The 72,089-nt window shown below is 35.3% G+C and overlaps 1 non-coding gene and 1 pseudogene across 1 annotated transcript; one reads left to right on the top strand and one right to left on the bottom strand.

Annotated features, from left to right (window-relative positions):
- Nucleotides 1–12,643: 12,643 nt before the first annotated feature.
- On the bottom strand, nucleotides 12,644–12,910 carry LOC102957026 (annotated as a pseudogene).
- A 28,683-nt stretch (nucleotides 12,911–41,593) lies between these two features.
- On the top strand, nucleotides 41,594–41,780 carry LOC122238973. The gene has a single exon (XR_006218106.1). It is a non-coding gene; the product is annotated as a U2 spliceosomal RNA (small nuclear RNA).
- The last annotated feature ends 30,309 nt before the right edge of the window (nucleotides 41,781–72,089 follow it).

Consider the following 72,089-nt stretch of genomic DNA (forward strand, 5'->3'; position numbering starts at 1 on the left):
AAATGCAAAACAAGGTGGATTGGGTTAACTCTAGGTAGTGAAGTTCTTTAACAAAGAAGCGTTTTCATTGTTTGAATAACCAACATGGCCAAATTAATTGCACAGAGTTTTCTACTTCAATGATTTGATTAAGCTTACATTGACAGTCCCCTTTCACAAACTGCTGTGGCCATTACTTTTAAGTGTTGACAGTATTACTTAATTTTGTCTGATAGACATAATGGCAGTACCATCTTTCTTTACTGGCTATCATTTCATTTAAAATTGCATCTCTTCTTATACTTTTTAATAAGGACTTCACTCAAATAATGGTATTTTTAAAAATTCATATGGGTGGATGAAATATATGATTATTAAGAATAGGCACTGATCATTCAATAACTACACGATAAAATCTGAGGTTATTTAAGGTAGGTGACTGTAGAGTCCTCTGTCCAGATTAAAGCTCTTTTTTTAAAATGATGTCAGCTCTTAGTAAAGCCTTCATGGAATCATCAATAATCGATGGTGATTTTGAAAACTTTTTTTTTTACAATAGGGTGTCACAATTTCGCTAATATTAGAAGGCATAACACAAAATATTGAACTAATGACTTGTCCAAAATGTCTAACCCCTTAAAAAGAATGTTGTTTTAGTGACAAATGCAAAAGACAAAAGAGCTTATGATATAGAGAGAAATGGAGTAAAAGGGAGTAGTTAAGCAAATACAATCAAAGAAAAAAACAAACTAAAAATAGATTTAAAACATCTTAATAGAAAATGATGAAAATACATGCAAAGACTTGGAAAGTAAGCTTGAGAATATTAAGATCAGCTGTAACTAAATGACAAAACAAGTTTTACCACTGTTTCTGCCTTTGAAACAAGTATTATTTGAGATAGTCAGGTATGTCTTATTCAATTCCTTAAACAAGGGTTGAACTAGCATGTCTTTAAAATCCAAAAAAACCTTGAAATGATATGAACATTACATTTATGTCATATTTTAAATATATTATATATCATAACTATGTAATATTCATATAAACTGTGTACAATATGGAAACCCAGGCCGAAGTGTTAAATAAATATTTTTGAATGAGTAAATAAATTGTTGTATTCATCACTTCCATCCCTGTTTCATAGAAGGTAGTATCCTGGTAAGAGCAGGGAAGATCAATTTTGCCTCTTTTCTATGCCAGTGCCAATGACAGTTTCTTTACTGTCACCTGCAGATATTCATCAACAGAACTTGGATTGCCTGCTGAGTTGCTGACCAAAATAAGGGTGGTAAAAGGATGTGCTTAACTCCGACATTTTCTCAACAAGGACATGATATTAACCTCCCACTCAATAAAATAGTTCCACCCAATTTCCCGGAATGAGTTCTTAATTTAATTGGTCATTTGAAGTGCACTTGTGTATAAAGAGACTATAGCCTTATATGAAAGGAGGAAACCACTTACAGATGAAAATTTTTAATGTCAAACAGAAATGGAAGAAGAATATTGATGGAACTAGCAAAGGTTAAGAAGAAAATATTACCTAAAATAAAAATGGGTGAAATTCATAGGAAACACCAAATGTACAGAATTTAATGATACATTTTTAATTATATGCTTAAAAGAAGAGGACCAGCATATTTAAATATGTAATAAGTTAAATATTTGGAAGAACTCCTGGGGAAGAAAATTGCAAAGAACTAGAAAATTTTTTAAAAGAATGGTTACAGCTTCTCTTCAGAAAATAAATTACCCTGGGGTGCCCTGGATAGCTCAGTTGGTTAAGCATCCAACTTCAGCTCAGGTCATGTTCTCATGGTTTGTGGGTTTGAGTCCCACATCGGGGCCATGTACTGACAGATCAGAGCCTGGAGACTGCTTCTGATTCTGTCTCTCCCTCTCTCTGCCCCTCCCCTGCTCACAGTCTGCCCCTCTCTCTTTCAAAAATAAGTAAACATTAAAATTTTTTAAAAAAAATTAGAAAATAAATTATCCCAAAATGATATAATGCAACTGTATCATCTATGTTCTTAGAAGAAAGCAAAACTAAATATTCAATCAGGAAAGTCTAGATCAATAGCAACACTGGCAGCACTAGGATTCATTTTATACATTGTATCAATAAGTATTCTTCCTACACTGAATTCTAATCTATAGGTTGAGGTCCTGCGTATCAGAGAAAAATTCTTACTTCAAGATTTAAGAATTGATTTGAAACCCATACTTTCCTTGTTACCATCTTGTATGAACTCATATTGTGATATCACATATTTATATTTTAACATTTTCATATTTCAGATTGCATTTTTTAACTTTTTTGCATGTTTTTAAACTTTTTAAATGTTTGTTTATTTTTGAGAGACAGAGAGAGACAGAGTGCGAGTGGGGGAGGAGCAGAGAGAGAGAGAGAGGGAGACAAACAGTCTGAAGCAGCCTCCAGGCTCTGAGCTGTCAGCACAGAGCTTGACACGGGGCTCAACCCAAGAACTGTGAGATCATGCCCTGAGCCAAGGTCGGTCACTTAACCAACTGAGCCACTCACGTGCCCTGCAGATTGCATTTTAATATAAAACTTAAAGTTTTGCTTCCTTGAACTTACATTCCTCGAATTATTAGTGAAATTAACTTATGCTAAAAACAACTGTATATAAACAAACTTTATTCTGTGTGTGTGCCTGTTAATAATCTGAGATAAACCATGAAAATTTAAAGAAAGTCTCTTTTATCTGCTTATTTCTTAAATAATTATGTATGAAAATAATAGTCTATCTTCTCAAGTCTATTCAATGTTTTCTTTAAAGAAATATACTAATTTAAAGTTCTTAAAATTTAACTGAGCCAGTACCTAAAACTTATCTATAAAGCTCAAGTACTGCATGGGTCAGAATGATAAACAGTGAATTTTAAAAATAAACTACCTAGAATAAAAATTTTCAAAATGAAAATGACTTTGTCCAAGAGGCTTTTATTTTTTCCAGGAGCACAACTTTCTAAATCAAGTCATATAATTTTTTGAAAGTCCAACTTCACACTAAAACTCTTTATTTTCATTGCACTGTTTTCTATTAAGAAAAAAGAAAAAGGGTTTTACCCTGAAAAGTAGTTTTGCTGACAACCTTATTCCTATTGGCTACAGCTACTCTAGGAATGTTCAGATTTTCAGACCTGACTACACAGCACACATGTCCTTCCCTCCTTGTTTCTACATAGCTTTCCACATAAATACATAGCTCCTGATGATTTGACAGACTCTTCTTATCCAGAATTGATATGCAATGATGCAGAAGGAATGACAGGAGAGCCATATCCTCTGTTTTTCATAGAACACCCCGTTTTTCTGTTTGCCTAGTATTGCCACAACATAGAGTATTTTCTATAAAAACATGACAGACACTTTGAATGTGTCTTAATTAATTTTAGTGATCTGTACCAATTAACTATTTTCTATTTTTTCTGTTTAATACATATTGGCTGAATGACTTGCCTTTGTAATTGAGGAAGAATCAGTAAGTATTCAAGATTGTAAAATATGTGTCAGCATTTAAAATTATTATATACATGTTTCACATGTATATTATATAGTATTATGTATATTATATCATATATATTAGTGTATACATAATATAATTATGTATATTATATTATATTATATTATATTATTGTATTATACTATATAGTGCTAAAGTGTAAAATGCTTTTCTATTTTTAAACATAAGAGAAAGTTGTCCAAGTCTATGCTGTGGAGGGAATCAGCCCTGAGTTTGACTACATCAAAGATAATATGGATAAATGAATTCTGAATAATGGTACAGTTTTAACTTGTTTGAACTTTTACCTTCTAAAATGGCATAGAATAAAATAATAAAATGACTAACAAGGCATACCTCTTAGATTGTGATTTTTTTTTGGTTGTCACAAATTAATTTCATCTGTCTGTAAACAAGGTCCTTAATAGTTATGGCATTTTTAAAAATGTGGATTAAATCAGATGAGTTAGACTATATCCCAGATGTAACAAAGTGCAGGGAAGGAAATGGAAAAATCAGCAACAAGATTTGTTTTTGAATGTAGACATTATCCACAAGGCCCAAACAATAGAAGCAAACAGTAGAATGTCCCTAAAGTAGTGCCATTTGAAAGAAACCTTTAATAGGTCAGTTAAAACCCATCTCACAATAGCAACAGTTCATTTTATATGCATATGAAAAAAAAATTCATCACAAAACAGCCAAGTCCACAATAATGCAACTTCATATAAAATCTGAAGCTACAAATAAAAATTGGTCCTATTAAGAACAAACTAGACACACTCCAGATGGTTATGTTGGGATACCTCATGTCCATAATGGCTGCCTTTTACAATTTTACTAAAGAATAGAGCTGGTGTGCAAATTAAAAAAAAAAAAAAAAAAAAAAAAAAAAAAAACAGGAACAAAAATCTGAGCTATTGCAATGATGGCATGTCCCTGGGCATTCATTCTGTATGGTTACTGTAAGGTTGTGGGAGGAAGTGCCTTTGCTCTTGTTTTACAATTGCACTCCTCATAGAGCCTACAGAAAATTCAACAACAAAACTAAAAACAAGCTACTGCAGCTTTCAATAGCTCATCAACAAAAGAGATATTACATGGCTAAATAAGCCAGGCGCTGTCTAAAAGAAGGAAGCAAACCAAATACCTATATGCAAAGGGAAAGGGTGAGTAAAGAGGAATGAAGGAAAGATGAATGCACTTTTTCCTCTCAACCATGCACTGCAGAAGGAGGACTAAATGAGCTGTAAAACAAGAATTGTAATAACAGATTTAAAATATCCACATTTCTGGGAGGAGTAGATGAGAGAAGAATCTTAAAGTTTTTACAATCTCTAATATAGTTTACAATGAAATTATATTATTGGTGAAAATTAAATCCATTAAAAAATAATTATTATAGTCTAACATCTTTGTTATTCAAAATGGAGGCCTATAAGCTAACTGCATTAACATCACCTTCGAGGTTCTTAAAATACAAAACCTCAGGAACACTGACTCAGAATCTGTTTTTTAACAGCATTCCTGAGCAATTGACATATATGCTGAAGGTTTGGAAATGGTGGTTAAAATATGCTTGAAATTGATAAAGCAGTGGGAAACATTGTTACACAATTTTTGCGATAAAACACATGTTCTTACTCAAGATAGCAAATGTTTACACTTCGTAATAGCTATATGAGCACTTTTTGGCCTTGTGAAAGGGCCAAAGGGTTGGTTTTCCCTTCTAATTTGAGCTTAAAAGCTCAAGAGGTTTTCTGTCCTCTTTCAGAGATGCTATAGGATGAGTAGAATAGAGGGACTAATTTCTCAGTAGTGTTTTCTTGTTACCAACATTCAAAGAATACTCTTGAAGAGGGTGAGTTGGATTAAATGTATTTGTGAGGTTTTCTTTTCCTTCTATCAGGTTCCTATTTTGACTGCCTCCAATAACTACCTGTTTTTAAGGACTATTATATTTAGTTGTCTGTCTCCCTCTTCGAATCCTATTTTTTCTCAGACTTTTGGCAGTTCATGAAGTTTCAGTAATGAGGAGAAAGTCAAAGCTTAGCAAGCCTGAGTCAGGCAATTATAAAACCTCCAAAGAACAAAATAATGATGCTGATGCAGACATGATTTTTTTTTAATTTTTGGTGGCAAAAAGTCCTTTACAACTTTGTATTTTCCCAGTTGCACTTTGAAACCCATAATCTAGGTGCACAAGCAAGGGGACAGATGCTTCTTTGTCAATGCTGTTAACTTCCAGGTGTTTTACCAGAATGCTTAGTAGGCACAAAGATGGTTTTGTATAGGCTTAGGACCTCATGAAAAGCATTTAAATTTATAATAACTTCTGTTTCAAAATATTATTTTAAATGTAGTAATTGATCAAGAATACAGGATTTTGCCTGAATGTGGTGCAACTGAAAACAGTATAATTAAAACCATCTCATTCATTTGGTGAAATTTATTGAGTACTTATTCTGTGAGTCATGGGGTTTCACACTGGGCACATTGTGCTGAATGAAGTAGATAGGGTCAGTGACCCTATCAATACCAATTGAAAACAAATAATTAAATACAATTCTTTGATAACACAAACTTGCAAATTGATCTGAATATGTTTCACATAACTATGTAATAAGAAAACTGACCAGGAATTTCTTATTACTTTTACTGTTTAGGAACTATCTCTCTGAATAAGTGTTGTTTAAAAATAAGACTTTAAAATTAAGTAGTAGTCATTCTCATAAATGATGGGTCGAGAGTAATGACAGTTGTGGATATAACATACGGAAAGACTAAACTGGGAGTTGACAAAAAGCTTTCAGTAGTAACTGTCAGAAAATTAGCAGAAAAGATATACAAAAAATGTGAAGAAATCAGATGAATGATTTCTAAATGTTGAGTACCTACTATTTCCTGAAACTGTATTAACACCTACATGTATATTTCTCATTTTAATTAAAACATCTGTTTTGTGCATTAATTTTTATACAAAAAATTAAAATCAATTATACATTACCTTTTTAACTAAAGCCCTTTCTTGAATGAATTTAAAAACTTATTAAAAATCAGCTATAGGGGTGCCTGGGTGGTTAAGTCGGTTAAGTATCAGACTTTGGCTCAGGTCATGATCTTGCGGTGTGTGAGTTCGAGCTCCAGGTCAGGGTCTGTGCAGACAGCTCAGAGGTCTGCTTCAGATTCTGTGTCTCCCCTCTCTCTGCCCCTCCCATGCTCATGCTCTGTCTCTGTCTCTCAATAATAAATAAACATTAAAATTTTTTTTAAAAAAATCAGCTGTATTTATTTGAATATCAGGAGTTATGAATGACCCCTAGAATTTCAATTACATATTTTATATATCTATCTCATTTTCCATCTTTAATTAGATTTTAAAAGAGTAAAACTATTTTTGATCTTGATCATCATAATAATGCCTAATTCAGTCATTTAAATGCTCTATCACTGTGTTGAATATGATTCTCATTTCTGGCTAGCTGTCTCAAGCAAATAACAGAGTAGATTCTAGCAGTCACCAATACTGAAATACCATCTGAAATTACAATATGTAGAAATAGAAATAGATATATGTATACCTACACCTTTTCCTAATCCTATATGTATACCTATCTATATCTCATTCTTTAGTCATGTCCTCTGTACTTTTTATATTTATCTTTCCAGAATTTTTTTATCCATGGACTTCAATGTTGTTACATATACATATATACTAAAATGTGACTTTTTATGAAAATAAAATTTTTAATTTTATATTAAAAATTTTTTTAATGTTTATTTATTTTTGACAGAGAGATAGACAGAGTATTAGCGGGGAAAGGGCAGAGAAGGAGGGAGACACAGAATCCAAGGCAGGCTCCAGGCTCCGAGCTGTCAGCACAGAGCCTGACACGAGGCTTGAACTCACAGACCACGAGATCATGACCTGAGCTGAAGTCGGATGTTCAACCGACTGAGCCATCCAGGTGCCCCTTAAATTTTATATTTTTATTTTAACAGATTATTTGGAATATCTTAATATAAATTATATAACATATAATTGTGCTGGCGAATCATAATTTCTTTAAATATTTTCCTTTACTAATTTCCTGAATTTTTAACATTCCAAATAATTCTGATACAAATTATCTTTTTGACAATAATTGAAATGGGGAAATGATTTGGGAGTATTTCAACAGGTTTAATACCTAATGTGGAATTGCTGAATCAACTGATATTGACGAGTTTGTGTTAGATATAACCACACCACCTTGGAAAGTGATTAAATTTTCCTTCCTAACCTACAGAAATATTACTGAGTATTGCCAATATTTACATTTTGTTAAATTGAGGTCATTGAAACATTATTTTAATTTATATTGCTTTGTTAATCTAAACAATACTATCTAGACCTTTTTTTATTTATTTTTATTTATTATTATTATTTTTTTAATGTTTATTTATTTTTGAGAGAGAGAGAGAGAGAGAGAGAAAGACAGAGCACGAGCAGGGCAGGGACAGAGAGATAGGGGGAGACACAGAATCCAAAGCAGGCTCCAGGCTCTGAGCTGTCAGCACAGGGCCCCATGCAGGGCTCGAACTCACTGGACTGCAAGATCAGGACCAGAACCCAAGTCAGACGATTAACCGACTGAGCCATCCAGGCACCCCTTCTATCTAGACCTTTTAATCATTATCCTAAAACTTCAAAATGACAATTTTTATGAGTTTTTATTCCATATAACACTATCTTCTCAGTGTATAGCATAAATTAGGGAGTCTGAATTAAGTTTATAACTAATGATATTTAAGAAATGTAATCATGAACAGTAGCAATCATCCAAAGATTGGTAGAAATAAAATAAAATTTAAAGTTATTTTTCCAATTATGTTTTTCAAAGAAATTCATGAAAAATAATGAACTTTATTTCATTCTCGATGAGTAGTAAATGATGATGATGATGATGATTCATAGTGATGCAATTAAAGATTCCTTGAAGATTTAAGATCTTTATTCCAGCTTGATCTTTGTAGGAAATACAAATGGTAAGACTCTTTCTCTTTTAATCTCCCTTGACCTGGACTATTTTTGGTTGTTGTTGTTGTTGTTTCTAGGAAAGTATCTCTTAAACTCAATCCAAATATTGTAGAAAGTCTCCGAAAGTTAAATGAAACCTTAAATCTATATTTTAGAAAAGACAGCATTGAATAAAGAAAGATGTTTTGTAAAATTAAAATGGTCATTTTATTAAATTAAATCACCCTATGTTTTAAGGGAAAATATTACTTTTTAAAGACCAATTAAAATATATATCAGCATTCTTCATAGAATTATCTGCATTTTATGCCAAGAAAGGTCCATGGACAAAGATGTATGTTTACCGTTTATGAAATTAAGGAACATTGAAGATAATAGATATATAGTAACATAACAGAAACAAGAACACAGAATTTAACGTGGCTATACAGAAATACATTGCAAGTAGTAGAAGGAAGATTACATCATTTACCTTGCTTTTTTGAAGGTCAAGACAGAAGCTGAGATGTTTGAAAATGGATCCATATGATTTTAAGTGATAAACTGAAGGTGGAAAAATTATCCACCTGGAGCAAAAAGAAGAATAAGTGTACAAACACCATCATGAACAAAGTCTAGAAAAATATTTTTTTAATTCTTTTTTAATCTTTATTTATTTTTGAGAGAGAGAGACAGAGAGAGAGAAAGAGTGTGAGCGGTGGTGGGGTGGAGAGAGAGGGGGCGACACAGAATCCAAAGCAGGTTGTAGGCTCTGAGCTGTCAACACAAAGCCAGATGCAGGGTTCAAACTCACAACCCGTGAGATCGTGACCTGAGCCAAAGTTGGACACTTAATCGACTCAGCCACCCAAGCGCCCCCAAAATTTTTTTTAATTTAGATATAATTAATATATAATACTAGTTTCAGGTATACAACACAATAATTCAATATTGGTATATTTTGCAAAATGGTCACCACAATAAGTCTAATTAACATCTATCACCATAGATTGTTACCAAGGACATTTCCTTGCAATCCCTATAGCAACCGTAATTTATAACTGACTGTTAACCTTTCATGTATATCTTTTCTCATATTTTTTAAAAGAGTTATTTATTTATTCTGAGAGAGGCAAGCAGGGGCAGAGAGAAAGGGAGAGAGAGAATCCCAAGCAGGCTCTGTGCTGTCAGTGCAGAGCCTGATGCAGGGCTCAATCCCACAAACTATGAGATAATGACCTGACAGGAAATCAAGAGTAGGCCACTTAACTAACCCAGCCACTCAGGCACCGCTATTTTTTTCTCGTATTTTTTTGCTATTTGTCCATGTGTGTCAGTCTTTTTCACTGCAGCCTGCTTTTTCTAGTACCTCTATTGTTATTACCACAATGCTGAGGATGCATTAGATGAATTCCAACCTTCGGATATGAGATTGTAGTAATTTATTTTATGGTTCATTTATATTCAAAAAGTAATACTGAAAATGATGGCATCAAATGCTCAGTAACCTTGATGCTTCATGATTGATCTCAGAACACATATTCCATTCCATTTCTTCACATGAAGAAACTTCAAAGTAATTTTATTTATTTACTTATTTTTAATTCCATTTATTTATTTTATTTCTTTAAGTTTATTTATTTATTTATTTATTTATTTATTTATTTTTGAGAAACAGAGAGAAGCAGAGAGAGGAGAGAGATAGCTCTGTCAGAGCAAAGCCTGATATGGGGCTTGAACTCATGAACTGTGAGATCTGACCTGAGGTGAAACCAAGAATCAGACACTTAACCGACTGAGCCACCTAGGCACCCTACATCAAAGGAATTTTAAATCCAAAATAGATTCCCTTTGACATTTTATAAATATAAGTGAGAATGAAAAATTGATATAGATATTTTTGACTTTTGTATTAAAGAGGTAGTCTTTATAAAGGTGCTGCATTTAAATCTGTAAAATATGCTCTTCATGTGTTATAATCCAGAATGCTTTAGTCCTCTTCCATGATATATTATAGATAATTGTTTACCTTTAAAGTTTCTGTTGTTACCAAATTTATATCAAAGCTATAGATTACAACTTCAATAGGGACATATTAAAAAGTAAAAGCTAGTGATAGCTCTTCCAGAGAATTCTATGTCTTGAAACGGTTTGTATTTATTTATACAAAAAGTCACTTCAGTAATACAGATTTCCATGTATAGTTAGATGGTTTAATGATGTGCGGCTTTCAAATATACAGAATACTAAACAGAAAAGTATGAAAATTATGGATCTTGTGGAAAATGGAATTGTATACATAATAATGTCCATTAATTTGGAAACATTTCATCATGTAAATTACTAAGGATTCAATTATATTATTTTAAATTGTTATACTTTTTATTATAATTTTAAATCTTTACTAAAAATGATTTAGAAATTGTATTATTCCCCTCTAAATGCCACATAAAACATAGATTATAAGTATTTATATTGCACATTAATTTTCAAACTGGAGGCTTTAGGTTCAACATGTATAGATTTTATTTGCTTTTTATTTTAGGTAATATTATAAGCAATATTTGAATGTTCATCTGGGTTACTATGAAAAATATTCATTTCACACAAAGGAAAAGGTTATAATTCAGGTAATCAACAAATGCTTTTCAAACTCTTTAGTGGCTGGTTTCAGTCTTACATCGAAAAGACAGTTGGAACTCATATTGGCAGGCTTTGTAGCATGGTGTTAAGAGCTCGTGATTTGGATTCAGATTGCTGAGAACTGAAGCCCAAAACACTCAAACTATAATCCTGGGCAATTTATTCACTCTTTCTGTATATAGGTTTCTCCTTTACACAGTAAGGACAGTAATAGTAGATATACTAGTGATATGCTTATCTTTTTTAATGATGTAGCAAATATTCAACAAGTTTTTATTGTTATTGTATTTATTTGGATTTTTTAATTTTCAATCATTTCTAATATATTATCAAATAATAACTTGTCATTCAAAACTGAAACTTTCAGAGCACATTCTCATGAACTAATATTTAGTGATAAAACTCATTAATTATTTTAAAATGTATAGTATTTTATCACACTGAGATTTACATTAACCTATCATTTTATATTTTTGTAAATTTTACTTGACCTTATTGATAGAAATTTTCTGGAAAAAAGAAAATTTATTTTTCCTTTGTCATAATTGTCTCATATAAATTAAATTTATTTGCTTCTTTGGTAAACATCTTTTTACTCAAAGACCATTTAACAAAAACTCTAAATAGCTATGGATTATTAAAGTAAAACTATCATTGAACCAGCATCCTGATCAAATCATTATGGCCAGTGTGGATATTTTTTTCTCTAATTTTTTATAACTAGCAATAATTATCATCAAGAAGTTTAGACATTTTTATAAATGCTGACAGAAGTGCTCACTTAAAAAACGCATGGCTTCTGAGGATTTATGAGTACATGTGTACACCCAAAAGGTAGTTTGGTCTGAAATAGATGACACTCAACTACTTCCTGTTAGAAGTAAGAAAATGTGTTAATTGCATTTAATATAGTTTATTACACTGTAGTCAACACAGGCCATCTGTCCACACAGCTGCCTCTTGGTGGTTTCAGCAAAGTGAGTGTATGTATTTTAAGGGGAAGCACAATTGAAAAAAGCAAAACAGCCCACATTGATTGACTTGGTGTTACACGACTATGTGCTATTTTTTTTTTTAATTTATACTGAGTAAATACGATGTTTACCAGATTTCCTCTTGGGGTAAGAAGTGACTTTGTTAACAGTGTGTCTTGATAAACTACTTTACTGAAACTAAATGTGAGGGTTTGTACTAAAGACAAAAAAAAAATTAAAACCCTTAAAATGCTTTGTTTAATATATATAAGTAGAAATGTGGCTCTGGGATTAAGGAGAGGGTAGAGAGCATCGAGAGAGGGGCTAGAGAAGGATGAGACAATATGGCAAGGACCTAGAAATCGTGTTGGAGAAATGAGTTGGGGTCCTATTTTTTTCCCTGTGTACCAGTCATCTTTTTGTGAGTGTTAATTCTCAATTAGGATATGAAAGGATTCAAGGATGCCAGGCAAAGGTCAAGGTCACAAATGCAGAAAGTGCCTCCACACTGGCCCTCTTCAGTGGTATTTGTGTAGCTGCTCATGTTTGAGTTCTTTATAAGAATGACAGTAGTTGAAAAGCCCATAAGATGCCAGCACCATAGAAATCCCAGCAAGGCCCCCTTTCTTCACATTGACATACTTGTCATAATACCTCTAGTAACCTCTTTGAAATGCTCCAGCAATGGCTTTCAGGGAAAAATTCCACATCAGTATCCAGCTTGACAGCTCTCCTAGTTTGAAATCCAAGAGCTTCTTCTCATTCACTGGTACAGATGACATCATTGTGGAGTCCTGGGTGTCCACTATGCCCACCTGAGGAGAACTCCAGTTGGGGTACTTTTAAGAGCAAGAATGATCACTATATAATTGGTTATTGGCATTTCTGTGATGTATTCCAGAAAAGTATTCCATTAAAACGGAATACATGGATAATAATGGAATAATGTATTCCATTAAAAGTTTAGTAAAGTATACTAGTCACACGCAAGAATTGTCATAAATAAAAAAAAAATTGTCACAAATATTATGTTTTTGCTTGGTAAAGATCAAAGACAATGCCGTATTGATAGTTGTGTTCAGGTAAGAATCAAAGGGAAAATCATTGAGTGATGGAGTCAGACCTAAACTGAACAAACTTGGGTGAAAAACTTCTAGAAGGATAAAGATAATCATGCAAACCTGTTACCCCCTTTAAGTTCACAGTTACCTTGAGATGAGGATGCAACCATCCCCAGGCAGATGAACCTTAACTAACTGAAAGTGAACTTAATATAATGTTACTATAATTGGCGTAAGCTTAATTTATGAGGAAAAAGTGGCCTAAACAGGTTTCTCTGTTGTGTTGCTTTTTGAGGAATGATACTTGAAGATAAGCTTGTTAATTCCTGTCAGAATATATTGAGTGCTTTTCTGTGCCAGATGATTTTAAGTCACTATATATATCACAGTGAATAAAGGAAACAAATCCTTGCGCATGTGATGATTACACTCTAATGGAGAGAAGAGGCAAAGAAAAAAAATAAACGAGTCAGATACACAGTATGTTAGTTGATAATAAATACTATGAAGTAAATAAAGCTGGCAAGGAATTATTAGGGCGAGGACATAATTTTTATTTGAGCAAAGACCAAAGGAAATGAAAGTGCAAATCAGACAGAGACCTGTGTAGAGAGTCCCAGACATAGGAAAAAAAAAAAAAAAAAGAGTACCAGACATAGGAATGTGTAAAAACCCTGATTCTCAATTTGACCTGGCTGTTCAAGAAAGAACAAGAAGATCTGGAATCACAGATTATAATAGTGTCTTAATGTCAATCTTCTCTTGATGGAAATATCACCAAAGTGAGTACTAGCTGAACTAATCAATATAGATTTATTTTATAAACAGAATTATTGAGTAATATTTCAAATTTTCTGTCTGACACATTTATGACCCCTAACCCATACAAGAGCATATACTACCCTGAAATGTTATTTTAGTATTACTCTTTTTATCCCTACTCCATAAGCAAAGTAACTAGGTATTATTTTGGATCCCTCTGTTATTTAATGCCATGGTTAGACATGGGGATGACACAATATATGAAACATTTCTGGAGATCTTTATTCTCTTTTATCAGAATAAAACTGATAGGGTGTCAGAAGTACAGGAGAAAATAAACAGGATATATCTTATAAAATATATATGCATTCATTTCTTCATTTCAACGTATTTATTGAGAAACTGCTGTATGCAAGCAGTGTGTTAAGCATTGGAATTACCGTACTATAAACAGACATGATTTTGTTCTTAAGATGGTGGTAGGAAATTCATGCAGCATGCAAATGATACACCAAGAGAATATGAAAAAAGACATTTTATGGAAGCATGTAGTGGCAGGGACTCCTCTTGCCTTGGAGATCAGAGAAGGCCTCACAAAATAAGAAGATACTAAAACACTCACGGGATAGAAAGTATTATTTTGGTTAAAGATACAGTGATCAAAGATACTAAATGATACTGATAATGGGAATATTTCCAGTTCTAACAATTGGTCACAGGATTGGGCAAAGGGGATATGATAGGAGGTACATAGAGTCTGGGCACAGTGGTAAAAATGCAGATTGAAGGATATTCATAAGAGAGTGGAGGAGAGGGATCCTTGGACCTACACCTAAACCAAGGCCTAATGGAAGCCCCCTTATGGAGTTTTGTGATGGATAGTGAGGAAAACTGAGGCAGGAAGTGAAGGTGGTATTAAAAGTGTTTTTTTTTTTAAAGATTAGAATTATATAGCATTTTCCTATGTTTATAACCACTGTTTTAAATTGATGAATAACATAAAGTTGATGTCAGTCACTGAGGGGATTTCCTTAGAGGGGAGGGGAAAGGATTTAAAACAGAGGTGAAAGAGAAGGCCTTAGGTAATGCCAATAACTATTCATCCAGAAGGCAGAGTATGTGTTTCCCACGCAAGGAGATTCATATACTCAGGAGATCAAGAATTTCTCTTCTCATGCCTTCAATTTTCTCAGTGAGAAACTAAAAGCAGGATTACCAGTTAACTGGCAATTAGAGAGTGGGTCTTGGTAATTTAAGAAGAGAGAGTACATGCAATAGTTGCTGAGTTGAATGGTCATGAATTTAAATTAAAACCTTCAGGCAGCCATGTTCAGGATTGGGTTTGCAGGTGGGGTATAGGTAGGGTTTAGGTTAAACTAAATATTGTAGTTGCATCAAGTGCATATGATGAAAGGAGAGAGTTGTAGAGAAATTGAGATTGTATACAAGGGAGTAGGTCAATGATGGAAGATAGAATTTAGCCTGTGTTAAGGGAGGAGTAAAGACATCAGACGCTCTAGACATTACAAATGTAGCTGAATCAATGAATAAAACATTCCAGTGGTGTCTAAGAGTTATTAGAGATGGGATACTAAAATGAGTCAGCTGGAAAGACGGAGGTGGTGTCCAAAGAATAGTGTTGACATTGAAATTATAGTAGCCAGCTGTTGATATTGACAAGGGTAGGTAATAAGCAAGGGATTAGGTAATGGTCACTGGAGGAGAGGAGGTGAAGGAATTGTGAAGCCAGAGTATCAGATACATTATCTACCTGAATTTTGAAGTTATTATGACTTATGATAGAACGAATGTTGCAGAAAGTTTATATGTCTCTGCCGCAATCCACATCCAGCTCCAGGTCTGTGGGCCAAAGTTATTACACATTTAAGGTATGAGGATCTTCTCGGACCATTTTGTCTTCAAAATTGTAAAATTTGAGGTGGTCATGAGGCATTTTAGGGACATGTGTCTCAGTAGGTGTGACATAATCTCACTGCCCACACATAAACAGCAGTTTTCTTTAGTGAATATTCAGGAAATCCCTTGATTAGCAATTTCCCTCCATATGCAGAACAGTAAATTGATGTGCACTTCAAATTTATTAAACCCTTGCACTCTGACTCTGACTTTGTTCTACCCAATTAGAGTTCAGCATTTGTTGAAAATGTGTTAACTCTCATCGCTGGCAGAACAGGCAAGAGGGCCCAGTGGTATATTCTGTGCAGCCAAGAAGTGGCCTGGTGATCACAGTTGTCAGATAGATAGTGGCCTTTAGGATGCCACAATGTCTTCCAGGAGCCATCAGTAATTTTCTAAACCTTTCAAATGTTCGTTTTATAAGAATTGCGATAATCTGTGAACTTTGAATCATTGGAGAAATTCAATATTTAAAGTAACTCGTCTCATCTTCAGCATCCAGAGTGTTCAGACATCTGAAGTAGGGTGTAGTTTTATGTTACTGTCTATGTCTATATATGAGAAATGCATTATCGAAAATCTTTTTACTTAATAAAAGCTTATATTAGTTTACTAAGGTCCTATATAATGTGTGGTATTAACAAATTACAAAGAAATGGGCTTCTCACTCATTCTCTAACTAGTCCTGGGACAATATGAAACTAGTCAGAGTTTCTACATATTCTCTACCCATCATGTCCTAAGGCCTATTTTCCTCATTGGCCATCTAGGTACTGGGGTAAATAAGGCAGAGTGAAAACCAAGAGATTCTTTATGAACAATTATTATGACTATTCCTGGATGATGTTTTTGAAATAAAAATATTCTGATAGGACCAAGAAAAATACATCTTTAAAACTAGTAGTGAAATGGAATTAAATAAAACAGACATGAGAACATTTCTGTTATAAAGGCAGAATTAGTGATCAATTTAATCCTAACATGAAATAATTACATTATCTATCTCCTATTAAATTCATACTATTTTCTCTTTGCCAGAGACAGGTTTTCCAGGTGTGTAAGTGTAGATATTTTCTTGCTCTAAATAGTCTTTTTCTATTAAAACAGTGCTACTAAAAATATTTTATGTATCAGTATTTCTGCATGTCTGTGAGTATATCTTCATGTAGGTACCATATACCTCATAAAATGGAATTGATAAAATAAAGATGTGAATTTTTATATTGATAAATAATTGATACAAAGTTTCCTGATAGTTTGTGTTCCTAATAATAATGTGTAACATTAAAGTTTCACACACATTATCAAAAATTTATATTAATTAATTTGTTCTAAGTCTTTGCCAAGCTAAGTTCTGAAAATGACATAGTATTGATTGTTACATAAATGTATTTTTTAATGCTAGAGGTCACATATTTTAAATATTTTCATTTGTTTCCTCTGCTCTACCTATTCATAACTTTCACTGTTTTTCTTCTGTTAAAATTTTCTCATCGTATTAAAGCAATATGTATATTGTAGGACTGATTCCTTTACCATTATTATAATTGTGGTTTCTCTAATTTTTATTTTATTTTATTTTTTTAACTTTATTTATTTATTTTGAGAGAGTACCTGCATGCACACATGAACGGGGAGGGGCAGAAAGAGAGGGAGAGAGAGAGAAACTCTCAAGCAGGCCTTGTGGTATCAGCACAGAGCCAGAAGAAGGGCTCAGTCTCAGGACTTATGAGATCATAACCTGAGCCAAAATCAAGAGTATTATGCCTAACTGACTGAGCCACCCAGGTGTCCCAGAATTCAATTTGTTTACAGAAAAATTTACTCTTGCTAAGAGATAAAAATTTACATTAATGTAGTCATCTGTTATTTAAATTTTGATTGCCAAAATTCAAATCTTGCTTATAAAAGCCTTCTCTACTCCAATATATTGTATTTTAAAATTCTCATATTCCTTTGTAGTACTTTTAGGGTAACCACTTTTTAAAAAACATATAAATATGAATTTCACCTGTATTTTATCTTGGTGTAATGGAAAATGTAAACTTTTTTATTTTACATGACTACCTAATTGTTAAAAAAATCATTTTATAATTAATAATTTCCTTACTAATATGAAGAACCACATTTGCCATTTAACAAAAGGCTCTACTATTTTCTATTGATATGTGTATTCCTGTCATGATATATAGTTAGATATAAATATAGATATTTTACTATTATACATTTGAAATGGTTAATATATGGAAGTATGCTGTTTGTTCAAAATTTTTTGGTCACTCTGAATGTTTGTTCTCTAATATGAAATTTAGGAAAATTTAGTCAAGTTTCAAAAGTATCTATATGATATTTTAACTTGACATCTTCATATACTTGTGTTTTCCTATCCAAGACAAGTTTGGGTTTCATTCATGAAGTCCTTCTTTGGATCACTCCTTAGAAACAACCTTTTCTTCCTATTAACTTTTTATAATTTCTATTGATGAATTTGCTGATGTTATTTTCATTTATTTGGCTACCGAAATTGCTATCTACTCTTACCTTATATTATCTAACTACTTGCTGCTTTTATGCGGCTATAGTACTCATACTTACAGTTTTGTAACCAGCCATTTAGGTAAATTTTATTTTATTTTATTTTATTTTATTTTATTTTATTTTATTTTATTTTATTTTTAAGTTTATTTATTTATTTTGAGAGATAGAGAGTGAATGTGAGAGTGGGAGAGGGGCAGAGAGAGAAGGAGAGAGAATCCCAAGCAGGCTCTTGGGAGCCCGTCAGCCCAGAGTCCCCATGTCAGGCTGGAACCCCTGAACAGTGAGATTAGGACCTGAGGCAAGATCAAGAGGTGGATACTTAACTGACAAAGCTACCCAGGTGCCCTTAACTGAATTTTAATATTGTGCCCATAATATTTCAGTTTTAAATTATCTTTAAATTTTCTACAGGTGTATCACCTATTGATATTAACATTTTTGTTTGATTGTTTTCAAAATATAGGCTTATTTCTTTTCCTTTGGTCAAATTTGTTTAGACAAACTTAACAGGAGTGGTATGTGCTTGTGTTGCTCATAAGTATGTTTAGCATATTTTTAGTGGATAAATATTAAACATGATCTTAGAATAACCTTGATAAAAGATTAAGATTCATGGGCCATGGGGTAATATAAATTATATCTGCTTGTGAAAAACTTCCAACATCAAAACTTAGTATTTTATTTGTTTTATGATTAACCCTGTTTTTGACTGAGATTACTTGCTCTGGAGCTAACTGACAAAATTTAGTTTCTAAATTCCAACAAAGCCCACTCAAACAGTAGAAACCACACTGCAGGAATTGCAGTGCACAGTCTGTGTGGCAATACCTCTGTCCCCTGCCTCATTGCCATATAACGAGGTGATTAGATGAGGGAAATAGGTTCTTCATGGGAGACAAGAGTTCTGGATTTTAATAATGTCCTTCTACATTCATCAGCAAGGTATGGTTTCTATCACAGAGTTTCATGTTCCCATAGAGACCCATTAAAATAGATTGTTTTAGTATCCATTCAAAACTTCCTGGTCTAGAGAACTGCCAGAATTTCATAACTCAAAGTGAAGGAGGCCAGGGCAAGAGATGCCAGGGGACAGCTTGCACTCTCTGCTTGCATGGATAGGGTTCTGGCACGTATCTGGGCTATGGAAAGTATAGCTGAAGTATGCATGGCTCCAGCCTGCTTGCCAGCACCCTTCACAGCTGCCCAAGGAACAGCCTTGCTACTATGGGGTGAGGAGAGAAAAAGGCAATGGCTACCAGGAAGGTGGACAGAGCTCAAGAAGGGTGTCTGGGAGCTATGGATGCAGGAACATGGTGATGCCACCAGCAGGCAGTCTCAGAAGGAAGCTCCAAACTCTTCAGGAACTGTTGGTAGTTAGTAACCTTCATAAACTTATCACCAACCTTCCTCTTTTCTCCTTCCTCCCACAATTGAATGTTAGACTCAGGGGAACTTTGTGCCTGGAAAAAGAGGCAGGGAAATAACCCCATGGTACAAGGAAACTCTAATATTGAAATCAAAAATGATATAGAGACTAAATTTTTTGTAATTGAATTACATTAGAAAATCACCAGATAATACTAAATTCACATATCACAAAGGATGAGATATGTTAATTGGTAACTTAAAAATTTCCCTACAACTATCAGGCCATATGGTCGTAGCACATGATGTTGATATCATTTATTAACAAAAACAAAAATATTTTGTGTTTATACACAACTCATACCTGACATGTATGCCAAAATCTGGTTCTCCAAACTAGAACAATATTTTTTTTTTAAATTGTTATTGCCTGGGAGCTACACCATAGCGATTTCATAATCTTAGGTTTGAGAACCTATTACCCTGTTTTTTGCTTGCTTTTTTGCTTGCTTGTTTGCTTGTTTGTTTGTTATACAACTTTTCCGGGGATTCTCATGTGTAAACAGTGCAGAGAACCACTGCTTTAACACAGGACTTCTCAGACTGTCACGTGCATACAAATTACCAGGATGTCGTATTGAAACTGAAGAGTCTAAGCAGGTCTATCAAGCTGCCTACTGACGCCAAAGCTGCTAGTCTAAGACTACAGCTTTAATAGAAGGTTCCGTAGCACATTTTAAATGGATAACTGGCATTATCTATTTTGAGAAATTATATTTAAATTTACTCTTGAAATATCTTGTGCCTTGTGTTGTGTGTGTGTGGCAGGGGAGGGGATGGGTGTGTGAGAGATCACGCATTGCATTGAAAATGTACTGGCCTTTTCACATGTCAGTTTTCTTTCAAATTATCATCTCTTCACTCACTCCATTTCTCTTGTATTTGTGTTTACTTTTTCTTTTTCATTTGTAATTTTTTCAATTTGGTACATGGAGGGTATTTTTTTCTTGATTAGGTTAGCTGGTGGCGTATCTGTGTTACATTTTTAACAATTTAGGTATTTTTTTGTAAAATAAACAGTTTACCATTTTATTATTTTTCTAGTTTATTAGTTTTTATTACATTATTTTTCTGTTTTTCTTACATTAATTTTATTATTATTTACTGTCACTTTTATTCAATACACAGCATTTTCCTTTTCTGGTTTAGGAATATAAGACTTTTTAACTCTTTAAACATATCTTTAGCTATTATTAGCCAAACAGCTATCTTTAGCCATCCTTTGCCATAGCCAGGAGTTGGGGGAAATAGCCTGTTCTTTACAGTTATTATCTGTATTCTGCAATTTGTGTTTAAATTTCTCTTGAATTTTATTGGTTTTTTTTTCTTTTTACTATTAAACACATTTTTTTAAAATTTTCATAAGGGAATGTGATGTTATTTTCTGTAGACATTTTCTATTTGTCCTAACATATGGGTAATTTTTACAATATTTCCATGCACTCTTAAAGAGAATAATAGCCTCTGTTTTCAATTCATACAGAGTTTAAATTAATCTATTAGATCAGACTTATTTTGATGATGGGGTTCTCTATACACTTTAAAAATTTATCCAGTTGATCTGTTATCTATCTTGTATTTTACTCTATTTATCCATTTATTTCTTAAAAGGCTTTCATGTTCAATTTTATGGTTACTGTATATTCATGATTATAATATTTTAGTATCCCCTTTCTTTTTTTATCTATTGCTTTTGCTTTGAAATCAAACTTGGTTTTTTTTTTCCCCATGCATTTGTCATATATTTGGCTGAACATTTAATTTCCATCATTTTGAGTTACTCCTTGTTATATATGTCTGTAATATTACAAATATTTTAAATCTATTTTTAAAATTTAACTGGATATATTCATCCTATGTATATTTATTTGTATATTTTATAGGAATGACCACATTTGTTTTTACTTGCTCTTTCACTTTTTTTTTTTTTTGCTTTGCCGTTTATTTTTTCTTTTTTATCTTCTATGTTTATCTTCATGGTATTATGTATTTCGAAGTTTAATAGATTTTTTGTATACCAGTTACAATATTTATTAGCTTTTATGTCTACTGGTTTTTAATTCAAGTATAATTAACAGTATTATATTAATGTGAAGTGTATAATATGATTCAACAATTCTATACATTTCTCACTGTTCAGCAAGATAAGTGTAGTCTTAATCCCCTTTATCTTTTCCTCCCTCCTCCCCACATCCTATCTACTAACCACAAGTTTGTTCTCTGTATTTAAGAGTTTACTATTATTTTGGTTTTTTTTCTTCAATTGCTCACTTGTTTCATCTCTAAAATTACACATACGAGTGAAATTATACGGTATTTGTCTTTCTCTGACTGACTTATTTCACTTACCATTATACTCTCTATATCTGTCCATATTGTTGTAAATGGCAAGATTAAATTTTTTTTTACGGCTCAACAATATTTCATTATATGTAATTATTATATTTAATCATAGTTATAATTATTGTCATATATAATATATAATTATATATTAGTTATAATATATTATTACTTCATTATATAGATTATATATTCGTATATTATATATAACATTACATATAATTATTATAATACTGAGCAGTATTATAGCTGATATATGTCACATTCTTTATCCATTCATCTTTTATGGACACTTGGGTTGCTTCCTTATCTTGGCTATTATAAGTAATGCTGAGATATGCATAGGGATGTCTATATCTTTTTGAATTAGTGTTTTCATTTACTTTCAGTAAAGAAAGACCCAATAGTGGAATTACTGGATCATATGGTAATTCTGTTTTTAATTGGAGCAGCCTCTCTGAAAAATAGGTTGCCAGTTCCTCAAAAATTAAAAATTGAGTTATCTATTTTTAAGTATTAAGAAATGAGAAAAGTATCACTCAAATACTTACTACTTCTCTTTTATGCCACTTCTCTTAGGTATGTTATTATTTTATATTTTTAAGATTCATGCTCTTATATTCTGTTTATAAAACAAAAAAATTGAATTTCCACCATCATCCAGACTAGTTCTACACTAAAATGATGTGATTGACCACACCAACTCTTTTCACAGCTTCTACATTTCTGAGATTTATATTATGGATTATTTATGGATTATCTAGATTCATCAAGTTGTTCTTTTGCACTTACCCAAAAATAAATGCTTGCTTCCTTGTTTGTCTTCTTAGTTTTTCAACTGAAAATGCATTCTATCTTAAAATGTAAATTATTTTCTGTTGCCTGAATGTGAACGCTTCTATAAATGAAATCATATAACAAGTATTCTTTTATGCTTTATTTATATTTCATATCATTATGTTTTATAGATTCATGTTTGTTGACTATAGCACTAGCACATTCCTTTTCTCTGTTGTATAATATTCCATTATTTGACTGCACTGCCGTTTATTCTTTCATTCTATTGTTCAAGGATATTTGGATTGTTTCTAGTTATGAGCTATTACAAAGTAGCTTTAAATATTCTTATATATAGTTTTCATGCATATGTTCACATAACTCACTGCTGTGTATATCACATCTTTATTATAAGGTATATTACTAAGAAATAATTTATTTCCGAAAATATTTTTATCAGTTATGATATCATTAGAGTTCTTGTAGCTCCACATTTTGCCCACAATTGATACAGTCAGAAGTAATTTTATACATTCTAGTAGGCATAGTTTCTAATCATTTTTTTATTATCTATGAATTTAAGCATGTTTTAGTATACTTATTGGCAATTTGAATAAATATTTTAACAAACTGTCTCATTTCTTCTTCTTATTTTATTTTTGCAATGTCTATCTCCTCAATGTCTTTGCAATGTCTATCTCCTCCTTTTTGTATTTTCTGTATATAAGTCCCTTGATGCCTAGAAGAATTATAAATATAAGCTTATATTTTCTGCCTTATTTTCTCATGTTCTTAAAGGTGCCTTTCAATAGGCACAATTTCTTAAATTAATTTTCACTGTTCTATTTTCTTTAATGATCAATAAAATTTATACATTATAAAAATATCTTTATACTTTGTGGTTATGAAAATATTCTCAAGGATTATATTTTCAGAGTCTCACTTTATAGTGATTTACTTATTTATTTAATTTGTTTTTTCACTTAATTTTATAATCTATCTACACTTAATATTTCAATATAGTAGAGGTAGGGGTCCATGTTTCATATTTTATACACCGATATCCTATTTCCAACACCACTCATGGAAAAAAAGCATTGTTTTCCACTTTATTGAATATCCATCTTGTTATAAATAACTTACCAAGTAACATTTATAATGATTATATTTTAGTTCCATTTCTCTATTTGCTAGACATGCACCAATACTAAAGTGACTTATTTACTATAGCTCTATTATAAATGTTGATAATGAAAATCTTTCCTCCTTATTGTTCTTATGTTGACTATATAAAGCCATTATATTTTTCTTTTAAGTCTTAAAGTCAATTTGTAGAGATTTCAAAAATCTTATTGGGACTTTGAATATTAAATGTGTAGAACAATATAGGGGTAGTTGACAATTTTTACAACACTGAGACATAATCATCTATGACTATGATATAAACTTCATTTATTTAAGGCTCTTTAATGCCTTTCAATGAAATATTTAGGTCTTTTGTAATTTCTTTCAATAAAATAAACTGAATCAGTGTTATAAATTTTTCATATATGCCTTGAGTACATTTTTTATATTTATTCCTAAACATTCCTTGTCAGGTGCTATTTTATTTATTAAATGCCTCTTTTTCTGTTTTAGTTAATATGTGGAAATGAAACATTGGGTATATTGATTTGTGTTGATAAATTTGATAAACTCTTAGTAATTCTTCAGAATTCATCTTTTGGTCCTCTGAGTTTTCTATAAGCAACATCATATTACCTTCCTTTACGATCATTATAGATATATACCTTTTCTTTTTCTTTTGCACTAAAACTTCTGACTTAGTTCTGAAGAAAATGTAATTTTAGTGAATCTCTTTACCTTCTTCCCAATTTCGGAGGGGAAGTATTGATTCACTGATTGATTGAGTACAAAATGATGATTTAATATATGTCCACATTGTGAAAAGATTACCACAATTAAGTTAACACGCCATCAACTCATTTAATAGCTCACCATTAAATATGATGGTGACTGCAAATTTCTAGTAGATATCTTTATAATTTTATCTAAATTGACTTCCATTCTTAGTTTACCAGTAAGGTATATTTGTTTTTTAAAGGTATTATATTTATGTTCACAAATGATATTAGACTATAATTTTCTTAGTGGGTAGTATTCATATTGGATATTATTTTATCAAAGTTTTCCTGGCCTCATAGAACAAATTGGAGAGTATAATATGTATTTTATTCTCTCTAGTTTTTTATGTACTATTATAAATTTTTTTCTAGACTGTTCGGTGGAATTTACTAGTAAAGAAAAGTGATTTTGGAGTTTTTTTCTCCATTTTTTTCTTCTGCATGCAATAATTTCCTACTGTTCTGTTCAGGCATGCTATTTACTTCACAAAAAGTTTTTGGTAATAATATAATTAAAATATATTAAAGTGCATTGTTGATGTATAATAGCTGTTTAAGAATTAAATATCAGAATCTCAACATCTTAATAAAATACAAGTAAATTTCATGTTTGTGTAAAATTGTGAATGGAAGTCATTAGTTTTCAGGTGGTCTCTTCCAATCATTGATTTGATGGACCCAGGCCTCTTTTCCTATGGCTTTGCTACCAATAGTGTATGGAGCTAGATTCTGTGAAACCATAAATGGTTGAGGACTGAAACTATGAGATCAACCTGGTAATGAAATACTTTCATCATGGTTGATTTACTGGGATTCAGTCACATAGCCCTTCCGCACTGCATATCTGATTTAGCTGTTTGTCCAAAAAGAAGGATTGATTAGGAAGATTAGCTAATAGTCATTAGCAGAGTATATTGTTTCTAGTAATTTGCCTATTTATTTTCCTATTATTCATAATTTATTTTAATTATCTTGTTAATTTTATTAGTTACAAAGTGATTTCCACTTTTCAAATCAGTCTGTTCATTGTTTGTGCTACATCATTTTTTTTTTTTCTTGGCCAATACCACCAGACTGTTAGCAGTGTGTTTCTCTTTTGAAAGAACTAACTCATGGCTTGGTTGACCCATCTAATAGATATCTATATATGTAGCTGGTTTTTGCTCTTCCTGTTTTTTATTACCTGTTTTCTTTCATGCTTACTGTGTGTGCACACATGCACGTGTGTTAGCATTTATTAATACTGGTACATTACATTTGATATTCAAGTCTGCTCTTACAACTTTTTAACCTGGAAAAAAAACCTAATTAAAAGTTATTTAATTTGCCAGTAAACTGACTAATTTACACATCTTTTTGTTTCTCAGCTATTCAATTCTGAGAATGCTAATATCTCTTTTCCATCAACACATTTTGGAATCCATCCAATCCACTTTCCCAACTACAAAGATTCTTAAAATGATGATTTTTATAATATATATGGGATGAGAGTGGGACTGTAGGAACGAACAGATAATCCCAAAGAGTTGATTATTCTCTGAAAGAAAATTCACATTGACTAGTGTTGTCTACAAGTTTTCTATCCTCTGATTTATAGTTATTACCATCCCCAAATGCCTCAGTACACATTATAGGATAGGTAAAATTGGCTCCTGATTCAAAGGCTATACTTACTCTCCTGGGAACAATTACCATACTTGAATTGGCACAGAGACTTGGTCTTAGATGTCTGTTACTCCCAAATATATGAATTCTATTCAGTGTTTGAGGTAATGCTACTCATAGAAAAATATCATGGATGATAACGAATGCTCAATAAATCTTTTGACCATTCCTTTCTCAAGATTCCAAATTTCCATGATCTAACATCTGTTGACATACTATAAAGCTTACATCTATTATATAATTTTCCTAAATAATTAATGAGACTTTTATATCCCCCAAACATTGTAACACACTGAGGATTCTTGGCTAAATCGCTCAACCCCACATGGCATCTCATTTCAGATATATTTTTATAGATTAATAAATCTAAGTCATTACATACAGTCCTTTGTGTCATGAGTTCATAGACCCTTCAAAGGCAGAATTTTTTTTTTTACATGCAGCTAAAATGTGTACAGGTGGACAGTACAGAGGATATGAGATGAACAAAAGGAAGTAGAAAAGAGATACATTCAAGTTTGAGAGATAAGTGAAAGGATGTGTGCAGGGCAGATGGGTATAGGAGGCAAGAAATAAGTATAATTATCTTGGTAGTAGATTAAATGCAGTGCTTAGATTATAAGTATATCTACCATGTGTTTACACATGTATTTCTAGCTCATTTAAAAGACCTATGAGTAAGATGAACAGATCCAAATCATACAATAAAATGCTTGTATTCTTTCATTATCCATAATTTCTGAGCTTTACTCATTCATTCATTATTCAACCTGTTTGCAAGTCCTTCAATTTAGGACACAGCTGTAAGGTGCACAATGCCTGCCTCCATGAAGTTCACAGAAAAATAAATGAATAGATATGAATATGACAAACCTATCAAATAATAGTATGTATTTAACTGGGCAAAGAGGGGAACATATGATCTAGTCACACTGGATAGTGGGGAAAATGGAGTATTTTTCTTTCAAAAAATCTGTTTATGTGAATCTTACAGAATAAGTAAATTTCATAGGGACACATACTAGCTAAGATCAAAGATATGTCAGCAACTGACATATTCTGAGGGAAAAAATATGCAGAGACAAGAAGATGTGAATGAGCATGATATAATGAAACAAACTTAAGTAGCATGATGTGAAACTGGAAAGGGTCTTTTATGACACTTTAAAGCTTTAGTAATTAGGGGTGCCTGGGTGGCTTGGTCGGTTAAGCATCCGACTTCGGCTCAGGTCGTGATCTCACGGTCCGTGAGTTCGAGCCCCGCTTCGGGCTCTGTGCTGACAGCTCAGAACCTGGAGCCTGTTTCAGATTCTGTGTCTCCCTCTCTCTGTGACCCTCCCCCATTCATGCTCTGTCTCTCTCTGTCTCAAAAATAAAATAAACGTTTAAAAAAATTTAAAGAAAAATAAATAAAGCTTTAGTAATTAGACTAAAATGAGATCAGACTGCTTTTTAGAAATATAAAATATATGGACATGGAAAGGGAGAAATAGGCAATGATGGGATGGAAAAGAAGAAACAGCATGAAGATAATTTTAGAAAATACAGTAGCAGTGCTTTTTTGATCAGATAAAGAGCAATGAGGGAAAGGGAATGATGTCTCACCCACTAGAGAATGGCAGTCTCAGGTGATTTCCATTATTCAGGTATGACTGGCTAGACAACTGATGCAAGAGCTAGGAGAACAGAAGATGGTATGGGGGAGGGGGCTAATAAGGGGGTGAGAGTTGAATGTAAGCCTATATAATAACAGATATGTATGAGACACCTAAGGGAAACTCCCTGACATGAGTGATCAAGGGAATGACTTGGTGTCATTAGCCTCTCTGTGTTAGCTGAACATGATGATATGAGTGACAAAGCCAAGGAAAGTTTAGGAGAGTAACAAGTGTGTGGGTCTGTATAGCCGTCTTTAAAGATGGAACCTGAAAAAGACTCTCATTTTGTGGGAAGGTCAGGAGAAAGAGCCTAAAAAACAGAGAAGAGAAACTGAGAAATAGTGAGAAGAGGAGTTGGAAGAAAACTAAACTTTTTGCTTAGAATCCAAGGGAAGAGAATTTTAAAATGTCAGAAGTGCAGAATAATGTCACAGAAACAAATATAAAGTACATCACAGTCTCTGAGGTATCTCATCAATTTATCCTTAGAAGAACCATTAGAGATCTAAGGAAGTGTAGTGTCTGTGGCAGGTCATTATCAAAAATGTAAATGGAGGAAGAGTGAATGAGATATTAGGAACTGGAAAGTGTAATTGTAATCTACCTTTTCTACTAAGAGTAGATTGGAAGCCAAGGAGAGGCTGGACAGGAAGAGAGATTTTTAAGTGAAGGAAGAAAATTCTTATTTCAAAAACGAAGAAGTGTATCACACAATATCTAATGAAATGTAAAATAAGGACAAAAACTATGCAAAACAACCTAAGCTGATTTTTTAATAGTTTATGAATCAATCAACCAATGTGTTTGTGAATTTAAAAATAAAAGTTGTGTATTTTGGTAGGGTGAGGGCAATTTATGGATGGCATTGAAAGTCAGCAAGAGAGGGGTGTCTGGGTGGCTCAGTCGGTTAAGCGTCCGACTTCAGCTCAGGTCATGATATCGCGGTCCATGAGTTCAATCCCCGCGTCGGGCTCTGGGCTGATGGCTCAGAGCCTGGAGCCTGCTTCCGATTCTGTGTCTCCCTCTCTCTCTGCCCCTCCCCCATTCATGCTCTGTCTCTGTCTCAAAAATAGATAAAACGTTAAAAAAAAAAAAAGAAAGTCAGCAAGAGATTAGACCTGACCTTTTATTTGGAAAAGGGTAAGAATGGATGTTACTTACACCTTTTCAGACAGATGGATATCTCTTTTTGACAAATGTTCAAAAGAGAAAACTAAAGAATTATAATTTTCAAAATCTCATTCCAGTATTTTGAATATCATTGTCTAATGATTTACCTATATTCAGTCTGATTGTATTAGCAGCAAAATTAGGTGCCAGATGCTCAGTGGCTATGTTATAATAGCTTTTAGTATGTATACTAGCCACCTATAAATTAACTTACATCTTTCAACAATGTGAAAATTATCCTCGAATTCACCTCATCAGATCATAATCAAGGAAAAAATAAAAATTATTAATCTAAACATAGCCCTTTAGTTTCACATAAGAGATATTAGGAGACATTTTATGTATCAGGAAGTAAATACTGTACTTTTATTCCAATTTTTGTTTTCTCACGACACTAATACCATTCATGAGGACTCAGCCCTCATCTCATCTAATCCCTATTATCTCCTAATAAAGGCCTATTTCTTAATACCATCACATTGGCGAATAGGGTTTCAACATACGAATTTTGGGCAAACACAAATATTCAGTCTCTAAGAAAATCTTTAACATGTTTTTAATTTTGTAATACAAAAACACTTTGAAATCATTAAGGAGAGGTGAACTCAAAATACCCAACTCATTTTGAGAGTTCATATTCCTGAGCTTTTCTTAGAAACCAACACCTCAATATGGCAGTCAGGCTGTATGTGTGTGTCACTCCTTACACAAACGTATCATCTGTTAAGAATAAATGGAAGGGGTAATATTCACCACCAGAAACCAAGCTACAATGGAGACCAAGTTTACTCCGAGGACACTTAACCACCCCCATTCTGTGATTACCTGTCAGGGATGCTTGTTGCCACAGGCTTAGGACTCAGATGGCCTCTGCTGAAAAAACATGAGTACAAACTTTAAAAGATCAGGTAATGAAAATCAGTGCAGGGTAAAATTGTTTTTAAATAGTCTTCCAAATAACTTTTGTATTGCATTTTCATGGAGATTTCCACTTTGATTTAACTCAATGTGTCTCTTTAGCAGGTAGTTGTTTTTTTTTTTTTCCCTCAGTTCTTATTTTCTAATTATATAATTAGTGACCATTGAATAAAATTTTCTAGCCAGATAAACAGAACTAAACAGAACAAAGACTTGAAGATGAAAACATCTTTAGACTTTTTACAATCCTTAATCTATATTTTAAAAACAATGTATCTAAAAGGTCTGGGTGTCTGAATCTATTTAAATTGCCTTAAATTGGTATTATTTTTCTTTTCTTTTTCTTTTTTTTTTTTGGCTGACTTACCTAGTTTGATTTTAGTGTGACCTCCTATATACTGGTGCCCACAGTTATATTTTGAGTAATTTGTCAATATTATACGTCAGGGTGAGAATTTTTTGACAAAGAATATAATAATAGATTTAGGGGCACTTGGGTGGCTCAGGGAGTTAAGTGTCTGACTTTGGCTCAGGTCATGATCTCATGGTTTGTGAGTTTGAGTCCCACATTGGACTCTGTGCTCACATCTCAGAGCCTGGAGCCTGCTTCAGATTCTGTGTCTCCCTCTCTCTCTATTCCTCCCGCCTATGCTCTGTCTCTCTGTCTCTCAAAAATAAATACACATGAAAAATAAAAATAATAAGGGGCGCCTGGGTGGCTCAGTCGGTTAAGCGGCCGACTTTGGCTCAGGTCATGATCTCACAGTCCGTGAGTTCGAGCCCCGCGTCGGGCTCTGTGGTGACAGCTCAGAGCCTGGAGCCTGTTTCAGTCTGTGTCTCCCTCTCTCTCTGCCCCTCCCCCGTTCATGCTCTGTCTCTCCTTGTCTCAAAAATAAATCAAATGTTAAAAAAAATTTTTTTAAAAATAAAAAATAATTAAAAAAAATAAAAATAAAAATAATAATAATAATAGACCTAGCTGTACATCTTCTCTAAGTAAATGGTGCGACAATTGTAGAATAATGCCTATTTAAAACAATTCTAGTTGCTTTTTAGACCTAGATACATGCTACTTCTTTGATTTCCTGGATTTGAATGGCAAACATGTTTTTCTATGTGTTCTCATACATATTACTATTTTGTTGTTTTTGCTTTTGTTTTAGTTTAGTTTTGTTTTTTAGCTGTCATCACACCCGCCCTAACGTCTGTGACACTAAATTCACATTTCTCTTCAGTCGGTCTCAGTCCCATCCTGCTGGGGATTACTGGGCATTTGTATCTGTGTATTGTGACTATGATCCAGTCTCAACCCTGTTTAGACAGGATTCTGTTTCAGTCTTTTCTCCAATGTCTTTCCTGCTCCTTCTGCTCTTACACCCTGATCTCAGTCCAGCAACCTAGATAGCTAATTATGGAGACACATCCTAATTTTTAATGTTGCACAAGGTAGCTTTATTTTTGCATGTGATTTTTAACATGCCTTTTTTTGTTTGTTTTCGAGATCATTTGCATTAAAACTCTGCCCTTCATTCTTAAATGCCCATCTGTTCCTGCTGTTTATTTCTAGACTTAAATAGTGAGTGACATCATTATAATTTCTATGGCAACCAACTGCATTGACATTAAAAGATGATACAGCCTTCAGATACTATAAAAACAGCAGAAGCTTGTGAACTGTTAAAAACAATGTCTTCTGTTCATGCAAATGTCTTTAATAAAACAGGAAGGATTTGTTGTAACTCTTTGAAGGCACATACATTCTGAGGCTCTGAAATCCTGATAAGCCCAAGAAAATCTTTTATGTACTAAATATTCTTGTTTTCAGCTTTAATATTTTCTTAAATTCTATATAAACATTCCATTTTTCTAATTTTGGAATGAGAAATCATTAAGGGATAAAAGAGTATTTATAAAAATGTCATTATAAAATTGTGAATAAAACAGTTCATGGGTTTACTCAAATATCCTCTAAGTCTTAACATCTAAGATCATATTGAGCTAGGCCTTTTTAATTGTGCCAGAAATGGAGATTGTGTTAGCAGGAAGTATCAGGAACCTAACAGAGTAAAATAAGCCCTGAAATTAGGAGCGTAGAGATGAAGAAATAGGTAGTCTGAGATATTCTGTTACATGGTGTTTTTAGGGCATAGTCAAGGCCAATGTGTGTGAGTGTGTATGCATGCACATGTCTTTGTGTGTGTGTGTGTGTGTGTGTATGTGTGTGCATGTGCATGCATAAGAAAAAGGCAATATATTGCACAGGATGAATAATCTAAATAAGAATGCTAGAATATTAGGATGGAAGCTATAATGTACCATTCTACCCAAGCATACGTCCCCCAACTGCTAAGAGTGTTGGGAGAAGACCACTATCAAATGAGCTTTCCAAAATTTGCCTTCAGCCAAATGAAGCTGTACCCCAATGTAGCAGCCAATATCACCCTGTACTCCATGTTCAGCCTGTATTCTTTGGCAGAAATATAGAGGCCAGTCCATGTGGAAGAATATAGAGGCCCAGCTACATTTCTTCATTGTTGGACAATTCCAAAGGGCAGGCACAGCTCCAGATCTCCCTGAAGGTCAACTAAGATTTTTGTGCTATGACTGTTTCACAGTTTAATTCCTCTTTCTGCCTAATCATAGTTCCTTCATTTTCCCACGGGTGATGATTACTAGGGTGCCCCTAATAATTTCCTGCATACTAATCTGTATCTCAGAGTTTAATCCCTGGAAACTTGACCCAAGATAATTGATGTCAGAAGTAGTCCAAAGAAGTAGACTCTAAAATTAGATTTTTGAAGTTAATCATCTAATGTCTGACTGGCAATAAAAAGATCAAAATTGTTGGTAGGTGGTTATTATCCCTGTGGTGATCCTGATAGGAAACTAGTCAAAGAGAATGCATTGGTGGGAGCAATACCACAGTCATTTGAGAAGTTAGGAGGAAGTCTTTATTGTAGGACTATGGAATTGGTTGGCTGTTGCTGAGTCAATGGATGTAGCGGAGAAAGAAAATGAATGGCTTAGGGTGTGAAATTAAAGCTAAATCTGAAAACAAGAGGTCTCTTTTGAAAACATGTAAGAGTCTCATCTTCTGCCTTCTGGCCAGAAGGCAGAAAAAATTGAAGGCTAGGAACTTAATTATAAGGATAACAGAGCTCCAGAGGAGGGGGAATTCTCAACTACAGCAAGTTGGTTACACAGAGATTAAGACCCTGATTGAGAAAGAATGACACCCTCAGAAATGGTGTGGGGACACTGGAAAACCTTAAATTCCTGTATCCTTGTGAGCTCTCTAGGTGGGAAAGAGTGCACACCATTTTCTCTTAAAGCCTAGTACTCCCCTTCTTGAAGGAAATGTTACCATAGCCCCTGACTTGCAAGAGATGAGCACTCCATTCACAATCTGCTCCTATTTCACCTCCAGGACATCAGAATAATAACTAGAGTTAATTGACCATGATGTACCACATAGATCCTCTACCCAGGCATACATCCCCCAACTGCTGAGAGTGTTGGCAGATGACAACACTTCCCATCTTCCTAGAGAAATGCTGGACCTGTTGAGAGAGAAAAGAAACAAAGGGTGCCTGGGTGGCTCAGTACGTTAAGAGTCTGAATCTTCATTTCATCTCTGGTTATAATCTCAGGGTTCATGGGATAGAGCCCTGCATCAGGCTCTGCACTGACAGTGTGAATCCTGCTTGGGATTCTCTCTCTCCCTCTCTGCTCACACTCTCTCTATCTCTCTCAAAGTAAATAAACTTAGTTTTTTTAAATATATAAAAGAAACTATATTTCAAAAGAATTTTAGGAACTAATCAATATGTAGCAACAGGAGCCTGGAGAGTATGCAGTGGACTGGATTCTGAGGTGCTGGATCATGAGGCAGCAGAATGTAAAGTTATAGCAAGAAGAGTTTATTGATCTGGGATTACTCTCCTAGATAGAGGCATTACTGCCATGTTAAGACCCCCAAGAAACTGCTTACACATTACTAGAATGATTTTTGGAAGCCTGGAAAATGTGGTGACTACCACTATGTAGAAATGAGAGAAGTACCTTGGTAAACATGAAAGAAAAGATCAAAAGATTCAGAGAAAAGGGTGGATATTTTAACTAAGATCTGAACACTCACCAACTGACCATGTTCCCTGGATTCTGAGAGTGGTTTGACTTTATCAAAGCAGTAGGCACTGTACTGGAGAAAGAAGCAAAGCATCGCAGAGAAACTCGGTGTTGGGTTTTCTCAGCAAGTCAGAGCTGAGAGTAGATGATGCTATCTGGGGTTCCAGATAGCAAAGGGAATGAAAAGTTCCCAAAATATCAGAGGGCTCATGCTGATGCTTAATTATTAAAAGCAATGGAGTTGGAGTGTAATTAATGTAATGAGTGCCAAATTATAGCAGCAAGATTACAATGGCAATTCCACACTTGGGAATATAGATTCAACACATTTTTTTTTAAGTGATATAGAGGCTGCCAGCTTTGAGCGAGTCTAGGAGCAAGAAAGGGTCCATGCAGCAGACCTAAATTATTTGCATTATACCTAGTCACAAACAGTTACTGGAATGCTACTGAATTTGGGGAGAGGAAAAACACCTATGTGACATTAGGTGAATATGCAACTGGAAATCTTTCATGGCTTGAATTCTATTAAACCCACCAAATCTACTACCCAGCAGCAACCCATCTTAAGATACAAGCCCAGGAATGAAAGTGAGAATGTTCTGACTTTCCCCTAGCTCACACTTATGGCCAGATAAGGAGGTAGGTATCTTTTATGGCCAATGGATTGAGGAGGATATAGGTTACCCTTGGTTAGGAGATGGTTTGACTCAGTGATTGCAAACAAACACTATAGTCCATATATGTGCGGCACTGAAGGGAAATGGCTAGACACAATCCTCCCAGTGGTCAGATCTTTAGGTCATTTTCCTTGTCATCAATTTTTTGTTTTAAAAAGAGGTGGCCCAGAGCTAAGGATACATACTTGCAAACTCATGAATATTTGGTTGGTTTATTGGACTGTTGGAAGCAGCCTGTAATGCTAGAGACAAAGAAATCTGGAGAAAAGGCACATGGATAGGCTTCACAAACTTTGATGATCTTTATATTGTATGTTAATTAATACGGAAGAGGCACAAAACTACCATGAAAACAGAAGGACTTTACCAGCCAGCTTTTCTTATCAGTCTTCAGTACTGGCATAATGACAGCAGGATTGGAGTAACCAAGGTTAATAGGGACATAGACTACCCAAAGGCCCTATGATTTGGGTCCTACTCAACTCTGTTATTGTTGTTGCTGAATATCAAAACTGCCTACAGCAGAGACCAAAACCTATGCCCCGATATGGTACTTCCCTCAAGGAGACCAGTCAGCCAGATGGACCTCCAAAACCATAGTAATTTAACTGACATCCATATGTGTTCCTGGTATGGCTTTGCCTTCCCTGCTCTTAAGCTCCTAGCTAGCACCTCTATATGATTACTTATAAAATGTTTGATTTTCTTACAGAGTATCTCATGTAACAACTAATCAGACCAAGAGATCCAACTTATAGCAAAGGCACATGGCAGTGAGATTCAATGGTAATATCTAGAGCAGAACATGGCCTCTGAAGGTGGAACTGAAGTGTTAACTTGGAGTTGATAATAAAGCAATGGTTATAATATGATGCCATGTGCCCAATAAATAGGAAACTTGGGTCTGATTACCCAGTGGTGAGAGTAGGATGGCCTTGCTTACATCACACCTAGTTGCCTACTTAAGGAATTTATACTTCCCATACCAATTCTCTGGATTTAGAGGTGCTTACTGTTAAAGAGGTCTGATTCCACCAGGAGACACATAGTAATAGTTCTAATAACTTTAGTTTGTGACTGCTGCTTGCTTAGTTCAGGCTTCTCATGCAAAGACACCATGGGGCAAGAAAAAGGAGCTATTCTTTTCTCCTGAAAAAATTGGCCAGTTATTAATAGAAGATTGAGCTACTCTTAAGACTTGGGGATGTAAGGGGGGCACCTGAGTGGCCTCAGTCAGTGAGGCGGCTGACTTTGGTTCAGGTCATTATCTCACGGCTTGTGGGTTTGAGTCTGTGCTTGGAGCCTGGAGCCTACTTCAGATTCTATGTCTCCCTCTCTGTCTGTACCTCCCCTGCTCATACCCTATCTCGCTCTCTCAAAAAATAAATAAACACCAAAAGAAAAAAAAAACTTGGGGACATAAGTGAGATATATGGCTCTTCAGTTACCCTTTGGAGGCATCTCTTGGTATTCTTTGGTGAAAGTTTGACAGTAAATGTACTATTGTGTTTGCCCTGACCTGAAAAGGGTGTGACACCTGGGGACTTATACCATTAGAAATGACATTGTTGATCATCCCTCCACAGAGGTACCAGCCTGGGTTAAGGAAAATCTTGAATGAAAAGTAGTTGAGAGAATAGATACATATCAATTGAGATCTCTGGTCCAGTGGCAATGGTGGGATAGGGATGTGGGTTGTGGAGTTCATCCCATTAACCTTCTTAAATGTTTTCTCAGTAAAGGAGATCAAACAGAATGTTATGACACTGTTTGAACATTTTATTACTAAAAAAAAATCAATCAGAGTGTAACTAGGGTTGAGATGAGTAAAATCTTTGGTAGGTTGCACAGACCTATCCTTTATGATTGAAGCATTCATCCACCTTCAATGTGCTGCTGAATGTGTTGAAAGCTGACAGCTCACAACCAAGTTGCTCTGCAAGAAATGCCACCTGTATGGTGGTCACAAGCCCTCCCAAAACATGCTAAATTCAATGGCTGGTTTATACAGTGGTATAAAAAATGAGCCTCCCTGTTTGAAGGCAGGATAACTTGGAATCGCCATCCTAGCTGCAGAGATCTCCATCACATTGGCTGAGTCCTTGGTGCAACTACATTCCAATTTAATTCCTTCATCTGTGTAATCCTTCTTCTTTCACTCCCGCACAGATGTTGATTCCAGGGGCACTCCTATCCTACATTGAATAAATCTCCTGCGTGGGCTCCTAGGCAGCCTGATCTAAGAAAAATGTCTATGAAGTTAAAGTCCTTAGAGATGAATGACATGATGTGGTGTATTTTCTTTTACTGGAAGCAGGTGAGCCTAAACTTAGCTAACTCCAAGAAATGTATTATTAGTGGGGATTTTTATATTAGATGAGGATTTGATTCTAAAAGATTAATTTATAATTTGAAAATTATTTAAAAGATATGTAATTTAAACTCTCATCCAATATAAGAGTCCCCATCAATAATATGCTTCTTGGAGCTAGTTAAGTTTACGCTTACTTGCCTCCAGTAAAAGAAAATACACTAACTACATCATGATGTACACTTCTAATGACATTAACATTCATAGACATTTTTCATATATGAACGTAACGTATAAATTTATATTTAAATATATAATAAATATGTATTATAAATAAATATGTAAATATTTATAAATATACATTAAACATATGACAAAATAAATGCATCTTATGGGTGTTAAATTAAAAATGACCTCTTCTGGACTGCTTGGGTGGCTTAGTCAGTTGAGCGTCTGGCTTAAGCTCATGTCATGATCTCACAGTTTGTGGGTTTGGGCCCTGTGTCAGCTCTGTGCTGACAACTCAGAGCCTGCAGCCTGCTTCAGATTTTGTGTCTCCCTCTCTGGCCCTCCCTCGCTCGTGTTGGCTCTCTTTCTTTCTCTCTCTCTCTCTCTTTCTCTCTTTCAAAAATAATAAATAATTTTTTAAAAAAATTTAAAAAAAGAATGACATCTCCAACAGGCTGAAAATATTCCTTCTTTTTCCCAACATTAAGTTTAAATCTATTTATATAAGATTATATAGTTGTGAATCTAGATTAAATAAATGACTATATAATTAAAGGAAGGAGAAATTTTGATTAAAAGTAAATTGATATGTCAGCTCCCAGAAAATTAAAATTTTGGTAAATTATAATTACATGCATTTTGAGAAAAATATTTCATTAGCATTTTAAATGAAAATTTACATTTTTTAAATCTTTCTCTCCTCATATTGGTGCTATTATCAGCACTTTTCTTTCCTAGAATTGTCAGGCCTCTATAAATATGGTTAACTGCTTGACTAAGAAAATAAATTAAACTTTGAAGATGGTAATTTAAACTTCAGTTTATTTGATAGGGGGAACTAATGAAAGGAAGTGAATCAGGACTCCACAGCCATGTGGCCTATTTGCTGACTCAAGTCAATTTGCTATACATGCTCTTTCCAACTAAATAGATGTGTTTTTTTGGTTTTTTTTTCCCACAGTGTGATAGAGTTGTGATTGAAAGCTATAATACATAGCTATAGATGCATCCTTCCTTATAACCATTATTTTTACTTTTCTAACACTTTCAAAAACATTATTCTGAAAAAATCACTACCACATCCTTTGGTTCAAATCAATAAATGAGAAAATGATGTGCAGTTCTGATTACCTTAAATACACATATTAGAAAATTATTACATTGTGTTAAAATAAAATTTAATTTTATCCTTTTCTCTTTAATCTTTTAATTTTACGTATTTCTCAAATCACTCTCCTGAATTAAATTTAGCACACACATGCATTATATATGTTATGTATGCTGTACCTATGACATCCTAATTTTTGAAATTTCTAAAACAAAAAAAAATTCACGTTTTCATATAGTAACACTTCCTTTCTACTCATTTAAGAAATTTTTTTAATTGAGGGGACACACCATGCCAATATGTTCTTTGACTCTAGATGTGACTTTTTCATTTTTCATGAACTTCCTTTTAATGAAAATAAATAAAAGATATCATGAGAAAAATGCAACAATAGCCTAGAAATAATTAAGTATTCATATATTTCTATAACTTTTTTTCTTTAAAGAATGTATTTTATTAAAAAAGCAAAAGCAAAACTTGAAGACATTCATTTCTGCAATGAACACTTATCTTTTCATTATGGTTAAACAAGTAAGGGAATAAAATTAAACTGCACATACCTCTTGAGATTCTGAATTGTGGAACATATTGGAGGAGAAATTCTGGATGCTTCTGCAATTGTTTCTTTTAGTGTGAGGAGTTATCTTCACATGCTTCTGACTAGACAAACTGTTTTTCTTTTTTTCCAAGATAGAATTGTTCTCTTGCAATGTGATATGTTTTATCTGATGGCTTGAAACTATGATCCCAGAGATTCCTTACACAAAAATTTACAAAGATTGGAAATTTGTCAGCACATAATATTTCCTGTGTTGGAAATACTACTATATCTCATTTCAATTTTCTCTTGCCTGGACATACAGAAGACTCACTTTCACCCTATTTATTTTTATATGTAATTGTGTGCTAACTCTACTCAATAATAGAGCTAAAGTGATATATTTCACATCATGGCCAAGCCAGAGAAAAGACTATGCATTGTTTTCTAGTCTCCTTTTGCCTCTTCTTGATGACGAGAAGGGGCTCATGTTTCCAAGGGTGGATTTCAGAGTGGTAGAGCCACCATTATACTGAAGCCCTGAGAGGTGGTATGGCATAGTTGCCTACCCCAACTGTAGTGGATATACAGTTGAAAAGGTATCAGCATTTATCACATTACACTACTAAGATTTGGGGGTTAATTGTTGCTTTGCCTTAAACTAATATATCTGGATCAATAATATATCTGCACTAAAAGATATTGATATATAAAATTAAGATTTTATTAAGATTTGATATGACAATAGCAAGCGATCAGTGTAGTGAAATACTATTTCAGAAATCTTACCAGACTACTATTTTGGTTTCCCAGTTTTGTTTTCCTCTTTTCCTCTCACCTGTATTTAAACAGACTCAATATTTAGGCTCCTTGCTTTTGCAGAGAGATGTGACAAAATATATTGATATGTGCTCATTTTTTAAAGCTTCTTTTGCATAGGCCACTATCTTTCACAGGAGAAGATCACTGGGCATAAATAAATGTATTGGGGAAACGGGATTTGAGAAATGCAGTTTCCACTGAATGGAGGAATACAGAGTAGAAATGATAAAGCATTGGTATGTTCTAAAAAAAGGGCCTTTGCTCCTTATGCTCAGGCAGAACGACAAGCAGGCTGCACAAAAACTCAAATGAAAAAGATATAGAGTAAGAATAGATAAGTAGGGCATATCGAGTTTTCTTTCTACAGAAAATTATAGGAAGAGCAAGGTGAATCACAAGTCCACATAAATGGCCTTGAAACAGTAGATCCGATAGTCATGAAGAGACCTAGAGGATAGAATAAAGTCTCATGATGAACTAATTAAATTACCATGAGTAAATACCATAGATAATGTTGGATAGCTCTGGAATCACATGTGTGGATTAACAACTAAAACCATATAAGAACAATGATCAAATCAGAAGCGAGAATAGTCAACATCCATAACCAGTCCTCTGAAAACTTCTATAACTCAAGCAGACATGGAAATGGTGAAATAAGGAAAATCCACAAATTAAAACAATGAGTTTAAAATTTTACTACCTTTGAGAACCATGAGTTCAAAATAGAAATTATAGTAAAAAAAAATTAAAGTACAACTTATTGTATACTACAGTTGTGAGCTGACATCCCATCCCTCTTGTAATAACAAATAGAGAAAGTGAAAACAATAATTATAATCTGAGCTTTATAAATTAATCTGATTTACTTACACCTAAAGATTTAAATGTGTCCAGATGCAAAAGTTAAAGATGCCAGTTTTGTGGGGGTGCCTGGGTGGCTCAGTTGGTTAAGCAACCAACCGACTTCGGTTCAGGTCATGATCTCGTGGTTTGTGAGTTGGAGCCCTGGGTCAAGCTCTGTGCTGACAGCTCAGAGCCTGGAGTCTGCTTCAGATTCTGTGTCCCCTCTTCTCTCTACCACTCCCCTGTTCATGCTCTGTGTCTCTCTGCCTCTCAATAATAAATAAATGTTAAAAAAATTAAAGATGCTAGTTTTGTGGACTTTCCAGCCAAAGAAATATTCTCTATATGTATGTACTGTTTATAACTCAAATAGCTTACATCTCGAGATATTAAAAAATTATCCCAATTTGACCAGAGATCAACAAAATAATAAAAGTCAAATAGTAAACATTTTAGGTTTTCTGAGCCATATGGTATGTTTTGTAGCTACTCCATTCTATTATTGTAGCATGAAATCAGCTATCGATAACTCTGAAGTGAATGAGTCTGACTGTGTTCCAATAAAACTTTATCTACAGAAAGAGGTAATGGGCTGGATTTGGCTCATGGACCATAGTTTCTCTACCCCCAGTCAGATTCAAAGCATAGGGCATTTTTTACAATTTGGGGACCATCACTTCTCCGCCTTTTGGCTAATATCAAGTGTAGTATCTGTTCTTATCAGTTTAATATCTGATATGTCCTCTTTCTGAGGACAATATGCTAACGGATTTTTGGAGCAGGAAGATGGAATAGGACCTTGTTCTGTCCACTGCAGGCATTCACCAGGTATTGCAATACCAGGAAAGGTGCACCCCCTCTGGGGAATAACCAAGCAGCTCCAGTACTGTTGACCACCTGTAGTGATTCCTGAGCTTCTGCCTGGAGGGTCTTAGTGTATCTATGTGCCAGGTGCCTTCACTCTACAGGTGAAACTAGAGTCAGGAAAAGTCAGTCAGATTGCAATGCAGGAGCGTATGGAATATATATCTACATGTCCACTATGGTCTTCTTACATACTAGGAACATGAATACAAGTATAAGCCAATAGTGGAAGTGGTTTTCCTAATTTTTTTCTGTCTTCTGTTTCTGTCTTTAGTGATTTCCTCTCCCAGGTTTTGTTTTCTTATAACTTATTTTTTGAAGGAAAAAAAATCCAAAACTTTGGTATCATTTTTTTCTTTACTTTTTAAAAGTCATTTTAATAATCTTCTTTTCATGTGTTTATTCATAAAATGTGACTTGGCTTTCCCATTGACAAGTAATTCCAAATCTGCAAAGTTGAAATAAAATGATTTTATAATTAGGACATTGGGATGAATGATAACTGTGTGTTTTGGAGGAAAATGGAGATTGACAGGCAACTTCTATAAATTGGCAGTCAGAGAAAAAGTAGCAGAAAAAGAAAGTATGTCACATTGGAATATTTTTTTTCAAATATATTGAAACTTATGGCACTTTTTCCCTCATTTTAACCCTGCATGTCTGTGCTTTTTCATCACTGATAGGCAGAAATGTTTATTCTCCCTGAAATGCTGAATCTGACCCAAACTTCAATACATTTCACAAGTAAGAATCTGCTATGCAGAATATATTTCTTTTGCGCAGTTAACAGCATTCCTAATGAGCTGTTAATGAGCTGTCAGTTTCTAATATAAACTAAAGAGCTAGAGTAGTCACAGAGGAATTCTAGAAACAAAAATGTTGCATCCCCAAAACATAATCAAATGAATTGTTCCAAGATTTATAATTACCCTTAAGTTATACTGATGTTATGTGCCATTTCTAAATTACTAGCAGTGTTTTTGAAGATCAGTTTGTGATCTTAAGTATTATCCACTGCACAATGTTACTATTTTTAATATTTGTTACTATTTTAACTATTACTAAATATTATTTATTATGGAACTACTCTGTGCCAGCCAATGTATTCTCGGAAGTTATAATCTATTGAGGAATACTATGACTTGTATAATTATTTTAATAATAATGAATGATAATATGGTAATACCTGGGGTGATAAGAAAACTTATCTTAAGGTAAACACCCTGAATTATCTTAGGCATTTATAGAAAACTATTTGATACAGGTCTAGTAAAATTTATTTTACCTAATTCAGACTTGCAAATAAAACATAATTTTTATTTTATTATTTTATTTTATTTTATTTTATTTTATTTTATTTTATTTTATTATTATGTCCTTGTGGTAAGATCACTAAATATAATCACCTCACAGTTTAGAAAAAGAACAGAAGGAAGAGTATGGTGGTCAAGGCAATAATCTCTTTATGGAAACTGGTCATTCTTGAAGTAGAGCTATTCATCCCATTCACTGTCCTCTCCCCCAGAGGTACCCAAAATGTGGTTGACTGAAATGTTCTTACAGGGGTGACTGGATGGCTCAGTTAGTTGTCTCAGGTAATGATCTTTCAGTTTGTGGGTTCCAGCTAAGCGTCGGGCTCTGGGCTGACAGCTCAGAGCCTGGAGCCTGCTTCAGATTCCGTGTCTTGTCTCCCTCTCTCTCTGCCCCTCCCGGGCAAGATCTTGTTCTCTCTCCATCTCTCTCTCTCTCTCTCTCTCTCTCTCAAGAATAAATAAACATTAATTTTTTTGAAATGTTCTTACAATTATAAAGCCAGAAGTGTCGAATAAGAGGCAGGAGAGAAACTGTAGATTTTTTTAGTGAGAGGGCTTACCAGTGAGTCTACTGCATTTCTACAGTGTAGGTATTCATATATAGGTAGATTTTCCTGAGCCATGAGTCAAAAGGACAAAATAGTGAACTGTCTTTCTAGCATTCCATTCAGCACGTTCATCCTCTGGAAAAGAGGACTGAAGACATTTCTCATCATCACTCCAAACACATTGAAATCAATATGAAATACAACAGGATATTTATTTTATTTTATAATTAAAATTTTTTTTGTTTATTTATTTATTTTGAGAGAGAGAGAGAAAGACCACAAGAAGGGGAGAAACAGAGAAAGAGAGAGGGAATCCCAAGCAGGCTCCACGCTGTCAGCACAGAGCCAGATGCAGGGCTTGAACTCAGGAACTGTGAGATCATGACCGAGGAGAAATCAAGAGTCAGTCAGTCGCTCTTGACCCAGGCACCCACAACAGGATACTTAAGTGTGTACTTCAGTTCTCCAGCAAAAAGGGAATTTTCACATATTGGAAATAAAGAAGGAAAGAGTGCCATTATAGAGCAGAAAGTGGAACCACAAAGTTTTAGGGAGTATTGAAATGGGTTACTACCTTTGGGCAGGGCTTTGGCTAATAAATGAGATAGGATGCTGAGCCAAAAGTCTTCTTTGTACTTTGGAGCTGAAACTCCAAGAAAGGGCAGATCATTTCATGTAAGATCGTTTACAATAACTGCAGCCCTTGGCTTAGTGATCTGTCAAGGAAGTGAGTAACTTGGGCCTGGGTTATATGTGTGGTAAAGCATCACTGAGAAGTAATGAGAAACTCAAGCTATGCAATGTGCTGGTATGGATCCATATCCACATTAAGTGTGTTATTCAGGTAACTTAAGATATTGACATGTTGGACATAATTAGTTAAGCACGTGATATCACGGTAGAGTGGTATTTCAGGCAAAAGAAACTCAAAACTTCTCTCATTTCTGTATGTAAATCTATGTCAATACATGTCTCAGAGGACAAAGAGAATCTCATAGATAAGAAAACCTGCTGAAGATTACTTCAGAATTTTAAGTTACAAAGCAAAAAAAAAAAAAAAAAAAAGAACCAAACTCAGTGAGAAAGAATCTTTAGATAAAACAAATATGAGACATGACACTCAAGAAACAGGTAATATAGTAACATGAGAGATGCTTTAAAATATGTGTATTCATGTGTTCAGAAAGATATATTAAACAATGGAATTGATGAAGCACTAATAGAGCATTTTGAAAAGCATTTTGAAAAGAATTTGAAAAGAAACAAAACAGTCATAAAAATTCTAACAATTGAAATAAGTATTAAACTTGGATTGGGTAAATTGTATGCAAAACTGAAAAACACAAACCACCCAAAGGTGGCATAAGAGCTAACATATAGATTCCAATATGATTCTCAAGAGTTAAATGTAAAATGCTTACACAGTCCTTGGTATATTTTTAATGTACAATAATGATAGCCATTATTGTTATGTATTGTTTTTATCAAAAATTTGTTGCAAAAGATAAAATAATGGTAATTGAGTGTAGGATAAGGTCCTGTATTAATCTACAATGAGTTGTATTAGGACACAATAGAAAAAATGAAGGTAAGATGATATTAGAAGTGACCATGGCTGAGCGCCTGGGTCAGGATTTCGGCTGTGGTAGTGAGGTGGAGCCCAGCTGTCATCTCTGCACTGAGCAGGGACCCTGCTTAACTTTCTCTCTCTCCCTCTCCCCCTACTCTTCCTTGATTTGCTCTCTCTCTTTCCCTCTTTAAAAACAAACAAACAAACCAAAAAACCAAAGTGAATATGGCTGATAATTTTTCAGAATGGATGATATAGTCCTAAATTTGAAAAAGCACAAATTCTTGTGTTACTGCAGAATATCAAAAATAAACTGAAAAGAGATGCTAAATGGAGATACTAAACACAAAGAAATTACAATTAGAGATTACATCAGCTTTTTGGATGCCAAAGGATGGTCGAATAGTTTAATGGTTGAAAGAAAATATAATTAAATTCTATTAAATTTATCCATTTTGTTCTAAATCTTGTCTATTTTTTTTCTGATTTATGAAAGTGTTTGATTTTTAATCAGCTAGGTCAATTTTTATTGTTTTCACTTTCCTGAGAAAAATTTTCAGACTTGGCTTAGTTATTTTATAATCTGTGTTTTCTAATTCCATTACCTGAGGTGCCTATGGATCTTTTTCTGTTGGTTTTTGTTTCTGCTAGTTTTTTCTCAGTATGTCTTATCTGTTCAGGTATTTGAGAAATTATGTGTAGAAAAAATTGAACCCCAGGATTTTATCTTGTTTCACAGATGCTTTTCATTTGTTCCTGCCCAGGTGCTTGGAGGCATTAACAATTCTGGATGAACTTGATAGTGTACCTGCATGTCTGGTTTGCCTGGAGAAAGCCAGTTTTATGCCTATTTATCTGGTATTCTATCTGGTTTTAGTATTTGCATGACTTTAAGAAATGATGAATAATTATCAAAAATTGCTGCATTAAAATAAGCTGGGAGGGTTTGGGTAAATCTCTGCTTTTACTGATGGATGCTCTATGAAGACATGATGGTTTCAAATATTGAGATGTTTAGGCAGATCCTCCAGAGTGTGGTAGAGTTAAGTGAGCATGACTCGTTCACCTACCTGCACTCCACTGGAAAAGCAGAAGGAGGCTTAGGAACTATCTAGTTCAGTGCTAAAAGTATCCATACTGGGCAGCACCAGAGCTAATATAACTAAATCAAATGAATGTTTGGTCACAATTAATTGCATAAATAGAATCCACAGCATTGTCAAGACAATTATGCAAAATCTGAGGTCACTGAACAGAAAACATTAGGTCACTGATAGTAGGAAAAGTCATGATATATGAAATGGAAATATGTGATATGAACAAGGGAGACCTGGGTGAATTGAGTCTCCCTGATAGCTGGACCAATTGCTCTCGCTTTTACATCAAATCTGTTAATGCTTTTTTTGAACATCTCACCTGAGGAAGTTACCCAGTGAGGTGAAGCCAGTTCAATTTGGGCCTCACCCATGACTGACCTCATTTTCCCAAATTTGTGGAGTCAGATCCCAGCACACTCAGGGAAATGGATGCTCTTGCCTCAAGTTTATTTATATCAATCCTTTTCTGCTATGATTTAGGCCTCAGAGTTTTTCCATCTGATCCTGCAACAAGACATGTTGCTGGCCTTTTGGAGTGATGACCTTAGGCTGACATGTCTCCAAGTGCCGAGAGTAATAGACAATCTGGATGTCTGAGATTTATGTGTGCCGAAGTATGGGATGGAAACCCCATAAAAATACAAAGGCTTATTTCCTCAGTGAAATGTGTGAGGGCCCAGTGGTTTGTTGACATATCTCCTGTACAATGTAAGGGGAAAACTACTACGCTTAGTATAATCCTGCTTGGTATGTGAATTGCTATAACTGATTCAGTTGGTGTCTTGATATGCTGCTGATTTTTTAAATGTTTGCCTATTTATTTTGAGAGAGAAATAGTGAGAGAGAGAGAAAGAGAGAGAGAATGAATGGGGGAGGGGCAGAGAGAGGGAGAGAGAGAATCCCAAGCAGGATCCATATATACAGTTCGAAAAACTGATGCAGGGCTAGAACCCACAAACCGTGAGATTATGACCTTAGCTGAAATCAAAAGTCAGCTGCTTAAATGATTGAGCCACCCAGGCGCCCCAATATGCTGATGTTTTGATAAGGATTGAAAGCTATAAAAGCTTCTCCATGCATCAGGGCAAGGAATTCTGCTTAGCAACTTGGCATTAAGACCCAGAAAACCAGTGCAGATCGGTATGCCTTATAGATGCTGTGGGATGAGTCAATGTAAAATGACTCCCTAGAATTTGTTTTAAGAAAAAAAAAATCCATGCACCCTTCAGCAAGTGACTAATTTTAGTTGTCTACTCAAGGACATGTACAAGGATTCTAATTAAATTTTGTTAAATTTGAAACATCCTAGGTATATAAAATACCTATATAACTGTATTATAAAACACTAATATATAACAAATCTATATCTATTATCTGTATCTGTTTACAATATCTCCAATCCTTGTTAAATCACAGAGGATGATAACCCTGAATTTTAAGAGAAAAATGCCACATTACAATATCATATATAGTATAATTTCAATTTTATATAGTACTTGGTACATACTAGATATTCAAAAATATTTACCTTATTGATGAATAAAAAAAATAAAACGTTTTTTGTACTGCAACAATAAAAAGATATATTCTTTCTCCAACCTAACTTTCCCTCACTATGTCACCCTAGTTTTCCTTTCCAGAGAACAAGTTTTATGGTGTATGTGTGTGATTTTTTTAATATGAGAGCATATTTCCTGTCTTATGTTCCTCACATCATATTTGCTCTTTCCACCCACTGCAATCTGGTTTTCAGTTCTATATTCCACTAAAATATACTGGAAAAGATGTAAAATAATCTTTCAATGGCAACATCCATGAGAAAGCTAACTGCAATTGCTGCCTGCCCCATTCAGTCTGTGGAGCCCCCTCAGCTCTTGAGCATCTCTTTCCTTGGTTTCTCAGCACCAATGTTTGTTTTCTCACCTCCATGACCATCTCTGCTTCATCGCTTATGTTTACTCCTCTTTCTTAACATTGGTAACCTTTTTCCTTTACTAATTCTCTTATTTTCTCCCTCCAGGGTATTTTTGCTCCTGTAGCTACCATAGAATTCCCAAATTGCATTTCCACTGAGCTCTCTTCAGAGTTCCGATCTAATCTACTCACTTCATTATCATTCTCCCCACTTTTGATCTTGCACCACCTTCTGTGTCTCCAATCTTAATGACACCTTTCTCCTTTGACATGCAAATCAGAAACAACAGAGTAATCTAACACCCTCCCTCTAATAACACACAAACCATTTTTATTTCACTTCATTAACATTTCTCCTTTCCATCCCATCCTCCCCATTTCTTTGGCTTCTCCCTTACAATTACGCCCAATCATTCTTCCTCTAGATTATTGCAGTGGTCTCTGGATTTAAAAAATTCCCTTCCTTCTATTTTACGACTCTGGAATTCCTACTACAATTGCTAGTGTAGAAAAATTGCAAATACTAAATGGCCTTGACATTCCTTGATGTTAATTTCAGAATGTTGTTACTAATTTTTTTTAAAGGCTATAGACTTTTTTTTTTTGCGAGAATTCACAAGAATACCTTTCCAGATTTAATTTCACAGTGCTCTTTTCCAAGCTGCTTGTAATATTTCTCATGCAGAATTATTTTTCACACTGCCTTGTTTCTATATGCTAAATCTTCTGCTTGAAAAACCACTGTACCCTGCTTTCTTCTTTCATTATTTTGTCATTTTAAATGGCACTTTTCCTATATCATAGGGAACTGATTTTTTCATATTATTTTATACGTACTATTTATGTTGATGTTTGGGGTTGAATGCTTCCCTATGATATTTAAAAAGCATCTTAACTTCCCAGAAAAAGTGTCCACAGATCACATGCAGAATGAATTGTTAGCACTATTGTCATCTCTAATGCATTGATTAGTTGATCTCAAGAAGTAGGTATGTTCTTCCTTTGTCTCTTCACTTGTTTTTTGTTTTTGTTTTTGTTTGTTTGTTTTTGTTTTTCATGAAGTCAATCTTGATATAGTTTTAAATGAGTACTTCCTTTTTTCTCCTGGAACTTATATTAGAAATCCTACCCTCCTGGAACCAGATTATCACAGCCTAGTAATGATAAAGATCAAATATCTTTCTCTTTTATGCAAATAAATATATAAACACCTCTCATATTCCCCATTCATACATACATACAGTCAGTAGAAAACTGTTCAGCTTAGGATTTGTTGTGAAATTGAAAGGAAAAAGTAATGTCAAATGTTGTACTCAGTGAAAATAAAACATAACAAGCTCTATCATACTAGAGAAAATAGATCATGTTAAAGCTTTCCGTGAGGGATCCTGTTTTCTTATTCATCAATGTTCCATATCAGAGTCTATCCATCCATGTCTATATGTACATAGACCATAGAGAATGTATTTTTTAAATACTAAACTTTATAGAGACATTGCAAGGTTTCTTGTGGATGACTGAACACACCCTCAAATAAAGTGATGTACTTTATTTTATTATATAAGCATATGAGGTTAAAAGGTGCTGGAAGCTGACAGCTCAAAATTGGACTGTAGTGTTCCCTACTGAATTTAACATAACAAAAATTTCACAGGATGTCAAAAATATTTGGACACATTCAAAAACAAGATCAATCTGGCCTCATTTCTAAACATAAGCCAAAGAAAAGGACACTGTGCCACCACAAAAATAATCCAATATACTCCTTTCTCTTCGCTCACTGAGGGGCTCCTTATACTTACAAATGACACACATCGTACTTTCGATTCTTCTTCTATCTTCTAGATAAAAATGATTAAACTCAGTCATCAAATTGCCACTGCTTCCTGACAGCACCCAATTCAGAACACATCCTACTTCTACTAAGCCCTCTCTCAAAACACCCAGGACAATCTCAAACACCATCGCAAGCCTTTAGTAGGTCTCTCTTCCTGAGAAGCTCCAGGCTTCTCCATAGAATGTGATGTTCTTGATGACTAAGTTAATAAATCCCATTTTTTTTAAGATTATAGGTATGTTTTTGGTGCTCTTGTAACCTGGGATTTACCAATTATATACATTAGGCAGTAATGACTATAAAGTGTGGTCTGATATAACTATCCAGATTTAACTTAAAATAATAATATAATGATAAATGCTAGTCCTTCAGGGGCACTAAACCCAGTGGCCCATTAGAATCATCTGGAAATTGTAATTTTGTGCTAGGTGAGGCTTGATTATGATCACTTATAAAAAATTTCTCAGGTGATACTATTAAGCAGAAAAAGAATGAGTAACTTTAGTTTAAGAGAATGATTCTGCTTTAGTTTGCGGTATTCTTCTAAGACTTGCTTTCTGGTTCTGCACTTTCCATGGCAGCTTGCCCTGGGATACAAGGTTCTTGCTCTTAGGCTTCTTCACTAAAGGCAGCAAGTTGCAAGTTCTTTGCCTATGCAGTTGCTGAAAATCTTTTAAGGAAGTCTTTACATACTGGGTCTCATTCAGATGGTTTCTATAGAAGGCTTGGCTTTTCTTCAGTATTTTCTTTGAAATTCTGAAGGCCAACTTTAATAGAATTACAAAATTGTCTCTTCATCTTAGTCAATCTGTCTTTTCAGTTTTGGCTGCATTATTTCTGATCCCCTCAGCATTCTCTGTGCCCTCTGGGCATAGGAGGAGCAATTTTACCCCAATTTGTGTGAAAAGTAATTTCCTGAAAATATTTCTCTTCCTGTTTGGGCCCATTTAACTCTCCTATGTTCAGCCATTAAACATCTCCCAGTCTCAGCAACCCAAAGGCCTTGCTGTTTAACGAGCTGGTGCCTGATGAATTTTACTCAGTGGATGTTCTTCAGTTTACCATTACCGGGTATATATTACAGCAGCTTCAGAATTCTGCATTTCGGGAACCCGTAAAATCCTAGGGAAAGCAAACAAACAAACAAACAACAACAAAAACAGGCAACTGACAACTTACTTCCTCTTCAAATTATATTTTTCATAAAAAGTATACTCTGTGTTTTTTGTTGTTTTACTCTTTCCCTGACCTATCCCAACTTGTAAATATTTTACAACAAGCTAATATTGACTAGTGTTTAGAATCCACATATGTTTTGATACTATAACAGTCAACTTGAAATTTAAAAAATTAAACATATATGCGAAAAACTGGCTCATTAACTGAACTTTTCATTATTTAACTACATTGTATGTATTCAAATGTATTTGAATACATTTATGAGTGAGGTGTACAAATTATATTTATATGTCAAACAAATTTATTTTAAACAAAAATATTCATAGGGTAACATTAAACCCACCATATATTTGAATCTCAAAATTAAAAGCATAGTTTACTTTAAAGAACCAACAAATCCTTTTCCTTGCTATTCTTTGATATCAGTGTCTTCAAGAGGTTTCAGATAGAAAGTTAGTAAATTCCAATAATAGTTTGATTTTCTCACCCAACAGATGACATGATACTCTATGTAGAAAACCTGAAAGATGTCACCAAAAAATTCCTAGAACTGATAACACAAATTCAGTAAAATTGAAAGTTACAAAATCAACATACAGAACTCTGTTGCATCTCTGTACACTATAATGAAGCAGCAGAAAGAGAAATCAAAGAATTGATCTCATTTAAAATTGCACCAAAACACAAAAAATAAATGCCTAGGAATAATCCTAACCCAAGAAATAAAATATCTGTACTCTGAAAACTATAGAACATTTATGAAACAAATGTAGTGTTTTGGAAGAAGACACAAAGAAATGGAAAAACACGCCATGCTCATGGATTGGAAGAACAAACATTGTTAAAATATCGATACTACCCAAAGCAATCTACACATTCATTGCAATTCCTGTCAATATATTACCAGCATTTTTCACAGAGCTAGAACAAACAATTCTAAAATTTGTATGGAACCACAAAAGATTCTGAAAAGCAAAAGCAATCTTGAAAAAAAAAAAGCTGGAGGCATCAAAATTCCAGACTTCAAGCTATAATACAAAGCTGTAGCCATGAAGAAAGTAAATTTTTGGAAATTCTTTAGTTGAAAGCAGAATGTCCAACATTATTGTGAATGCTATTGTAAATCCAGTTTAAAACTTCAATGCTGAGGATAAAATCATTTGTTTTTGCAGAGATAATGTTAAAAAAAATTCTGGTGCATCTTGAAAAAAATAATGTTCTTACTAACTTAAAGAACGTTTAGACAGAAATGTACTTAAACTTTGCAAATCAGAAATTGTTAACATTTAAAGCATTAAAATTTATGTTAAAGCGAGGAATTAATTAAAATTAAAAGTTGAGAGTTTTAATAGCATACAAAATTTAATTTTGAAATTTAATATTTCAAATATTCCAACCTGTACAAACATTTATTTTTATGAATATTCCATTTTAATTGGATGATATATATTTAGTATTGATGAACTCAAATTGAAAAGGCCTATAATTTTGTAAAATTGGCAAAATATTCAGTAATTATAAAAAACTCACTGATACAGTTTGTCTTGTCAAAGTATTTATTTATTTATTTTTGAGACAGAGAGAGACAGAGCATGAGCAGGGGAGGGGCAGAAAGAGAAGGAGACACAGAATCCAAAGCAGGCTCCAGGCTCTGAGCTGTCAGCACAGAGCCGGACGCGGGGCTCAAGCCCACGGACTGTGAGATCATGACCTGATGTGAAGTCTGATGCTTAACTGATTGAGCCACCCAGGTGCCCCTTGTCAAAGTACTTATTGAAGAAGGGTTTTATGAATGGAAGCAAAAATACAGGTATCTGTGAAAACATGTTGGCTGAACTAATGTTTCAATATGAAAAATAAATACATTTGAGAATAATATCCAGTTTGCCTGAATTTGTTCTGAGCTTACCAAGTATTGACAGCTCTAGAAAAAAAAAATGATTTCTCAATTCAAAACTTCATTTACTGCAAGGAAAATTTATATGAAGAGAAAATTATTTAGAAAAAGTTTGAACTTTATTTTAACCATAACATGCAACTTAGAAGAAACATGCTATTAACTAAAAAATATTAAAACTATTAAAGAAAATATTGTGAAAAATCTTGAAAAAATACTACTAAATATAGTATTAAATTTTTATTTGACTGAGTATTAAGCTGCATGAGTGTGTATCAAGAATAAATTATTTACACTATTTTAAGTGTTTATGTAATCAGTGTGTTCCATTTTCTTTCAATGTACATAATACAGTATTTTGATTTAATAATAATTTTATATTCTTAAAGTAGTTTCTGAGTGGAGTATGTTATAATAGGTATTCCATAAATAATGAAAAGCAAATTTATTGGTCAATAACATATTTTAAAAGCTTTCTATCAATTTAAGTATTTCCAGTGTCTCTTTGCACTGTTAAAGTTGTCACTGTTTGAAAATAATTTGTGTGATCAATAGTCTTGGAATTTGAAATTTTCTGGGCATCTTGGGAGCCAGACTTGTGACCATTGTTGGTAAAAACTGGTTTAATTCCAGGTCACTCTTACTGCTTCAGATTAGTAACCCCAAATACCAGTGCTTTAACAAAGGCATGGAGCCCAATGTCTTTTCCATCTGCATGGTGAGGGGTCATCTTGCTTTATTCTTGAACTTTCTTAGATTCTGGTGATTTTTTTTTTTCTTTTTGTGAGAGAAAGAGGGGAACAGCAGAGGGAGAGACAGAGAATCTTAAGCAGGTCAGTAGTCAGCACAAAGCCCATAATGGTTATTGGGCTCCATTTCACAATCATGACCTGAGCCAAAATCAACACACACTTAATTGACTGAACCACCCAGGTGCCCTGGATTCTGGTGACCTTAGATTCTCACTATCTTTGTAGCTTCTTGATGCCTTTTAGAAGATATATTTTAAATTATATCTGACATTCTTTAAAATTTTTCTTCAACAAAATCTGGTTTGAAGTTCTTAGTCTGCCTTTATGAAATACCAACCAAATCTATTAAAAGTGCACACACACACACACACACATATACTATCACAGTTCTTTCTATCTCTTCAGTAATACTTTGGCATAATTTAAACCTGGACTCAGATTTTTTGGCTCTTGCTTCAAGATATTATTTTTAGTCACTGTCACTCTTATGTTTAATTGGACATTCTTTAGAAGTGGATAGCAATCAGATATTTCTACTTACTTTTGCTTTTACATAAATGTCATACATGTGAATTAATATTTTTGAAGGTTGTAGAACTCAGTGGAAGTGACATTTTTAGACAAAGTATATAAGTTGTATGGAGAAATACTCTATTTTATAACTTTCTTATAAATTCACTCAATTTAATATAAATCATCTATTGGCAAAACAAATGAAACAAATGTCATGTATGTGATAACTTGAAACCTTGCAAATGGCTAATGTATCAAAGTAATAAATATGTAACTTCTAATTATTTTATTGATATTGTTACGGAACCAGGCTGGAACGCTGGCGGAAAAACCAAGTGGCACTAGGAGATCTTGGTCGATTGGAGATTTAACACCAGCGGGCTCAAAGGAGACTGTTTCTCCAAAGGTCTGAGCCCAGAACGCAAGTGGGGAGGGTAATTTATAGCCGACAGCCTCCATATCTGTGGGGGTTTTCGTGCGCACAGCAAACAAAGGAAGAAGAAACCAGAGGAGGAGTCTCTTAAGCTAGAGACCAGAGTTTGTTTTAGCCCAGTGGGCCATCTTTGGCGTACTTTATTTACTTCTCCAACATTCCCCCCTTTGATGCCTTTTAAAAAACTTTTAGTAGGCATCACCTTTCAGTTTTACAGGTTGATACTCTCGGAGGGCTAAGATACGTACAGTAGTTTGGCGAGCAACAGTGTTTTCAATAAAATGTACCACAGCATTCAGTATACAAGGGCCTATGGATACCAGTAATATTATGAAGAGGAGGGGCCCCCCCAGGGCAGGAAGCCAGGATACCCAATCTGTGAGATCCCATCCTTTCCATTGATTGATACTTTCCTGTTGACTATGTTGAATTCTTTCCCTGAGTTCCTTAACCTTAGTTGTAACTATTCCTGACTGGTTTACGAAATAGCAGTATTCCTCCCCTGGAAAGATGCAAGTCCCTCCTTTTTCTGAAGTGAGGAGGTCGAGGATTCACCTGTTTTGGAGGGTCACCGCCGCCAGAGGGTTTATTTGGTTTTGTAAGGTTACCAGAGAATCTGCCACCCGTTCCATGTCTTCATTTATCTCTTGACATAGTCTATGGTATACTCCAACAGATGAACCTATGCCCCCTATTCCGGTTCCTATTCCTGTCACAATTCCTGCTCCTATCATTATGGGTAGCAGGACAGCCCGTTTAGCCTAGGACTTGGAGCTAAAGGCTGTTAGGAGCTGATCTTCAGTGTATACGGATATCTCTGGGGTTAGGAAGACAGAATAATATATTTGAGTCCAATTGGCCTCTAAGCATCGGTAGGCCGAATTAGAACATAGATAGAACACCCCAGGGGTTAACACAGGGTTATATTCCTCTTTAAGGTTATATTTCTTCTGCATAGAGACGTACCATTCATACCTTCAGGGACTGTACAGATTAGATGGTCAGCATTTGTGAGATGGACGACAGTGGCCAGGGGTCCAATTAAGACAGAGGTGTTGGCTTTGAGATTTTCAGGAGCTTCCCAGAACAAAGGGATGGGGGTGGCTAAGTAAGCCCTCTGCTGAGGGGCAAGCACCCAAATCCAGCAGGTTTGGGTGTGATTATATTTTATGTAGGACTTGTAGAGTAGTGTTGGCCCAACGCTGGACTGGGGAATTGGTAAGCATCTGACTGAGGGCTGAAAGGTTCAAACCTTGGTAGGCTGCCGGGGTGGGGGGGGGTGGTGGTGGTCGCCTTTATGGCTTGTATTACCATATCCTGAGTATCCTTTATAACTTTCTGAAGGGCCCTGTTTTCCACCCCCTCCCCTGTCCGAGATCTCCCACTGGGGAAGGTAAGTGTAGCAAGCATGCTTCCCTATCTGGAGGCCCTTGTTATGACATGTGTTCCTGACATTTGGGGTTATCTTTATGGTCCAATACTTAGCCCTTGGGGACTGGGTGACTGACAGAGTGGGTGTTTTTCCCTTGTAGCAATCTTTGTGGAGGGAGGTGAAGGTGCTGAACGCCCTTGATCCCCTTATTGTCATATAGCAATCCTGGGGGCAAAGTGGGTAAGCAGCAGTTGTGAAGGTGAGAGAGGTTATCATAATATACAGGCAATACTTAATAATCCTCCCATCCAGAGGAGGTATGTGAGACCCAGCATGCATCTTTTGTCCCATGTCCAGCTTGTTGGTGCAGTCTCTATCAGCCCAACAGTAAGAATTAAGATCAAGGCTATGGCACCAGTAAGGGGCAAGGGCTGGCAGAGTTGCATCCAAACCCCTAAGCTAGATTCACATGTTGATTCCTCAGGCTTCTGCTGTGCGCAGGCCAACCAGCTTCCAGGGTGTGGCTGGAGCAGGGCTGGAGGTCTCAGGGGCCAGTTTCCCTTTTGAGGGTCAGTTTAAGTGAGTTGACGGGATATGGATCACTTCACCAGGTTGTGGGTTCTTCTGAGTTGTCCTTCTTAACTCTGGAGTCCTGGACCCATAGGGTGATACCTGAAACTTAAAGAGCTGTAGGAGTTGTTAAAATAACAGTATGTGTCCCAGTCCACTGTGGTCTAAGAGGTTCCCTCTTCCAATCTTTGACCCACACAGAGTCTCCTGGCTGAAAGGGGTGAACGGGGGTCCCTAAGGAAATTGGGGCCCTTTCTATGGTGTATCTCTGTAACTTATTTAGGACTGCCCCCAAGGTCTGGAGCTGTTCCTTTATTCCCTTGTCTCCAATCTGGTGTAGGTCTCCTGGGAGTTTTCGTAAACATGGGGGGGGGAGGGGTCACCCATATAATAACTCAGAAGGGGAGAATCCCAGTGCCCCAGGCATGCATCAGACACGCAGGAGAGCCAGCGGTAGTAAATCTGGCCATGGGAGATTAGTCTCTTGGTGGAACTTAGCCAGGGTTTCCTTGAAGGTGCGATTCATCCACTCTACTTTCCCTGAGCTCTGGGGTTGCTAAGCAGTGTGCAGTTTCCAGGTAATGTTGAGGGACTTTGTCAGGGTTTGTATAACATCTGCCACAAATGCAGGTCCATTATCACTGTGTATGGTTAAGGGTAGACCAAACCGAGGTGCAATCTCCCATAGAAGGGCTTTGGCCACCTAACAACTTCGTTCTGTTCTGGTTGGGAATACTTCGACCCATCCCGAATATGTGCAGATTATTACAAGAAGGTACCTGAACCCTTTATTTGGTTGTATGTCGGTAAAGTCCACCTCTAAGTCTGTAAAAGGGGCGGTCCCCATCCTTTGTGTGCCAGGCGGGGGCCGTGGGGCAGACCAAGCGTTGTTTTTGGCACACATTACATATTGTTCACTGACAGCTCAGCATAATGCCTGATATAGTAGTTCTTTTTGAAGAAGGTCTCCAGTGTGGTTTTCCCTAGGTGCGTGAGTTGGTGATATTCCTTCAGTAGGTGTTTTTCCATAGACGACAGGACAAAGATGTGCCCATTTGGCATGACCCACCATCACTCTTTGCTTAGTGTACCCCCTTCTGTTGAGGCCCAACTTCATTCTTCATTTGTGTATAGGGGCAGGGAGTCTTCCCTCTGGGGTGCAAGAGTCATAGTGTAGGTAGGAGCTTCACCTGGGTCACCACAGGTGGCCACTCTGGCTGTTTTGTCGGCCAGACGATTTCCTTGAGCTATGGGGTCATCTCCTTTCTGATGTCTTTTATGGTGTAGGATAGCTACCTTGTCGGGCAGCCATACGGCCTCAAGAAGCTTTAGTATTTCTTCCTTGTTTTTCATAGTTTTCCCTGCAGCAGTAAGGAAGCCTCTTTCTTTATAGATGGCCCTGCGTACATGCACAGTAGTGAAGGCATATCGGGAATCAGTGTAGATGTTAACTCATTTATCTTTGCTAAGGTTGAGGGCTTGGATTAAGGCATACAGTTCAGCCAGTTGTGCCGACCATCCTTCTAGCAAGGCCTTGGCTTCCGGAACTTTGGTGGTTGTGGTTACCACATATCCTGCTCTTCGGCTGCCCTCTTACAAATATCTGCTCCCATTGCTGAACAGGGTGATCTCGGGGCTTGTTATAGCCTGGTCTTGGAGGTCTGGGCAGCTGGCGTAGACTTCATCCACTACTTGGGAACAGTCATGGTCAGGTTCTCCCTCCTCCGTGGGAAGGAAGGTGGCGGGGTTTAGTGTTCTTACTGTTTTGAGAATGTCCCTTGGGTTTTTGTAGAGAAGGCCTTGGTATTGTGTCAGCTGGAAATTGGAGAGGAAATGATATCCTTGGGTGCTCATGAGGGACATGACTGTGTGTGGGACCTTAAAATTAAACGTTTGTCCCAGTGTGAGTTTGTGTGCCTCCTTGATGAGCAGGACTGTGGCTGCCAGTTCTCTGAGGCATGGTGGCCATCCTGCAGCCATAGGATCAAGTTTTTTTGACAGGTAGGCCACTGGCCATTGCAAAGTCCCCATGGTCTGAGTGAGCACTCCAAGGGCTATTTTGTCCTTTTCATGTAAGAAGAGGTTAAAGGGCTTTTTATGTCAGGGAAACCCAGGGCTGGGCTCATCCCAGAGCCAACTTTATTTCTGTGAAAGTGGCCCTTGCCTCCTCAGTACATGTGAGGGGCTCCTGGTCTGGCCCTCCCAACAGGTCATAGAGGGGCCTCGCTATGGCTGAGAATACAGGAATCCAAATGCGACAAAACCCTGTGGCCCCTAAAAATTCACTCAAGCCTCATTTTGTTTGGGGCTGTGGCAGTGTGGTGAGAACTTTCTTCCTTTCCAGTCCTAGTTCTCTTTTTCCTTTTGGGGGGAGGAAACCTAAGTATTGGACCTGCTGCTGACAAATCTGTGCCTTCTTCCAAGAGGCCTGGTGCCCCGAGTAGGACAGGAGCTGCAGGGGGGCCTTGGTACCCTTTCATACAGTCTTCTTGGGTGTCGTTAGCAAGGAGGAAGTTGTCTACATATTGGAGAAGGACACACCCTGTGGTTTCCCTTGGAAAGTCGGTGAGGTCTGCAGCTAGCACTTCCCCCAAAAGTGGGTGAGTTTTTGAAACCTTGGGGAAGTCATGTCCAGGTCGGCTGCATCTGGCGCTCTGTAACGGGCTCAGTCCACTCAAAGGCAAACAATGGTTGACTTTGAGGAGCCAGGCAGAGGCAGAAGAAAGCATCCTTTAGGTCAAGGCATGTAAACCATCTGGCTGACCCCGCAATTTGGTTAAGGAGAGTATACAGGTTCGGAACCACTGGGTGTAAGGAAACAGTCACTTTATTAATGGCCCTCAAATCCTGTACTGGTCAGTAGCCTCCTCCTGGCTTCTTGACTGGCAAGAGTAGGGTATTCCAAGCTGATTGGCACTCAGTTAGAATACCTGCTTCTCTGAGCTTGGTCAGGTGCGCTTGTATACCCACTCTAGCCTTGAGTGGAAGGGGGTACTGCCTTTGTCTCTGAGGTTGGTCTCCAGGGATCAGGTCAACAATGATAGGGGAACAACTCCAAGCTAGTCCAGGTGGGTTACCTTCAGCCCATACAGAGGGAAATCTAAGCCTGAATTCTGAGGGGCTACAGGGTAAGGTCTGGACGCAGAATAGTCTCCATTCTTCTTCCCTTGGCAGGGCAATTGCCAAGACCAGGGTTTCCTTCTGCCTTGGGTTTAATTGGAGGCTAGTGTGTCCAGTGGGTTCAAAAGTTATCTGGGCCCCAAGTTTGGAGAGCAGATCCTGGCCCAGGAGAGGAATCGGGCATTCAGGTAAGTAGAAAAACTCACGCAGGACCTTGTGACCCCCAAGTTCACATTGTTGAGCTTGACAGAAGGCTACTGCATCGCCTGTGTCCCAGTAGTCCCAAGTATGGTTGCCATCTTTTGGCTGAAGGGCGCCACCAGGGAAGTTAACAATGGAACATTCAGCCCCAGTGTCAACCATGAAAGTTATTGTCCAGCCCTCTACCTTCATTTCGACCGTGGGCTCATGGATGCCAAGAGAGAAAGAGCCAGGTCCCCCTCAGTCCAATTCTACCCCAGCCAGACCAACAAGGTTCTCACCTTGAGGTTCCTCCTGATATCAGCTGGGTTTTGACAGCCCCTTCTGATTCGGACATTCATTCTTCCAGTGTCCCTTTGCAGTATGCACATCGGTCCCTTGCTAAGGGGGCTCTGGGCTTCCCCCTTTGGGTGGCTGGGGTCTTCCCATTTTCGCAGTGTCTGTTTCTTTTAGTGCTGCTGTGAGAAACGTGGCCTTCTTTTTTAGTCTTCTCTCTGCTTCTCTTTCGGCTGCAACTTCCTGGTTCGTGAAAACTTTATTGGCGAACTCTATCAGCTGAGTGATATTCATCCCAACAAAGCCCTCCAATTCTGGAGTTTTCTTCTGATATCTGGGGCAGTCTGTGCCACAAAAGAGGTATTTACCATCTATTGACTTTCTGGTGCCTCAGAGTCAAACAGGGTATATACACAGTATGCTTCACATAATCTTTCATAGTAGACTCCGGGGGACTCCCCAGGGTGCTGCTGACTGATGATATTTTAGTCATGTTCATGGGCTTTCTGGCTCCAGCTCAGACTCCCCGAACGAGGGCTTCCTGTTATCGTTGAATGTGGGCCTGTACTTCTGTGGTCAAGCTCAGGGGGAGCGGGCAGGGAGCTTGGCAAGTCATAAGCAGGTGAAAAGATAATATCTTCTTCCACGTCTCCTTTAAATATTAGAGGAGCGGTGGGTCGCTTCTTTGGTGAGCCTCTGGATAAAGTGGATAAAACCTTTGCCTGACTCTGTTTGCTAATGATGAATAACACCCAAGACAGGGGATTTTGGGCAATTTCAAGCCAGAAGTCAATGTATGCAAATTGATCAGCATGGCCTGGGTTCCCAGTGACTATTATTAGCCAAACCTGCTGCACCATTTGAGCATCTAATGTCCCTTCTGGGGGCCATCCTACATTGAATATGGGCCATTCTAGTTCACAAAATGTCCTTAACTTCCTGGGTGTCATTTTCACCCCATAATCACCTGAAAAGCCCTTTTTAAAATTTTTGAGCGACCTCTAAAATTGTAGGCTTACTCTGTTTTGATCCCATTATTAATTTCTTTCTTGTGTTTGGTGTCGCAAAGACAGACAAAGGGAGGGTATCTCCTTGGACGAGAGGACCAATCAGATACTCCTCTGGTCGAATTCCCGAGGGAAATTTTAGGTGAGGTTTGGCCGTAGGGGACTCAGCTTTGTGACTTGTGATTGGAATCTGATCTGATACCGCCCTAGACCTTATACGCTCACCATGACATGGGAGAGCCCATTCAGACACTGTAGACGTTTGGGGACCTGAAGAGTGCCTGTCCGTGGAGCCACAAACTCGAACTCTACTGGCAAGCCTGGCCGAGCCACACATTCACACACACACACACACACACACACACACACACACACCAGAGTCTATTACATTCCCTCCCACAAAATTCTCTGCCTGTGAGACCTGTTAAGGCCTCCGGGCATTGATCAGGTTCCCCTTCCACCCTTTTGTGTAGGCCTGACTTCTTTGGGGCCCCAGGCCTTACTGTTTCTGACATGGGGTCCAGGTCTTCACCTATCAGGTTTCTTTGAGTCAGGCAGGGACAACGGAGTGGGGCCAGCCCGAGGCAACCAGGGTGGAGACTGCCCACATTCAGGCAGGACACACCTTCTCCCTTTCAATCCCTTGCTCCATCACCACCTCCCTGTTTTCCTGAAACAGGTGGCAACAATGGGCCAGCGAGGTTGGGTTTCCCGGTCAGGCAACCAAGCCTAACGGAACCAGGCTGGAACGCTGGCGGAAAAACCAAGTGGCACTAGGAGATCTTGGTGGATTGGAGATTTATTTAAGACTGGTGGGTTCAAAGGAGACTGTTTCTCCAAAGGTCTGAGCCCTGAATGCAAGTGGGGGGGGGGGTAATTTATAGCCCACAGCCTCCATATCTGTGGGGGTTTTCGTGCGCACAGCAAAGGAAGAAGAAACTGGAGGAGGGGTCTCTAAGCTAGAGACCAGAGTTTGTTTTAGCCCCATGGGCCATCTTTGGCGTACTTTATTTACTTCTCCAACAATATCAATTATGCTGCTCGTCTTACCTATTCAGACTTATTTTAATGAAGTAATTAATCTATAATGACAAAGGCTTTAAGTACTTAAAGTACTTTAAGTACCTAAGTACTAAACATGACAAAAAAAAACGTGTTTATTTTTCTCTCTCTCTCAATAACCTGATTTAGCATTCACCAAGCATAAGTTGAGCAAGATGTAACAAGCTATTTTTTTCCTCAAGTTCTGTTTCCACATAATACTGGAAAACTCTTTGCTTGAAGATAATTAGATTGCTGTGTTTGTGGAATGGTTTAAACCCTAACATATAACCACATGCAGTGTTAATCTCCAAAGGAAGAATAAAGTAGGGACTAGTAGTACCCAAATCTATTTAACCAGAATCAATTTGTTTTGCTTTTTCTGGGATAAGAATTGCTTATTTTAGTCCCTACTTAGAACATCTGGCATGCAATAAATAACTATGAGATGAAAAAAACCCTGGAATTTGACCCATGTTAAAAAAAGCGATCCGTCAATGGAAGCAAACCCAGAGATAGTCCAGATGTTGGAACTGGAATTATCACACAAAGGTGGTAAAATATCTATTAAATATTTTAAACTATTTAAAAGGAAAAGTAAAAATGAAAAAGTATGCATAATTCAATAGAAATTTTTATTAAAGAGATGAAGACTATATAAACATTGAATTTGAAGAGATTACAATGGAAAAAGTTCAAATTGAAATCTAAACAGAAATAAGTCTCCCTTCTACCCCTCACAAAGAGGCTTCTAGGAATCTGTTGTGTGGATAAAAAATATATTTAGTGGAGTCCCATAAGTAAACAGTAAAGAAGTGAACAATATGGCAGAATAAACTTATGAAGAAATGATGCTAAGAGTTTTCTAAAATTGATTAAAGGCAAACTTCACACATCAGAAAAGATGAGACAAAATTAGCAATAAACACAGAGAAAACCACACTCAAGCATTTCAGAATGAAATTGCTGAAACCAAAGAAAATGAGAAAATCTTAGCAGCTATCAAAGAAAAAGACACATTACACAGAGGAACAATCATTAAAAAAAAATGGCTTCCAAAAGACAGTGGGATGATAACTCCACAGTGTTGAAAGAAAACACAAATAGCTAACAACCTAGAATTTACTATGAAGTAAAAATTAAATCCAAAATATATATAAAACAAAACCCCACCTTTTCAAACAAGCAACAGCTCAGAGAATTTATCTTTAGAAGACCCGCCTTTGGGGCACCTCGGTGGCTCAGTTGGTTAAGCTTCTGACTTCGGCTCGGGTCATGATCTCACAATCCCAGGTCAGGCTCTGTGCTGACAGTTTACAGCCAGGATCCTGCTTCAGATTCTGTGTCTCCCTCTCTGCCCCTCCCCCACTCATGCTCTGTCTCTGTCTCTGTTTCTGTATCTCTCTCTCAAAAATGAATAAACATTAAAAAAATAGAAAAGAAGACCTGCCCTATAAAAATGGTAACAAATACTTTAAGTGGGAAAGAAGTTATACCAGTTGGAAGTGTACATCTACAGGAAGGAATGAAGAACACCAGAAAATAAAATATGGGCAAAAGGAAAAAACAAATTCTCTCTCTCTCTCTCTCTCTCTCTCTCTCTCTTTCTCTCAAAAGATCACATATTTTGTTATTCTATTTGCATGAAATATCCAGAATAAACAGCACACAGATAATTCTTTGCCAAGGCAATAGGGAGAGGGGGACAATAAAAGAAAGGCCGCTTAAATGAGTAGAGTTTCACTTTAAAGTGAAATCTTTTGGAACTAGGTAGAGATGGTGGTTTACACAACATTGTGAATATCATTGATGTCACTGATTGTACACTTACATTTTGTTAAAAAAGAAAAATTTAAGGCATATATATGTGTATATATACATATATATGTATATATTTATGTGTGTGTGTGTATGTGTAATCACATTTAAAAAAACACTTTAAATATAAAGAAAAATAGTTAAATGTAAAGGATGGGAAAGATATTCCATGAACACACTAAATACAGAAAAGGATATGGCTGTACTAACCTCAGAAAACTCGGTTTTAAGACAGAATATTACTAGACATAAAGAAAAGCATTTCATAGTAATCAGTGAAGGCACCAAGGAGAAAATACAACCTTAAACACAGATGCACATAATAGCAATTCTTTAAAACATGTAACACAAAAATAGAACTAAAATGTGACATTGAAAAATGTACAACATATTTGGATCTTTTAATACTACTACCTTAGAAGATGATAAACTGAGAAAAACAATCTTTAAGGTAATAGAATATTAAGGACAGTACTGTTATGGTAGGAAAAGATAGGATTCTGTAGGCAGAGAGGGAAAGATTAGGACCCAAGGTGCTCAGTCAGGGAAACACATGGTTTTGGAACAATGCTCAGAACTTCTGATCACAGCAAACCCCCTCAGGCATAAAGCTCCTCTAAAGAATGTAATAGACACTACCTACTCCCCCTCAAGTTTCCCTCAGGAATTTGACACAAGACCTAAGAATAAGTAACAGACCATAAAAGGTATGACCCCCAAGGAATTATGTGGCCATAGACCACACCTCATACAATGGAAATGAGCTAATCAGGAATGGGCAACCCAGCACCTAGAGCTCTACAGCCAATAAGGGTAGGACCTAAGAAGGAACAAGGGGGAAGGGGAGGGGAGAGACCACCAGAACCTTATAAAACAAGTATCTTTGTCTATCATCTGCAGGCATTCACTTTTGAAAGCCCCCTCTCTGTAAAGAGAGCTTTCATACTATTCTTCCTTTCTGATCCTATACTCTAATTAACTTTTGCCTGCTGCTCATCTTGTGTCCACTTCTTCATTCTTTGAAGCAGGGAGACAACGAACCCTGGGGTATTGAGGTAAAAAAAAATCCTGCAACACTATGAAGAAAAGTATTGCAGCTAACAGTGACAGAATAGACATTCCCCTGCACACAGACACACAAATATAACTCAAACATTGGGCCATAAAGTTACTATCAATAAATTTCAAAAATATGTTTTCTTACCACAATAGTCTAATATAGGGATCAATGAAAATAATTAAAAAAAACACAAAAATAGTTTGAAATTATGAAATTTCTTATTCCCCCTTTTTGATCATTCTCAGGTTCTCCAAGGAGCTAAAAGTGAAATTTAAATGTATTTTGCATTGAATGAAAATAAGAACAAAGCATATCAAAGTTTGTTATTTTCATTCATACTGTTATTTAAGGTTGTTAAGATTAAATGCCTACAATGGAAAGAAGAAAAATGAAAAATCAATGTTCCAAACTTCCACCTTAAGAAATAGAAGATGATAAGCAGTTTAAATTGTAAGTATGTAAAGGAAGAAATTAGTAAACATAAAACTTGAGATTAATAACATAGAAATGAGTAATTAAGAGAGAAAAATCAACAGTCAAAAGCCTCTTTGAGAAGATTAATAAAATTGATAGACCCTAGAAAAGCTCATAAAGGGGAAAAATATCAATGTTAAAATCAAGAATAGCAAAATTAGACATCACTACAAATTCTACATTCATTAAAGGGACAAGTATATTAAGAACACATTTATGTAAAGAATTATGCAAGTAAAATTAAATTGACACATTTTTTCAAAGCACAACCTATAAAATACTTTCCTTTAGGAAAACACTAAGCACAAATTATTTCACCAGTTATTGCTATCAAATATTTAAAGGAGAAATGATACTAATTGATAGGTGATGTTATCTTTCTACTTGACAGGCTTTGGGGTGCTTAGATTAAACATTATTTCCTCTAGGGTGTTTCTTCAAGAGATTAGCATTTGAATTGGTCAATCTACTCCCTAAAGAAGATTGTAGTCTCCATTCTGCTTTCTCATTGTCCAATCCATTGTTCTCTGAGCAGAACAAAAGACAAAAGAAGGAGGACCCTACCCACCCCCTTCCTTTTTCCCCCTGATGTACTGTTTGAGCTGTGACATTTTATTTTGTCTTCATTGACCCTCAGATTAAGATTTATACCACTGGTTCCCCTCTTTTCTCAGGCCCTCAGACTCAAACTAAATTCTACAGTTGGCTTTCCTGGGTTTTCAGTTTACAGATGACAGACTGTGGGACTTTTCAGCTGCTATAACCATAGGAGCCAGCTTCATTTTCCATAGATAGATGGATGGATAGATAGATAGATAGATAGTAGATACAGATGGAGAAACAAAAGTATGTTTATATGGGAAAAATAAACTTCATTTTTTTACTCCATACACAATAACTCATTCCAAATGGATCATAAATATAATAAGTGTAATTGTAAGTGCAAAAAAATATATTTCTAAAAACATAAGGAGAATATCTTTGCATTTTAAATGAATGGCCAAAAAATGCATGAAATTCTACTCAAAATCTTATTAAGTGTCAGAGAAGTACCAATCAAACTTCACTGAAATATTTTACACTGTGGTGAAGAATGGTGGTAGCAAAACAGCACACACATGCACACAAATACAAAATAATACTCATAAAATAAAGCAAGAAGAATCTTGGGAAACATTTTCCTTAGAATATTGCAATAAATATTTGGAACACACTAGAACACAATCACTTCTCTTGCTGTTATTGTTACTTGGCGAGTAAAAACGACAATGTGAAAGAAAAAAAGTCAAGCCATTTTCTCCAATAGTCATATATGACTTCTTATTCTTCAGAGGCCCCAATAGGTCTAAAAGATGTTAAATCTAGATTGTCTACTAAAAGATGAGAATTTCCAATTAAAAAAGAATAAAGAAAGTGGAATAACTAGATTTTCTATCAAATCTTCAGAGCATTTTGCATGACGAAGGGGTAGGAGAAGAATGACTCTGTGAGTCATTGGAATTCCAAGTATTACTCTTTTAAAGTCAGAAGCGAGGATGGTATATAATTTAATAAGCACAGAGCTGTCATTCAAAAAAATGCCAATTAAATTGAAATATGTAAAAAAATTGTCTCATTCATGTCAAGTCATATATTCATGCCTTAGGACAATATGTTTATAGATTAATATTTCTCTTACATATTCTACAGAGGTTATTAATAGGAAAAGGACACTCAAAATGGACCCACGAAATTTAAAGATGGGGCAAATGAAGAAGTGAGTGAGAAAGAGCTCTTTTTTAGATTTCCTTGACTTTTGTTTTTTTTAAAAAAAGAAACTAAAAAAATACAGTGATTCTGTTTTAGACGGAACTAATGCCTTAGTAAAAATTGTTTTAATCAGTGGTGCATTCTATTACTGCTATTATTTGTAAAGCAGTGGCAACAGTTACAGTAGCATTATTAGAAGTGGTAACTCATGAATTTGTGGCTGATTTAAACAGGCTAAAAGTAACTAAAGTACATGTCAAAACAGCACCACTAGTCTTTCTGCTAGGTGAAAGCTGTCCACTATAAAACTGTAGACACTTAGAACTCAAATATACAGCCAATCGTTCTAGTTGTTATTTTAAAGAATTGTTTTCTATGAAATTGGCAATTAAATAGTGATGACTTTTCTTTTTTTTTCTCTTTTATTCCATTTCTCCTTTTTCTATACCCTAAATTTATTCTCCTCTCTTAATTTGCATTCCACTTTCCTATTTTTAATATTTAAAACTGTTTCTGTTTACTTTGTTTTTATTTTTGTCTTTATTTTCCATTTTTGTTTATTGGTCATTACCTAAAATTCTAAGCATTTCATGTAGGAGGAACTGGTGTCAATTATGAACATGCACCCTAGAGAAGAAAATATTCAAACACAGTACAGAAATTTATGGTGATTAATCAAGATTTAACAAGGTTTGAGATTCTGTGTCTCTGAAACCCATTCTCCTATAGAGGGACCAAGTGTAAAATCAAATACTGCTGAAGCTAATTCTTTACCCCTAGTTAGGAAAACAACAAGACTAACAACATATTGAAATGCACCTGAGCATGATTTCCCTCCAATAACCATAGTTCTATGATGAATTTTAGCTCTGCTATTTTGTGCAAGTTTGCCTTCAGAGAGATTTCTTAATCTCTCAGAGCCTGAAAATATTATCTATAATATGATTTTCCCCTATTCACCTCATAAGATTGTTTTTGTAAGGATAAGGAGAGATAATGCATGGGAATGTACTTTGTAATCTACAAAGCATTCTACCAATGAATGTGTAAGGTAAAAAGAAATGAAATTGTATTAAGTTCTTTGGTTCTATACACATATTTTCTCAGATAAATATGAAGTAATATATTATTCTAACTTCAATGTATCTGTGGGGCTTATAATTTTTAAAGCTGCATCATTTCTATGTTCAATAAGGGGTGGAGTTTTTAATTAGAGACTAACGTTCTATTGGTGTTTTGGTGTATTTTATTTAACATGAAGTACTCATTTACAATAATTCAATTTGTTTCAAATTTAAGAATCTTTTTGATAGCACATTGAACTTCAGAAATTGTGAAAATCCAAATTATATGTATACACACACACAAACACACATATACATGCACAATTTGTACAATGTCATCTTAATAATCATACTAATTACATAAATGGCACATGTAACACTGGGGTGCACTGGAAGGAATTAATTATTAATATATACCTTTCTTTTTGTTGTCCAGTAGTAGTTATGGGTAAAAAAAACACAACACTCATTTTGTTTTATCTCAATATTCACACATTTGCAAGATGGCAAACTGGTCTGTTGATTGAAACAGAATTTTTCTCTTTTTGATGAAAGTTGTTTTGTTCATGTATTGAAATCATGAACTTTGAGGTACAAAGTGTCCTGTATTATAAACAACTGACGTACATGATCACTTTGGAATTGTGAATACAGGAGATAGAGAGATAGATAGATAGATAGAGATATGCAAAATTTCCAAGTTTTGCTTTTCCCTTGTTGACCATACCCTTCCCATGCAAGCAAAGGAAACTAATCACTTGTCATAGAAGGACACACAACTTCATTCTTCATTTGCTTCCTCTCAGTAGCTCTTATCCTTTGCTGTGATTTACTGTCTCCTTCAAACATGTGCTGTAATAATGGTTTCTTTGCTCATGCGAATGAAATGATACAATACTAGGAGTTGTACATTTTGAAATGATATTTCACAATTGTTTTAAAAAATTAAGTATGTGAAAATTGTCAAAACTCTCTCTTGTTTCTACTATTTGTATACAGAAAACCTTTCTATGACCACATCCTCAACGTCTTCGATATACCTCATGAGAGATTTCTAACCTCCTTTTTCTATATAATTAACACTAATAATAAGTGACAAGAATAATAATTACATTATTATCAGGATGTTCAGCTCAATACTGCATTTATTCTAGACCAGAGTAATTTTCTTTATAAATCCACTCATCTATGTGTGTATGTACAATGGCTTTCTTCCAAGGAATTCAAAGTCCCACATTTACCTCCCTCATTTATTTCCAAAAAGTGCTTTTAAAAATATGTCATGATTACAAGTGAAAATAAAAATAGAAAGTATTTATATATCAGCTAAGTGAAATGTATTGTTTCAACACGCTGGAGGCTACAGCCACTGGCTTGCTTTTCTGTAGCAGGAATAAGGGAAGAAGAATCACAGTGTATTTGTGCTCTAATCTGATATTGCTAATTTTTGCATTGTTACACAACTATGTATTTGGATGTTGCACACTAAATGTAAAGTGAGTGTTAAAAAAATACTACACCACAAGTAATCTGCGAGATTAAAAATAGTATTTGGATATTTTAACACACATAATCAACTTGATGATGCCACTATTGCTTCTGCTAATTTCATAACATATAAAATAGATCTCTTGTTATATAAAATCAGTAAAGTTTCATATATATATATACACACACACACACACACACACACACACACACACACATATGTATGTATTTGGCTCTTAATAGTATTTACTTTCTTCAGTATGTGAATGGTCAGGATTCTTAGAGAACTGATCAAGGACAGAGCTGGTAGCAGGGTTTTTATCTGATATGGAGCTTTTGAATTCTTTTTTCCTGTATGCATTCAATAAAAAATAGATTAAGCTATTGAACTTCCAGAGGTTTTTATATAGAATTGAAATAAGTTCCTGACTCCCTCCCAGATCCTTTTGTGGTCAGTAGAGTCTCCCTTGCTAATATATCTAGATATTGGCTGATATCTGCCAGGAGAGTAGTTAAACTCTTGGAGCAGCTTCTCAGTGGGGCTATGATTTTTAAGTTACTGTGTAATGGAGTGTATTACCATTTACCATATGATGAGATAGCCTGTCTGTCAGCCAGGGAGCTATTTAAAGTTATATATAGGTCAAATGAGCCAAAAAGAGCAAAGGAAGATCAAGAATATTGAGTATCTCAAAAATGAAAAGATCAAATATTTTAGGTACCAGGTGATTTCTTCCAATGTTTGTCTTTAATCTATTGATGAAATTGATTGTGAATCATTGAATGTCTTAAGAAAAATGTATTTCAAGGGCATACCTTTTCCCTCTTGAAACAACCATATGGCATACAGATCCTATTTCTACAAATGGTTTTATGTATTACCATTCCTACTTACTAATGAAAGGTGTCTTAAAATTTCCAATTTACACCTCTGGGATCAAATAATTATTTCATGTCATTAAGAATCATTAAATGTTGCTTTCTGAGCTATGTTTTGTAGCTAAAACTACCATTCATTTACCATTCACTGTTTAAAGATACTAAATAAATTATGTTGAATGATGGAAAGAAACATATTTCATCTGTCTTTCCAAAGGCACCTTCACTATCAGGAATTCTGCACTAGCCTGCAAAGCAGTGTTCACTTTGTGATTGATTGGGTGATTTATACAGGAAATACATTATTTTCTTAATCTATAGTTAAGTAGTCCAAAAATGAGAAATAGGAATTTACATTTTTTAATTATTTACATAACTCTGAGTCCAGATCAGATGAACATTGGTATTTAAGATATTTTCAGTATATGTCTAATTAGAGATTTTTTATTTACCTTTATATCATTTATCAAAATAAATAGTATTCAATGTTATTTTAATTTTTGATTATACAACTTATTTTATTAATAATCATTCTGCAAAAATAATTTACAGCAGTGTTTTATAGAAAACTAGTAAATATTTTAAAGGAATTGAATATATATATATATATATATATATATATATATATATATATCTCCATATAAGAAAGACATAGAATATGTAGCAAATGTTATGGAAAATCTGTTCCTCTGTTCCTCTAAAGACAAGATCCTTTTCCACTAAAGAGAGCCAAATACTATATTAGGGGAATGCCAGTCTTCTATCCAGCATTCTGAAGGCCAGTTTAAAACCATCTATTTACTCTTTTAGCTTTTTTTTTTTTTTTTTGCTGGTGTCTCCATTTTTAATGAAAATACTTTCAGATTATTATTATACAAGTAACACAACCTTCAGAAAGTTGTATTCACATTTTATACAATTTCACTCATTATCAAATCCAGAATGACTATATCCCTAGTGACCCCCTAATTCTCTATCACATATTCACCCCTAAGTTTCTATCACATATTTTGTATAATCATTTTCTTTATAAGCATTAGTCACTAAGGGAGAAAGGGGTCTAATTCCAATTCTTATTTTCTTAGCTTAGTGGAATCTCTGTTCATAAAATCTAAAGATGAAATATATTTAA

The sequence above is a fragment of the Panthera tigris genome, chromosome B2 (genome assembly GCF_018350195.1).
Source record: "Panthera tigris isolate Pti1 chromosome B2, P.tigris_Pti1_mat1.1, whole genome shotgun sequence".
Taxonomy (NCBI): Eukaryota; Metazoa; Chordata; class Mammalia; order Carnivora; family Felidae; genus Panthera; species Panthera tigris.